This window comes from Lepisosteus platostomus, chromosome 16 (assembly GCF_059453375.1).
Source record: "Lepisosteus platostomus isolate fLepPlt1 chromosome 16, fLepPlt1.hap1, whole genome shotgun sequence".
NCBI classification, from domain to species: domain Eukaryota; kingdom Metazoa; phylum Chordata; class Actinopteri; order Semionotiformes; family Lepisosteidae; genus Lepisosteus; species Lepisosteus platostomus.
This window is the reverse complement of record NC_142626.1, coordinates 16,396,809-16,457,756: the sequence shown is the minus strand read 5'-3', so window position 1 is coordinate 16,457,756 and position 60,948 is coordinate 16,396,809. Positions and strand designations below refer to the sequence as shown.

The following is a 60,948-nucleotide window of genomic DNA, read 5'->3' as shown; positions in this document are numbered from 1 at the left end:
ACACGTTACAGTATGCTCCTATTCTTTTTATGCTCAGCTACTAAGATTTCCCTTCAGTGGTAAAATTCAATATCTACAACGGGCACAGTAAAGACGTTTACTGTAAGTCTTTCTACGACAGACCAACTGTCGGTCAACCAATCACGTACCGCGGTACCCCGCGTCATCTTGCGTCATGATGCGCGTCGCCGTAGCCAATTACCTCAGGTACGTGTCTGTACCGCGCACTTTGAATGGCTGCATCTGTACTGAAGTCTGAAACAGAATATGAGAAAAGGAGATTATTAATATTACAGATGTAGAGAAAACCGGTTCAGGGACGCCAAATATGTAATCATAGTGGCTCTCTGAAGGCACCAGTTCTGTAGGGTTTGGGCATTTACTGAGACAATTATTAATTGTAGCAGTAAATCACAAAGTTGATTCTTTTGGTGGCTTTAGAATCCAACCATGCGATATAACTCAAACAACGCGCACACACAGGTACTAATACACGAGGATACATTTATTAATACATAGAATATGCATATAAACCTAACAGATCTTATCGAGAGGGTTATCAGAATACAAAAGGTATATTCGGTCAGTTACAAAGAGTTATACATATCAAGAGGACATACGTTCAGTATATCATTCATTAAGACCGTTTCGTAAAGTGAACTTGGTTACAACTTCTACATTAGATACTCAAACAAGTACATAACTCTTAGGAATTAAATTGATATCAACTGGTTGGGATAACAATTGAATTCTCGAGCTGTAATGCATTGAAGTTGAATACTCATCCAATCTTTGGGGATTCAGATCTCCTGCGGGCACAAAGAAACAGTTGCAGGCTGTTGCTGTCCAATCCGCGCTCTCTGGCTCGGTGCCAGGCTGTGCTGTGCGGCTTGCGACGGTGCGCTGCTGATGCTCATTGTTAGCTTTAACTAGCAAAGTTTGTGGACAGGAGAAAAGATGACTGTGGGTCCCAGCAAGTCAGGAAGAGGACTGGTTCGTTCCTGGTGAAGAGCTAGTTCTGAATAGTAATTCAGCTGTCCACAGTTCCGACCTGTTCACGAGGCCTGCTGCTGGTTACTCTCTGGCAACCTCCACTCTAGACTCTTAGAACAAAGGAAAGTTCTGGCACTCGGACACACTGGCCGTTCCGTGGTTGTCCGGGCTGAGTCTCAGGATGGTCAGGAGGCGCGCTGCGAGAATGTCCTGCCCTTGGGAGCCTTCTGCTCCTGGGCCGTCCTGCCCTGGAATTCTCCTTTGAATTCCCTTTAGAATTGTTGGATCTGAATCTGAATCTGAATCTCTCAGGCTCTCTGTGTTGCCTGTTTTTACCTGGAGGAACTTCAGCTCATTGATTGGCTGAAAGTTCCATGGGCATCAGAGTCCCACGTGGGTTACTCGGCCCTACCAGTCCCTGATTGGTTGATCAAGGTGAGATATGAGTCACTTAGTCCTGACACTTAGGAATGCAATCCAGATGTCCAACTCGCACTCCCTAGACAGATAGGCGCCAATGGGTGACCATTGATCATGATAGCCAGGCTTAGCTAAGTGCATCCCCCTTTGGGAGCTGTCCTTGGACCTTAAATCACCTTGCATGAATGGTTTCTCTGTGGCTGCACCACAGAGATGAACAGAGAAATGAGGCCTAATTTGGGAAAGCTCAGAAACACTTAATTCTGCCTTATTATTAAGCCTCGCCGCTACACAGAATTACTCTAGGCTGATGGCAATATCACTGTCATAACACTTCTCCTGTCATTTTGACTCTCTAAACATAGAGCTGTGGGGCAGGCAGGAGTGTTGATTAAATTATTATGCAGGCCAGGAGATCATGACTGAAGGATCTACAGCATCAGACAGGACTGGAAATCTCTCTACACCAAGCCTACTGTCACTGGGCTCAGGAAGGAAACACCATAAAATTGCTACTTGCTAACAGTCCATTTAATATGTGCATTAGGGATTTTTCTACTGTTATATTTAACACCTGCTCTCTGTTTAAGAGACCCACTGTCTAGTTAATGAATGAATTCCAGTGTAGTTAGTAAACTTAAAAATCTTAAATGAAAGTGTTCTTAAAATCCTCAACAGTTAATGGTCAGTTAAAATCATAACAAATAAATATTTGTATTGTCACTTTGTTGCATTTGTTATTTAATTGCTCCTTATGAGACTGTAAAACAGATGGGATTAAATAGGCTCAGTGGCAGGAACAGGACTCATCGCAGCTGTGCACCTGTAATGTGTCTGTGGGCTCCTGACTCCTGTATTTTCCACACCTGTCACACCTGCCACTAACAGCATATTCACATGAAACTGATAAATACTAAAATTGTTTTTTTTAATAAATATATGAACATTTAGAAGGAACAGCTGCACAGATATTAGCAATCCTACTGTCACAGGGGCCAGTTCTGACACTCGTGAAGTGTGTTATTAAAGAACCTATGCAGGACGGTATAATCCGGAAATGATTGGAGAAGGACATCAGGGAAGACACGGTGAGGAATGGACGGGATGACGGATGGGGGGCGGTGAAGACTGTGATCCGGTGCATGGGGGGAGCGCAGGCGAACGAGTCTGAAAGGAAGTCCAATGGGGGAAATCAGGGCGCAGTGGAAGGTCCAGGTGCTGGGAGATCCAACAGAGATGAAGGAGACTAAAAACAGGAACAGGGAACTGGGACCAGGAACACGAAGAGTTAAAACCATAATGGGACAAGACACTTCGAGCCCCGGACTCAGTAGATCAGGATGTCTGGGGATAAGGCCTTGCCCTCGGACTGTTCCTGAGCCCGGTGGACAGGCGGGCCTACAGACGTCCATCTTCCAAAGCTGAACCCAGAACTCAAAGAGACGCCAGGCTTAAATAGGGAAATGGGAAACAGCTGGGATAAATAAGGCTGGGGAACACAATGAAAAAGGTAGGAGCACCCTCTAGAGGAGGGATGACGTTCGTGACACCTAACTCACAGCGCTGGGGACATGGGTTTTATTCCAGACCTTGGGTTCTACCTGTGAAAAGTTTGTGTGTTCTCCTTGTGTTCATGTGGTAGGTTAATTGGCTTCTGGGAAAATTGGCCCTGATATGTGTGTGTTCCCTGCAATGGACTGGTGTCCCATCCAGGATGATTCCTGCCTTGCATTACCAGCTTCACATGACAGGCTCTGGGCCTCCATGACCTTGAATTGGATTAGTGGTTATTGAAAGAGCCTGATTTATTCATTAGAGATACAGTAAAGCAGATAGTTTGGTTTTCATCATCTTTTACTTCAGTTTCAGAAGAAGTTTATATACAGTGCTGTGAAAAAGTGTTTGTCCCCTTCCTGATTTCTTATTATTTTGCATGTTTGTCACACTGAAATGTTTCAGATCATCAAACAAATTGAAATATTAGACAAAGATAACACAAGTAAACACTAAATGCAGCTTTAAAATGAAGGTTTTTATTATTAAGGGAAAAAAAATCCAAACCTATATGGCCCTGTGTGAAAAAGTGTTTGCCCCCTAAACCTAATAACTGGTTGGGCCACCCTTAGCAGCAACAACTGCAATCAAGCATTTGCGATAACTGGCAATGAGTCTTTTACAGTGCTGTGGAGGAATTTTGGCCCACTCATCTTTGCAGAATTGTTGTAATTCAGCCGCATTGGAGGGTTTTCGAGCCTTAACTGCTTTTTTAAGGTCATGCCACAACATCTCAATCGGATTCAGGTCAGGACTTTGACTAGGCCACTCCAAAGTCTTCATTTTGTTTTTCTTAAGCCATTCAGAGGTGGACTTGCTGGTGTGTTTTGGATCATTGTCCTGCTGCAGAACCCAAGTGTGCTTCAGCTTGAGGTCACGAACAGATGGACGGACATTCTCCTTCAGGATTTTTTGGTAGACAGCAGAATTCATGGTTCCATTTACCACAGCAAGTCTTCCAGGTCCTGAAGCAGCAAAACAGCCCCAGACCATCACACTACCAAAACTGTATTTTACTGTTGGTATGATGTTCCTTTTCTGAAATGCAGTGTTACTTTTACGCCAGATGTAATGGGACACACACCTTCCAAAAAGTTCAACTTTTGTCTCGTCAGTCCACAGAGTATTTTCCCAAAAGTCTTGGGGATCATCAAGATGTTTTCTGGCAAAACTGAGACGAGCCTGCTCAGCAGTGGTTTTCGTCTTGGAACTCTGCCATGCAGGCCATTTTTGCCCAGTCTCTTTCTTATGGTGGAGTCATGAACAATGAACAATGAACTGAGGCAAGTGAAGCCTGCAGTTCTTTGGATGTTGTTGTGGGGTTTTTTCTGACCTCTTGGATGAGTCGTCGCTGCGCTCTTGGGGTAATTTTGGTCAACTGGCCCCTCCTGGGATGGTTCACCACTGTTCCATGTTTTCGCCATTTGTGGATAATGGCTCTCACTGTGGTTCGCTGGAGTCCCAAAGCTTTAGAAATGGCTTTATAACTTTTCCAGACTGATAAATCTCAATTACTCTGTTTCTCATTTGTTCCCATAATTTCTTTGGATCGCAGTATGATGTCTAGCTTTTGAGGATCTTTTGGTCTACTTCACTTTGTCAGGCAGGTCCTTTTTAAGTGATTTCTTGATTGAGAACAGGTGTGGCAGTAATCAGGCCTGGGTGTAGCTAGAGAAATTGAACTCAGCTATCCAAAGATGTGATAAACCACAGTTGATTTATGTTTTAACAGGGGGGGCAATCACTTTTTCACACAGGGCCATGTGGGTTTGGATTTTTTTTCCCTTAATAATAAAAACCTTCATTAAAAACTGCATTTTGTGTTTCCTTGTGTTATCTTTGTCTAAAACTTCAATTTGTTTGACGATCTGAAACATTTCAGTGTGACAAACATGCAAAAAAATAAGAAATCAGGAAGGGGGCAAACACTTTTTCACACCACTGTATATACAGTATATATTTTATTGAAGTTCAGTTTGTTTGTGTGCAGCTGAGCTCCTCCACAGGCTGTGTCCTTTGTCTTTGCCTTCACCCTCAGCACCTGCAGTAGGTCCCAACTGCAGCAGTGTGGTTGCTGTGCAGTCCTGCTGAGGGAGGTTTTTGTATGAGTGTGTAACACTGTGTGGACACCCATTTACTGTTTGGGTAGTGTTGACCCTGACAGTAATAATCTGCTGCCTCTTCAGCCTGGACTCCTGTGATGGTCAGAGTGAAGTCAGTCCCTGATCCACTGCCACTGAAATGCTCTGGGATCCCAGTCCGACGGGTAGTTGCAAGATAGATCAGGAGTTTAGAAGCTTTTCCAGCTTTCTGTTGGTACCAGCTGAGGCGATCATTATTGTACACTGCAGGACTGGTCTTACAGCTAACAGTGACTGTCTGTCCTGGAGCAGTCAATATTGTAGGAGCGTGGGTCACAAAAATCTGTTCACTAGATTCTGAAAATGAAGAAAACATTGCAAAAAGTGGGAAAGTATTGAAAATACCAATTTATTCTGTAAATCAGTAATACATTATATGATAGACATACAGTATGAAAACAGAATAAATTAATAAGATATTTATCATGATGCTTTAATATTTTTTATTTTTAAATTAACATAAATCTTGATTTCTTCTTCACAATAATATAATAATATAAAAATGTTTTAAATTCTATAAAATATCCAAACCCATTCCTACCCTGATCAGTGATGAGGAGTGTCCAGATAAATATGATGAAGAAAGTCATTGTTCCTGTGGGTTCTGTTACCATGAAGCGCAGCTCTCAGTCTGGAAGTGTTAAACTCACAAGGCTATAAACTCTCCCAGAAGTGTCTTCTATGCAAATTATCTTCCTGGGTTAGGCTGCACTAGTAGCCAGTCAGTGCTAGAAAAACAGGCTTGGTGCTGCGTGATGTGACAGAGCAAGATGAGCAGTTTAACATTAACACTCCCAGGACAGCAGGACTAGACAGAAAGCAGCTTTATAAGGAGCAGAGGATTATACACAATCAGCTGAGTCCAACTTGAATGGAGTGGAGTGTGGAGAGTCTGGTTAAAGCAGTACTTGGTTTTGTGTGTTCAGGTACAGCAGGATCAATAGTTGAACTAAAAACATATTTTACAGAGACTGAAGCATGCAAATGCACATATTAAAAACAGTCATGCAACCCACATTTTATATAAGTTTACAATGTCACAAATCCACTTATCAGCTATGTCCGCATTCCACCCAACATAGCTGGAATGGGGTGGAGTGCAGAAAATCTGGTTAAAACTGCACTTGGTTCTGTTTGTTCAGATGCAGCACAATTACTAACTGCACTGACTTAAACACTCTTAATACTTTTGGGGCAATACAAGAGAGGCAAAATGTTCAGTTCAGATCTGACAAAATACCTTGTTATATGTTTGTGGTCCCATGGGACATTCCTCACAGTGTTGAAGGAAAGACATGTTTTATCTATGGGGCTGGAGAGACACTGAAAACTTATTTTAATGTTCATGGGGAGTGTGCTCTCTCTTTGCACGACAGTCTTCTGTTCTTCTATATAACCGACAGTTGAAGGGGTCAGTCCTCTTTCTCAATTGTGTCTGTATTAAAACCTCAAACATTCAGACCCTCAGGTCTAAAGTTTCCAACTCCCTCCCTCTCCTCTTTCTATTCTCTCTTTATTTTTGTATCCAGGTTCCCAACTGGGGGGTAAGTGAAGCTCACTTCTCCAACATCAGGATTCAGGGGCAACATGAACAGTTTAGCATGAACACTCCCAGGGCAGCAGGACTAGACAGAGAGCAGCTTTATAAGGAGCAGAGGATGAGATACAATCGGCCGAGCCCTTACTCCACTCAACACAGGTGGAATGGAGTAGAGAGTGGAGAGACTGGTTGAAACTACCTTGCTAAGATATAGCAGGATTATTAATACCCAGTGAGTTTTAAAGGTTAAACGCACTACAGGAATTAAAACAAAAATTGAACCCAACTTTTTATTGAAGTATTTTTTTTATAGCAGAGGTTGAAATGTAGAAATGCACAGTTACAATGTGTTATGCGCCCTGATAAACCATCATATATTTAAGAATGATGTGTGTAATTATATTAATTCATTTTGGCATCTTTTACTAAAATCTGTTCTCTAGATCTTCTATACCTGGAATACCTGGAGTAGTGGTAGCAGTAGTTAGAACTCTTCTTAATCCTCATCTTCAGTCAATGTTACAGCTCTGCTTAGTGTGGGATTATAGGCACTGTAGCACTGGTGCTATGTATTTACTTGTACAAGCAGGCGCTGGAAGTGTTCCTCATACTGTGATAATTGAATAAACTTAACAATATGAATACTGAAGATTAATGGTGTATCTTACTCTAACCCTTGCTAATCATTGACTTTTAACTTCATGTACTGTAAGGGGTATACAGTATGATCACCAGCTATAATTCCAATGCATGCATATTTTGGACGAGTTGATCAGTATCATAGCATAGTCCTTTACATTAAAGAGATCATAGTAATGACTATGCAGTGGGTGTAAAGCCATGGATTCAGCAATTATTCATGATTATCATTGAAAAGTATTAGTGTGAATACATTCTGTTCACCCTGGGCCTTTGGTGTCATTTTATTCTCAAAGTCCTTCTTATTGATCCTCTTGTGTATGTTTGTAACCAGCACTGGGGAAGTTAGACAACAGTTGTTAAAAAAAAATAATTAGTGAATGAATTAAATTAATTACATTATATTAAATGAAAGGTGAGATTCACTTTACAAAACATCTTTTTGTCTGCACCCCAAGAAACCCTCAGAGATGATTCAGGTCAGGTACATGGGAATAAGCATTGCATATCTGTGTATTGAAAAGACAGAATAAAATCAGAATAAAATTTGAAAAAAAGTAAATTTTTGAAAATCTAAATTTTAAAAAATAAAGTTGCTTCATGAAACTCTGAAAAGTAAATAGGGAGCAGGAACTTGTTTGTCACATCGATTTATCAGCACAGCTCTTTTCCCGAGACAAGAAAGAAGAAAGTGAAGCTCCACTGGAACCCAGAGGTGAAGATTTGAAAATTGGGGAGGGGGGTTTAGGGAAAAATCAAAGCATGGTTTGAAACAGGGATGACCAACATCCACCCCGAACACAAGCTCCATGGCTTGGTAACCCAGACATTTAAGTTTCAAGGAGACTTTTTGCGGAGCAGCAGCAGCAAAGAGAGGACATTAGTTAGCCAAAATGATAAAAATGACTTCTTTTTTGTTTTTTCTTTAGCACATTTGAACATTTTCAAAAACTGTCCAATCCCTAGTTTGTCAGGCATTTTTTTTCGCCGTGGGAGTGCTCCCACTTGTGCTGGTTTTAGTGCCTGCTGCCAGGATATTACTCCAGCGCTTTGTCATTAAAATTGGGTTTCCAGTAATGTGGAAGTGAACTCTTGTTTTCATGTCTACTATAACAGACATACTGTAATCTCCCTTGCTTTTAACCAAGCATATCATAATTTCTAAGAATGAAAATGATTTAAACTATGTGACGCTATCATTCAACGAGAGCACAAAATATCACAAGGATCCTGCAGAGTGCAACAAAGACAGCAAAAAAAAGCCTATGCAATTGATTTGATTGACAGTTATTTATCAGTCAGCGCATTGATATTTCTTTATCACACAGTAAAATGTCAAAATTCCTTCCAGGGTGTGCGTATATCAGAGAATATAACACAGCTTCAAAAGTGTGTCAGCCAATTAGATTTCAGGACCGGAACTATCTTTCTTATAATTAGAATTAAGGTGCAATTAAAGATTTCTAATAATCTTTGTGTACCTTGACCATATAACCCGGTGCCTGCCTGTGTAAATACTCTACATAGGAATGTAGCTAAAAAGCTTGTTATCCTTATGATCTCAGCCTAAGAATGACCTGGTGGTTTTCACATGTGGGAAAGTAAGAGAGATGACTTTGTCTTCTGGATAACTATCCTTCCTACAACAGAGGCGATCTAAACTCCCATGATGGATGTCCACTGCTAGTGCCTGGATGTCTAGTTGAGAGCCATAGGTACATCTGGATCTGATCTTTAAAGTCACAGGGCACGTTCAATCACCCAAAGGAAGATCCACCGATGAGTGACCTTTAAGGTGGGCCCTAGTGGTATACCTGATGGCATCTCAGACAATCACCAACTTCTGATGCGATACTACAAAACTGTAACTCAAGTCATTTTCCATTGGTTAACTCACTGACTCAATCTCTTCATCTAAACTGGCAAACTGAATTTTCAACCATGGGACTGCAAGCAGTCCGAGTCAGGACTTAAACTTTTCTCAGAGAAGCCAGGCTGAGAGAGTGTGTCAGTAAAGTGCAGAATTCCAAGATATTCTTCCTGAAACAGAAGAAATATTCTGTTTGTAAACCCAATGCTATCTTCGACGATCAACAAAATCAGACAGCTAGACTCTTTGTCGACATCCAGAATATCCAAGCACACACTGAATAAAAACTATAACACGGAATGACCTAAGTTCCTCTGTTGCCTACCTTGCAGATATCTAGAGGAAAAACTGTGCACAAACTGCTTTTAAAGACCAAAGTAAAATATCATTATTCACATCATAATTCTCAAGAGGTGTGCTATTATTCCAAACACACATTTGATGTTTAGTTCATGATAGTTAATGCATATTTACTTGTGTCTGAGAATATGAATATGATTTAGTTTTACGAGACTGATACAACCTACGAGCTAGACTGTAAAACATTATCATCTCTGCATATTTTAACTCTGAAATTATTAACTCTTTTCTTTGTAATCCCCTTGTAATCAGTCATTCATATCACAGCAGATCATTTCTCAGATGCATTTTGTTACGCTTGTTTGTTATGCACGTATTGATAATACTGTATTAATAAACTGTATGTTGTTTATTCGGAATTCCTGCATGAGACTGTAAATTATGATGTTTGATTGGTTTCTAAAAGTCGTCAAATTGTCACGGGAGCTGGTCCTGACTCCCAGGTAGTGCGTACTTTAGACCCTATGCAGACGCTATAATCCGGAAGTGACTGGAATAAGACCTCAAGGGAAACACAGCAAGAGCAGGACGGGATGACAGACGGGGGAGCGTGACGGCTGTGATCTGATGCTCAGGGGGCGTGGCGCATGCGAACAAGTCCTAAGGCAGTCCAAAGGGGAAATCGGGTCACAGTCCAGGGTCCAGGAGCTGGGAGATCCAATCCGAGACAGACAAGATTAAAACAGGAATGGGATCTGGAACAGGAATAGTGACAGGGATTCAGGAGGATAAAAACAGTAATGAGGCCAGGTGCTCCGAGCCCTGGACTCAGCAGGTCAGGATGCCTGATGAAGCCTATGCCGTCGGGTCCCTCCATGATCCGCTGGTATGCGGGCTTCTGGGCGTACGTATTCCAATGCAGAGCGTGGAATAGTGGGAGTGCCAGGCTTTAAATAATAACAAGGAAAACATGGACAGCTGCACATAATGAACTAAAATAGGAAAGGGTCAGAGCGCCCTTTAGAGGAGGGATGACGATCGTGACACAAATCCCTCTTGCAATTTGCTGTTACAATTTCTAATTGTAACAGCAAATGAAAACCCCCATCTCCACCAGTGTGTATCCCACCATGTGCCCGGTGCTTTGCAGGATAAGCTCTGGGCCACAGAAGCCCTAAATTGGACAAGCAATTATTGAAAGAGTTGTGATATGATGTGAAAAAGGTACAACGAAGGCCTGTTTACTTCTATTCTTTAACCTGTCACAATATATTGGTTTGGTTATTATCAGTTTTTACTTCAGCATGAGAAAAATATTTTGTTTCCCTTCATCTTTTCCTCAGCACAGACATATCTGTGTGATCCTACAATTTAAATCTAAATGAATATTATAATATTTTAATTTCCAAGTTGTTGAGAACATTTCTACTTGCCACCATTTCAGACTACTTCTAAACAAAAAACTGAGCTCCTCCATGGGCTATGTCCTGTGTCTGTAACGAACAGTTCTTTCCGGACCCTATGCGTACGACACAATCCGACGGAGTGGGGAAACACTGGGAAACATCATGCAGGAATACGGGGCTGAAGACAGGGGGGTGTGTCCAAGGTGCGCTGGTGCACGGGGGAGGTGTGGCCGAGGCGAACAATCCCAAAGAGTAATCCTTAGAGTATCCAAAAACACACGAGAAAGTCCAAAACCAGAAGATCTATTAGAAGAAGGAATTAAAAACCATGAAGGCCGGGTCGGAACCGGCGGACGGGGAACAGGAACGGGAACAGGAACAGAGATTAAAACCTTAACGGGACCAGGCGCTTCCAGGTCCCGGACTCGCATGATATGGAAATCAGATGCAGAGCCCTGATGAGCGTCAGCGCCTGGCTTTTAAGGTGGGCTGGGAATAGGGAGCAGGTGCATAGAATAAAGAATAAAGTGAAAGGGCTGGAGCACCCTTAAGGAGGGGGAACTATAATCGTGACAGTGTCATTACTTTCAGCCTCAGCTTCAGGTCGCAGCTGACCTGCTGAGGGAGTTATTTCTACTGTATGTGTGTAACACTGGAGGGAGAGACAGCTATTATTGAGCTCATGGTAACTCTGACAGTAACAATCTGTTGCATCTTCAGCCTGTACTCTTGTGATGGTCAGATTGAAGTCAGTCCCAGATCCACTAACCCTGAATTGCTCTGGGAATCCAGACTGACAGGTAGTTGCTCCATAGATCAGGAGTTTAGGAGCTTCTTCAGCTTTCTGGCGATACCAGGCTAGTCTGTGCTTGGAGTCATAAACTTACACTGCTGTTCACCGGATTACGAAATAAAAAAAATCAAACAGCATATGGTAAAATATTTGGAACAATTCATTAAACACTTATTTACATAATTTAAACTTTCAGTGTTTTTTGTTTGTTTTACACTTAATAATTAATTATTAGCACTTTAACTATACTGATTTCAGCACAAATGCTTCATTTGTGAACTGAAATAGATGAGTCAAACATCCTCTTATAGTTTGTAACATGTTTTTATGTTCTTCTGACTGTATCTAGAAGGAGCTGTTGTTATTTAACACTATATAGGCACTTACAGTAGCTAGTTATCTAGTTACCTGCATTTACATACTAGGAGACACAGTAGTGATACCTTCTGGTGCAGTTTTAGAGTTAGGGGCAGGAGCTAAGACTTCTCTGTCTCTGTCTGCAAGTCATGTAATTGAAAGACACTGCAGACTGCTAGTTTACTTTTAGATTATGTTTGTTTCTGTTTGCATACAGTAATCTTGCTGTATCTGAACACAAAGAGACAAGACTGTCAATTCCATGAGGAGTATAGTCTTTGGTCTCTTCTGCCCAAAGTGAAAAAAGACCCTATGCGTAGTGGCGGAACAGGGTTTAGCCCGGGTTCAGCTGTCCAGGAAATGCTATATAGAAACCTATGCCCTCAGGCCACGGACATGGAGCGACCTGGTGCTAGGCGAGTCTCAAGAAATTCTAAACCTCAATGCTGTGTGAGGAGGAAAGTGTGACCCAGAAATATATAGCCCCAGACAAAGACACAGCGGATGGACAAGCAAAGTACAGGGAACTAGGGACAGGACAGAGTAGGAGCGCCCTCCAGATGTAGAGGGCATGACAATATCAGGACACAATGTTGTGTTGCAGATTTCCCTAGGGGGATTGGAGCTGCCTGACAAGGTCCACCTCCATTTTCATTAATATTTAATTTATACGGCTCTTCTCTTGACACTCAAAGAGCTTTACAGGGAATGGGGACTCCCCTCCACCGCCACCAAAGTGTAGCCTCACCTGGATGATGCAACAGCAGCCAAAGTGTCCCAGGAGGAGGCCATGATGAGTAGAGGACATGGGAAATTTAGGTAGGATGCCAGGGGTAACACCCCTACTCTTTTCAATAAACACGCTGAGATTTGTAATGACCATAGAGAGTCAGCACCTTGTTAAGGTCTCATCCGAAGAACGGCTCCTTTGTACAGTATATGTTGACTGTCACTATAATGGGGCATTAGGACCCACACAGACCACAGAGTTAGCTCCCCCTACTGGTCCAATTATCACCTTTCCAGCAGTAACCTTCTTCTCTTCCAGGAGTTACTGGGTGATATAGCTGATATACTGTATCTCAGACTGTGTCTAAGTGTACATAATGTAAACCCAGAGAGCAGTGTGTGCCTAAATGTTTCTGATGTAAACCCAGAGATCAGTATTTGTATGATCTTAGAGCTTAGAGCTGACAATGCTAATGGTGGTGCCCACTACGTTCAAAACTGGTCAATTAACTTCAAAAGCTAGTTAACTATAGTATAAGTGGAACGATGGTTTGTGACATAGAGTCCCTAGTTGGCAGGAAACAGTGGAGAGACTGTAGTTATAGGACTAAACCACTTGGGGTCGCAAGTGAAGGGTTGACAGGGGTGGATGAGGTTCTCAGCTGAGTGTGGTCAGCAGAGTAAGGCTGATGAATCTCTAAAGAGGTCTGAGGCACAGCCCTTTATAAACATGCTCTTTTCACGACAATGATAGACAGAGTCAGTCTGGACATGAGTATTTTTGACAGCTTCTGTGTTGAAAGCACTAAAAATCAATTATGCAATCTCACGTTTTAGAGAATTCAGCCCTTAGCCAGCCAAGGGAAGACAGATCGAACCTGTCTGAGTCATAAACTGTGCAGCCCTAATTAAACAAAAAGCCTGTATTTACTGTAAGTGTTTAGCTTAAGTAAAATGTGATTTTAAGTAATAGCTGTTTATTAATATTCCAATAGCTGTAGAATATGAAATACAAACTGTGTATTTGCAAACTTCAGTCTCTGTTAAACATGGTATCACCTCCACCAGTAATGTGTCTAAACACACAGAGCCAAGTGCTGATTTAACCAAACTCTCAACACCCCAATCCATTCATGCTATGCTGAATGGAAAAAGGTCTCAGCTGATTGTGTCTCATTCTCGTTTCCTTATAGAGCTGCTCTCTGTCTAGTCCTGCGGTTCTGGGAGTGTTCATGCTAAACTGTTAATCTTTTTCTGTCACAACAAACACCACCAAGCCTGTGTTTCCAGCACTGACTGGCTACAAGTGCTGCTAAAGCCAGGAAGACAATTTGCATAGAAAAGACACTTTGCATTGGCAGTACATGCTCTGGGAGTGTTTATAGCCCTGTGAGTTTAACACTTCAAGACTGAGAGCTGCCCTTCAGGGAAACACAACCCACAGCAACAATGACCTTCATCACTATTTTCATCTGGACACTCCTAGTCTCTGCTCGAGGTAGGAATGGGTCTGAAATATTTGATGAACGTAGTTTACAACTATAGGTAAAAATGAAATGTTTTGTATAAAACAGGAAATCAATTACATTTTTAATGATATTTTAATGATATTTACTACTTTCTCATTTGCAGAATCCAGAGGACAGGTAACTGTGACTCAGACTCCAGCAATGAAATCTGTTCTCCCTGGACAGACAGTCACTGTGAACTGTAAGACCAGTGCAGCACTATACAACAACAGATTCCTAGCCTGGTACCAAAAGAAAGTTGGAGAAACTAATAAATTCCTGATTTATGCAGCAACTATGTCAGACTGGGATCCCAGAGCGTTTCAGTGGCAGTGGATCTGGGACTGACTTCACTCTGACCATCACAGGAGTCCAGGCTGTTATTAATACTATTAGTAGTATCTTCGGTAAAGGCTTTTATGCATAAAATATTTCTGCATCATTAAAATATTTATGATAAAGGTAGGTTGTGCACTTTTGTCCAACTGAGCAATCGTACTTTCATAAAATATACCAACTTCTTAATGACTGATGATTAACATGCTGTAATACACAGTTTAAATTTAAAAGCTTAAATGCTGTACATGAGAGGTTAAGCTGTATTGGCTCCACCTGGCGGTTTTACAAGGTGATTCCGGATACTTTCCGGCATGACGTTAAATGATGCGATACACCGGATGATACCACGTTTTGATGCGACACGCCACCGAGGTATGCCACGAAATTCCCCACCCGTTTTGAATGGCTGCATCTGTATATTCTCATGTACGGTTAGAATGTGTTCATTGTCTTCTAATGAAAGACAAGTTCCTTTCGCCGAAGTCGGGAGACATTAGAAGCTTGCCACACCCGGACTGTTAAACCAACGCATTAGCACGTTAAAGCTATCCCATTGAGGAGCCGGGCAATAATTGTTGCGTTCCTTGATTTTCTGATCTGCAAGGCCATTTGGCTGCAGCGAATGTGAATTCTGTCTGGCATTGCCAGATTGTGAAAAAATAAAAGTATTTAAATCAAGATATGGGTATACAGGTACAGACTTCAAGCTGCACCACTGAATCGCTTTGGTAAGGAGACGGACTGTGGCCAAATCATGAAGACTCTCTCACACCAAATAATGAAGATGAAAAGAAACGGGAAGTCAACACGAGACATTGTACAGTATTTGCGTTAGTCTGACATCGATAAGAAGAGTGCGCAGAAGGCTTCGATGGAGATACAAAAAAAACAACACATGCCCCATTATAAGGGTAAAAAACAAAGAGGAAAGACTCAAACAAGTGCTCCAATGGATTGAACAGGGGGAGACATTTCATGATGTACTTTTCACCGATGAAACAACAGTTGCTCTGGAACAGTTTTCAACAATGTCATTTTGTAAAAAGGGGAGAGATGTGGATTGTTGACCGGGGCGGGAGACATTCGGGAATGTGAGTCTGATAAAGAATTAATAAAAGCATTTTATTAAAAACGCATTTGCGTTTGTCTGGGTGCTGACAAAGTAAAAAACAATTACTTTTTGACAATGAAAAACTGTGTGTGTCTCTGTCTCTCTCGTGTTTCGAAATCCTGTGGCTTTTGAAATTTACTGGGGGTGGACCACATCGGTAAATTTCGATGGGTCCAGAGGCAAACGTGCCATGCTTTGCAATCTCCGAGAAACCATTAGTAGCATGGTGAATCGGAGAATCTCAACACTTACTTTGTGCGACTGGAAAAGAATTTGTGATCGAATCAACGAAATACTTCGAAGGAGGAGGCGCTCTTTTCCCCTAGTCTAACAGTATGTTCAGAAACAAAACATTCCTGTTAAACAAGAGGAATGTAAAAAACAAAATCATACAAAAGTAAAAAAAAACATTTCTTTTTGACGGTGAAAACCGGTGTGTGTGTGTGTCTCTCTCTCTCTGCTGGCGCATGGGTGTGGTGGGGTGCTGTGCCAGCCGTACAAAAAATTAAAGTGTCCCTTTCCATTCAATGGGTGTCTGAGTCGCTGTGTTCAAATGTCATCGAGCTAAAGCCAGCACAAATTGGTAAATTCTGGGAGAAATAACTGACCGAACAAAATTGCAACCATTTTATTAACAGGCTGTTTCGTGTTCTTCCTAGGATTGTTGAGTGGGGCGGGGCGGGGCAGGGGGGGACATTCGGGAATGTGAGTCTGATTAAGAATGAATAAAGCATTTTATTTAAAACGCGTTTGCGTTTGTCTGGGTGCTGACAAATTAAAAAACAATTACTTTTTGACAATGAAAAGCTGTGTCTCTCTCTCTCTCTCCGCTGGCATTTGTAATTTAATTAATTAATTGCTTACACTTATATAGCGCTTTATCTGGACACTCCACTCAAAGCGTAATCATTTTTATTTTTAAATACATTTTAGTAAAGTCATGTACCATAAAAGTATGGTAATTAATACTTTCGCTGGAGTTTAAATGAAGTCGATGTTTTCTCTTTTTGGCTAGACTTTACTATCTAGCCATGAGATAAACAATAGTTTGTCATTAAACAACTTTATGTTTATTAATCTTCCTTGTTATGCACAGTGAGAATGATAATGTAATGAGAATTAATTTAATCACAGAGTGCTCATAAATTGTGCTAGGAAGAAAACAAATAGGTGTTCTGAAAGGTCACATATAAACAGGTTTTCGATGGAAAGAATGATAGTGTAACGATGACGGACACAAAAACTCAGACTTGCGGAGTTAAAAGCTGCCTTTCTTTTCTTCTCTGTCACCCACCGCCTGCCTGCCGGCTGTCCCGCGCCCCACCCAGAGAGATCTCTTTGATTAAATTGATTCCCATTACATTACCATTCCCACTGTATATAACATGGAAGATTAATAAACATAAGGTTGTTTAATGACAATCTATTGTATATCTCATGGCAATAAAGTCAAGTCTACCCTAAAAAAAGTCAAGTCTAAGTGTCACATGCTACTGTTTGTGCATGAACATAGTCATACTGTTACATATTTCTTTAGATATGTGATTGCATGTTTTTTTTAAATCCCTGGCGGGACCGGGCATCCATAAGAATCAAGTTAAAGGTTTCATTGCATTTTGACAGAAACCAAAGAGAAAAGAGAACGACTTTTTGTTTAAGAGAAGAGTCACAGGATGGGCTGGATTTGAACACACAATTTCTGGTTTACAAGTCAGGAACATAGACCACAGTACCACTAGCAAAGGCCACATGAGAAGCAGTGAAACAGCCCTACACATACAGAATCAACAGACGTTGTACAGCATGTACTACTGCGTTGCAGTATATGAATATAATTATATCGTTATTAATTTCTTTAGATACGCGATTCCAAATTATATTAGCAGAAAAGCTTAAAACTACCACTTTTTATACCTGCTATTTCACATGTTAGTTAAAGACTTCGATGCTTAAAATGTTAAGGGAGAAATGGAATACTGGTGTGTATTTTTTCTTTAAAGTACTGATTCCTGGAATCTGACTGGCTGACACCCTTCTGAAGTGGTACCATAATCTCTGGTATACGGAAAAGAAAGCGTAGATAAAAAAGCTTGGATTCTCATGTATCTTATACAAGTATCTTTTAATACAGTCTTTGCTGTGCTCTTGAGGATCCTTGTGATATTTTGCACTCTGGTTGAATGATGCGTTGCAGTTTAAATAATTTTCGTTGTTAGACATTGCAAGGGAGTTTTTATGTCCGTTACAGTAAAAGAAAATGCCTGGCAAAGTAGGGCTTGGACAGATTCCAAGTGCTTGTACAAATGTGCTAAAGAAATTAGCAAAAAATGTCATTAATTCCTTTAACATATTGGCTAGCTAATGTCCTGTTAGTTAGGTCAACAAAATCTAGTGGTGTTTGTCAAAGAAAAAAATAAAAGTATTTCCGTTTAAAATGAAGGTTAGAAAGAATGTGGACCAGAGTAATACTTTGAGTTTACAGCTTGTCCAAAGTCATTCATTATTAATACAATTAGTAATATCTTCAGTAAAGGCTTTGATGCATAAATATTTCTGATAAAGGTAGGTTGTGTACTTTTGTCCAACTGAGCAATCTTGCTTTCATAAAATATACCAACTTTTTAATGACTGATGATTAACATGCTGTAATACACAGTTTAAATTTAAAAGCTCAAATGCTGTACATGAGAGGTTAAGCTTTATTGGCTCCTCCTGGCGGTTTTACAAGGTGATGCCAGATACTTTCCGGCATGACGTCTACACCGCGTGATACTGCGTTTTCATGCGACACGCCCACTGTGGTGTATCGTGAAATACCCCACGCGTTTTGAATGGCTGCATCTGTAACTATAATACAGTGGTCAGACAGGCCCTTGATGAAATTGCCCCGTTAAACACTAAGGTAGTTAAAGCCACTATACACTCTCCATGGTATAATGATCCCACATGATCCCTTAAAAAAGAGTGCCGCAAACGAGAGTGCAAATGGAGGTCTAATGGTCTACTATTCAAGTCAGCATGGACTGATAGCCTCCAACAATATAAGAAAGTCCTATATAGAGCTCATTCGTTCTACCACTCTGAACCTATTGAAATCAGTAAAAATAACCCTCGCTACGAATTTAAGACAATATATGTATTAAATGTGAATTTGTGTGAATTCCCATGCAAAAAGTAGAAAAAAGGCAAAAACATGGTTTCCTAACTACTTTTATAGAATTTCAAGATTCTTAAAATTTTAAGTGAATTTAAATTTAAAATGTATTATAAATTTTATAATATAATATACAGAAAAACATTTTTGATAGTTAATATTACAATATAAGGGCAGGCACATTCATTAGCATTGCTGGGGTTTAATTCAAGTCCTCAGGTGCTATCTGTGTGGAGTCCGTATGTTCTTCATGTAGCATGGGTTTCCTGTGAGGGGCTTCTGGGAAAATTGGCTTTGTGTGTGATTGTGTGCCGAAACTAAATTAAATTGAATAGATGTCAGTTTACAATCAGAAAAGGTACCATTTAAAATTATTCGGGGAGATAAAATGGAAAGAATAAAAATTATTATCATATTTTATTTTAAAAAATAAACCCTTAGGACATGTAATAAACATCTACAGCAAATATCTGCATTTATATCTGAAAAGCTTACTGTAAAACATTCTGTGTGTTAATTTAATTTGATCAAATATTTTGTGTTTGGAGAACAAAACCTAATGGAGGGCTAGTGTGTGGAGGAGGAGGTGTTGTGTTTCTTTTTGCCATCAGTATATTTACACAATTAATAAACTCATTAATGTAAAAGCAGCTCATATTTAATTTGTTTATTGGATCTACACGTGTTGCATAAACATTAAGGGATGAAGCTTTAGAGTTTATATGTAACCCCGCTCAAAACTGGTGACACAGCTGTTGATGTAAATGATAACTAAGAGAACTTTATTTCAAGGTCAGATATATATATGCCACCTTTAGTCCAAAGAAAAATCCAAAAATAATTTATTCAGACTGGAGCTTATAGAATGTCAGCACAACTATATGATTAAGTATTTGCGCCTTGTTTCAAAGCTTACGTTTCACAATATGTAAAAGTAAACGTACACAATTACTTGTATGTATTTTATTACACACTCTTTAAGAACAAGCCTACTCACGATACAGAATGAAACACATACAGTACAACCTGCAGCTTTGTGTTTGTATATTGCATACAGCCTCAAATATATTGGGGGAATATATTCCCCCAATTCAGTTCAACAGCATCATTCTTTTATTTCCTGATGAAGAAATAGTCAAGGTATCCACCTTCCACTCAATAATCTCTAATCTTATTTACAAAATGTAAACAATAATCTGGTAGTCTGTCAATTTCCTTTCTGTTTCTAATCTCCACAGAAAGATGACTCATACTCCAATGAGTCCTCTGTCTTGACCCAACACCAATACGGGAGAAGATCATTTAGGTGTGTACATTCAGGTGACAGGAGAGAGTTTAAGGAATTTGGGAGAGTTACTGTAAGCTATTCATCTCAAGCACTGGGCACTCCTCAGTGACTGAGCCGCTGTGATTTGGTGTGCTTGTTCCCCAATTGATATAATACCAATATTATTTTGCAACAGTTGAAAACATCAATCTATTGCCCAAACCATCACTATAACCAATTTAATAATCAGCAAGGTATGCGATTATGTGACTGCGCCTACTAGAGTAGGGGACTTGATCTTCAGTAAGAGTTGCTCCACTGGATTTTTCTTCCTCTACTTGGAATTAACTATCATCATCATAATAATAATTGCTAATACTTATATAGCGCTTTTCTGGACACTCCACACAAAACACCCCCTGCTGGCCCCACTAACACCTCTTCCAGCAGCAACCATAGTTTTTCACAGGAGGTCTCCCATCCAGGTACTGACCAGGCTCACACCTGCTTAGCTTGAGGGGGTTTTCAGTTATGAGTTACAGAGTGATATGGCTATAGGCTGTAATACTCCACCTCCTGAGTCATGGATATGTCTTGATAACCCATGAAGAACTCAGGTGCATATTGATTAAGAGTCTGAAGGTTAGCACTACTTTGCTCCAGGCAGGTGTCTTCTTCATTTGCAGACATAAACTCCCCTTCTAACTGACACGAGCCCTGAGTTTCTGGCTGCTCTTTAGTATCCAGGTTCACTGGTAAGAATCTACAGGGAAGCAAAAGTTCCCTATTTAGAACATCTCAATCCTCAGGGCTCACCACAAAGACTGAAATATCTTTATTGGGCTTTTCACCACAATTTACACTGTTGGCTCAGCACAGCAGTCTCGAGCTGCTTTCTAAGGCCCACATTTCATACGTACACCTGTTAACCCATGTCAATGGTAGAACTGGTTACTTTGGCATCACAACGCCTCTTATTCATTAAATGTCTTTTCTCTGCAAGTTTGGAGACAAGATTATAGGCATATTTAAGGCTGTTTTTCAAATCCCGCACATAACAAGTTTTGGGATTGTGTCCCTCTGGAATGATTCCAAAACAGAGATCAATAGGAAACCAAGGTTGCATACCAAACGTTGAAAGAAAGGATGTCTCCTCGGTTGCTTCATTACGAGTACAATTATAAGTGTAGACAAGAGCATGTGGCAAATTTTTGCCAGTGCTCTGTCTTTCACTGTGTGCTTCCAGAAGATCCAGCAATATCTTATTGAACATATCCAGTGGATTCCTGTTCCACATCCCTCCTCTAGAGGGCACTCCTACCCTTTTCTGTTAAGATTAGCTTCTATTATTTAGTGGTGTGTCTTGTTTGAATTTTGGTTGAAAGCCTAGCGTCTCCACAGGTCCTGGCTCAGCATTGAAAGACAGACGCCCGGAAGCCCGCCTACCAGTGGGTCCAGGAGTGACCTGACAGCATAGGCTTCACCCTGGCGTCCTGGCCTTCTGAGTCCGGGGCTCGGAGCGCCTGGTCCCATTAAGGTTTTAGTTCTGTGTTGCTGGTCTTGGTTCCCCTTCCCAGGGATTTTAACTGTCTCCATTCCCAGATGGATCTCCCAGTCTCTGGACAACAGACTGTGCCCTGATAACCCCTTTTTGGACCCCTTTGGATTGGTCACCTTCACCCTGTCTGTCATCCCATCCTGACCCTGCTGTATCTTCACTGATGTCCTTCTCCATACCCTTCTGGATTATACCGTCATGCATAGGGTCCTTAACTGTGCACTACACAGGAGTCAGACCTGGCTTCCATGACAATTCCCTCCAGGTGATAAGGTGTAGTATGTGATTTGACCCCTGACAGTTTACACAATTTAGCTACAATCTCAGATTCAAAATTGACACCTTGGTCACTGTGGATCCAAGTTTAAGGATATTTTTTGTTTCAGATTTCTTTCTGCAATAGGAGTTCTGAAACCTCTCTGTGTGCACATGAGGGTTGCAGTGGAGGGATCATCTTGTAAGATGGGGAGGTCATCATTAATGGTCCTGAGAATAGAAAGTTTATTGGGGTGGTAAGGAAGTACCAGTGGAATGTGATTGTCCAGGAGTCGCTATTTGTGTGCTTAAGGGCTATCATTGTGGGAAATGACAGTGTGCAGAGATTGATGTTCATGGTGAAAATGAAACATTCTGTGCCCTCAAAGATGGTAATTGTCTAAAAGCTGGAGAGCATGGTTAGTGTTCCTAATATATGAAAGAAGTCCTTCGAATGGTGGTATGTATTTTATATCTTTATATAGCATATACAATCTGCCATATTTTAAAGACATACTGTATGATTATTAGACTGAAGTAAGATGTGAAGACAGGGTTCATTTTAAGTCCTTTCTGCATGAAGATTAGACTTCTAAACAACAAGCTGGAGTTTATGGCAGGAAAGGGGGTTAACTGATAAGGATTCCAGATGCGAGCTAAGAACCCCCTGGGGGTGTAATTTTAAACTGACCATTTGGCCAGGATCTCTTAACTGGCAAAATACCATGACCCCCTCTTTACTATAAGAACGAATGACATCCGATGCAGCAAGGAAGGACTATATAAACCTAAAGTTTGTACCAGCACCTTGAACAATACTTTGGTTTTGTTGTTTCTTGCAGGAAACAAGACTTCGGCTTTATTGTTCCTTGCATGCAATAAACTCATCTGTTTAACTTCATCCTGGGATCCAGAACCTTATTTTTTCTGTTACAACAAGACTAATAAAAACATAGATTAAATGAAGCTTCTATTTCACTATTTCACAACTAACATTACAACACAAGATCCACCTATCAAGCAGTGAAAGGCTGGTTGTAGCACACTAGCCCAAACTGTAGTGTAATATGGTCTAGTTACCGTTAATGTGAAATTTGACATGCATTATACAGTAGATAGCTGCAACTGTATTTGTGCAATTTACTGTAGAAAATATTTCCAGATCGGAAATGTCAGGACCAGCTTGGTTCTGTCATATGATCCATCCAGTGTGCTCTTATACTCCCTTGCTATCTAAATCAATTGTTGTCTCTAAATTTCCATCCCAGTATATTTGTGATTGAAAAATATTGCTCCAGAATAGAGTAGCATCCCATCCAGGGTTTCCATCTTGCTCCCTGTACCTGTAGGGTTAGGCTACAGTTCTCTGCAGTTGCTTTTTTGTTATTATTCCTTATCATGAGACACTCTTGCTAAATCACTAGTGAAACTTGCTCTCTGACACCAGATTTTTCAGTTGGTCTGCACAGAGATTATGGTAATATTCGTGGGATGAGGGAAGTGTTTTTTTTTGCATGCTTTAAAGCATTATGTTTAAGAAATTCTAAAAAAAGGAGATGAAAGAAAATAAAGAATTTATTACAGCACAGAAACAGGCTTTTAATTTACAATTTAAAAGAAAAGGCAGGCACAGAATGAACAAACACCTGGAATATATCTGATTAAATCGAGTCCATTATATAAAAATTATCTTCCCTATTCAAAATCATTTTTTTTCAGCCACTTTGATGATTATTCATACAGTATTACCAAGCAAAACTTAATTTGTTAAACTATATAAACCTTCACCCGGTTCCAAATTATGAAAAGGTTGTTTGAAGGCTATCCATTAAAATCATTGACAGTTGCTTTAATTTATCCAATTGAATGGATAGAACAGAATCCAGCAGGATTCATTTATTCCAGTACTTTGTCATCCAGTGGAACAACAAGCCTCACTGTAAGAGGCTCTTTTGTAGGATCTTCACACCGACCAATAAAAATGGGAATAACACTGGGGTCTCCAGGTTTCAGAGGCACTCTGTTCACACCCACTATGAAAACAAATGAACGATTGATTGTGATGCTGGATAAACGTTGCATTGTGAGACTTTGAAGTGTCTGCATTGTTACCTGTGAATCTATGGGAATATTTTCTCCCGCTGACGCAGATTCACAAATTATTCCAGAGGGTGTAACACTTATTTTGACACCTGTTGTCACTTTTGGCTTGTACTGTGGACCAGGAGCAGCTGAGGAAACATAAATGAATGAAAATTAAATGCAGAATAAACATTATTAATCTGTACCTATCATAAATATAACATAGACAGTAATTGCAAAGTTTGATATCTCATGGGATGCATGTACAAGTAAGGCCATAGACACCAGATTTCTAGTTCCCACTAGAGGATGCAGGCAAGCTGACTAAAGTTGTACTCTGAAGGAATGTGCTCACTGTGCCTTCTACCGCAGGGATGTACAGTATATTGTTGCGTGTTTCCCTTTTCACTACACTACTGTCTTCATACACACTCCGTTTCACACACCTTCAATCTTACTACAAATTATTATGGCCAGAAACACATAATGTAACATAATGTAAATCCTAATATTCATTTATTCACATATTTAATAAATATAGTGTTAAAATGAATAGTTCATAAAAAATATTAAATGACCAATCTGAATACAAAATCAGACATTTCCCCAATACTGTACATCACTACAACCTTCAAAAGGTGAAAAGTGATTATTTAGGCATTTATGAATACAGTACCGGGTGGGATTGTGAATGTGCACAGCTCATTCAAGCTAAGTACAATGAAGTATTGAAAGTCCTAGAATAGGACTGCAGTCTCTCAACATTTCCACATGAAAGAAAATGATGATGCTCTAATGACTTACTTGTAAACGTTTTCCCAATGTCCACATGATTAGTAGTCAGCTGGCACACTAAATCGGTCTCAGCTATAAAGTGTGGCATTTTGACCTGCATCTCTTGCACAGACGCCTTCAGGACCTCTTCCAGGTTGATTTCATGAAGGTGTTTCTCAACTGTTTGCAGCTATAACATGAAAATGTACGATAAATTACCTGATGGCACTGAAAAAATATTTTCAAAATGGTGGTACAAATACAAAAAAGTCACGTTTCACATAAAGTATCAAATCTTTATTTGTCAAACCAAAACACTTTTCTGACCTGACTACCATGAAAGACCTACATTAACATGATTGTTCTATATAACTGATGTATGTGAAACCATATCCAACTAATTTGAATTCCTTAAGTGGAAGCATTGCTTGAAATTACAATCAATCATTTCAGCTCCTTTGTTATTTAGAATTGAGTATGAATTGCACTGAACTGCCTCCAGATTCCATAACACTGCCCATAAGGAAGGAGACTATGGAACTCAGTCTGATTTTACTTAGGATAAAGTAAGCGAGATCAAGAAGAGATCCATGAAAGGTGAGATCAAGAAGAGAAAGCACAAGCACTGGAGATAATGAGCTTTGTCCTTCAAGCTACTAAAATCAGATGGGTCTAATGATCTCCTTTCTGAGACCAGAGTGGACATATGGTTGCCACTGAGCAAACTGTCAGTCCTGTACATGTATTTTATAGCTAATAGTATTATAGCTATAGTATCATTGTATAAATTATGATGCATTAGTAAAACCTTTGAATTATATGATGTAATTTCTATTTACTTGTGTAGACAAAATATAGTAAGAATACTGTATTTTATGATTCCCTTCACATCAGTATTTACCTTAGAGTGTGTATTTATTATTAGAAGGGCAGGACCTACCTTGCTGACATCCTCTGTCATCAATATGTAGAATCCAAGTGCATCTCCATTTAATGGCAGCTCCAGGGCTGTGACAGCACATCCAGCGATTTTAATATTCTTGGTTCGAAACTTGCCTGTGGCTTTCATCATGGTAATGTCAATTTCCTATTTAAAAAAAAAAAACAATGCCTTTCATGAGAGCTATTTTCAAAACTAAAAGCATTGTACTAGAGTGGACACAATTCTCACAAGCAGAAAAGGAAACACACAGTACAGTCATAGTTTAGAGTGAAAGTAAGAGTAAGACAAAATCCTTCATATAAAGCTGTAATCAGGTTTTAAAGAATCCACAGCCACATAGCCTCTAAACTGTAAATAGCTTTGGGTTGGAAATTTATATAGTTTTTCAAGGAAATTATTATTTTTTTAAGTTTATTTTCTCACTCAATTAATAGATAATTTCAATTAGGCAGCATTTTTCTATTAAAAAGCAACTGAAAGAATACCACTGTATTTTCATCTGTTTGCTGTCCTCAAAATGTACCTCTATCTAGCATCTACCGAAGAGAATAGACAGAAAAGTAAGTTCAAGTGTATTTTACATATGTTGAGAGTACATTACTGTACGTACAGATTGATGCCTATAATAATATGCAGGCCTTTTTTATATGAAGCACATACAGTAGGTGTCTTATATACTTTACATAAATATACATAATGTGATTTAAGTTGTGAAATGATAAACGGAACCGTAGATATTTAGTTGCAAATCAAAGAAAGCAATTCTCTAAGCTTTTCACTATATATACTGTACACCTTCATCCCTACTGGCCACCACATGTACAGTAAAACTCCACAGAAATCAGATACAAGGAATCAGATACTTATAATTCCTGAGTAAAAACAAGGATAGAAAAAGCATACATACAATTCCAAGCATACTGCAGTGACTCTTCTTTAGCCTATTTATTCTATCTTTAAGTACTGTATATTTCATTCATAGGAATGGGAACTGCCTATAAAATATAATTCGAGATGAGATCAGCACGATGGCCCTGGATTCAGTTCCAGACCTGGAGTGCTATCTGCCAGGGGTTTGTTTGTTCTCCCACATTCACGTGGGTTCCCTTTTGGCACTCTGCTTTCCTCCCAGTGTTCAAAGACATACTGGTAGGTTTATTTACTGCTGGGAAATGGGCCCTGATGTGTGTGTATCTGTGTCCGTGTCTGTATGTGCTCTGTGATGGATTGGTGTCCATTCCAGGGTATACAGTATCCAGGCTTGTATATGTTGCTTGCTGGGATCTGGCTTCTCTGTGACTCTGTATTGGATAAAGCACTTTTAAATGGATGGATGGATGGATATTGAGTCTCCTGAGAGTTTCAGTACACATGTCACTAGGATTATGGATGACATGGTCTGTTTTTCAATACTGTAAATCAATAGCCCCAAACAAAAGCCTGATATGATCTATTTAGTGAGAAAAGGAAATCTACAGGATTGAAAGTGAAGTCCCCAGATATTCACTCCACTGAACCTTTCAGTGCATGCTGTTTACCCAACAAACAGCATTCAATGCATTAACTGTACAACTTAATGCATTGTGAACCAAACAGAGATACACCTCTATGTCTGTTGAAAGGAATACCTAGAGTATGTGCAGATGTGAGTGATGCAGGAGTCAAAGATTTTAACAAAAACGTTTAGTCTTACCAAAAGAGTGTTATATTTTTGTTCAAACAATTTAATGTAGTCTGTATCTTATAAAATATTGTGCATTTTTACACATTCATTTTTTTTTTACTTGCAGATACCCATAACTGATCAACTTTGCACAGATTTGCAATGAGCCAAAATCATGCAGTTGTACTTCACTTACAGTAGGGCTGTTTCTCTTAAAGCTGATTCACCTCAGTGCTCTTTGTTCTTGCTATGACTGTACTTAAATTCTTTTAATTTCCACCTTTTACCTCTGTTTGAGAGCAGAATGTCTGAAACGTACATACTGGCCAGACATCAGCACCCAGACTGCATTCAACTGCAACTGTGTATCCTGTTACTATTTGTGTTGAAGACAAGAAGTAAGAAAAACAGGTGCACATGCTCTCAGCCAGTGAGACTTTGGCCTGAAAATGTGTTTCTTGTGACAAGACTTAAGTCATGCTTAGTGGCACCCCCCATGAACATCGTAAAGCTAATCCTGTAACCCCATCTGTAGATGGTTCTGAACTTGAGCTTTAGTCTAAATTGAAAAGCCTTGGGGTGATATTCAATTCTGGCTAAACATTCGAGGGTTTTGCTAAACAGTAGTTGACCCAGTGGCAGACAGAAATGAGTTAGACCTTCAGAAACTTTTCTATTTGATTCCCAAAGATGCAGAGCAGAGTTGACACAAAGCTTGACTGATAAAACAAAATGAGGCAAGAATCTCACTATATTTTACTGGTAAAGAGCAGCACAGAATGTTAAAACTGAATGTAGGCTAAACTCTCTAAATTATTTTCACTGTTGTAAAGAAGAAGTTGGTGTAGAGTCACAACAGTCAAATTTCTGAATGGGGAAATTAGTAGCTCACAAGCTGAGCAAGGTCATGAGCATCAAAAGAAGCAGATGTGGTGCCTAGAGTGTCCAAGAGGGCCAAGAGGTCTCTGAGTCCCTGGAGGGACCAGAATAAGACCAGAAACTGATGACAAAATGCCCTGGCTCAAATCTCCAGAGGAGCTGGGTGATGATGAGCTGCTATTCCTATCTTGCAATGCCAAAGAAGTGAAGGAATAGCCTCACCCCATACTGTATATTCTCAAAAGTAAATGGAAAGACATCACATGAACTCTATCATTTACCCCTATATTTCCTGGAGCAGTAGAACAAAATTGTATCAGGACAGTATCTGCCCCTATTCCCCCAGCAGCATTATGGGAGCATGGGTATGTTGGTATCTGCTCCAACATCTCTGAAATACTGGGAGAGATCACTGGGCCATGACCTTCACTACTGCCACAGAAGAGAGGGAGGACTTTACAGATTATCACCCATGTTAGCTCTAGAGTTTGCTACCAAGTTTGTCCTACAAAAGATGATCTCTGACTACCGTCAAGTCCTTCTGGAAAAAATAAAAACTTTTTTTCCTCAAGCACTAGGAACCCATTTAAATCTGTTTGGTTTGGGGTTTGTTTTAACATGAAGGTTGCAACAGAAAACATGAAAATTAGGCCATTTGCATTTTACAATGAACAACAAAAATGACAAAGAGAATAGTAGATGGAAAAGTAATGAAGAAGTGAAGAGTTTTCTGGAAATGTATCAGGAATAGGTTTGGTGCACATAGTTGACAGAAATATTTCATTTTGGAATCTGTCCAAACAAGCTTTTTATATTTTTACAATGACACACCTTTTCCATAGAAGATAGAAACATTGTTCACAATGCAGTTTTCAGTGGAAAAATTATTTCATTCTGCCTATATTTCATTTTCCCATGTCTGTCACTTAAAATATGATTTACCTGTGTGAACACTTATACTACACAGTTTTGTGCAAGAATTAAGTGAATTTTCAAACAGGTTTGTCAAGGGTTTCTGCTCACTCAGATATCTGTATTAACCCCGAAGTCTGTGTGTATTTAGCCCTCAATCTATGTAACTTCAGCACTGTCAGTGTGTCTATATTAACTCCTCTCTCAAACTAAAAAAAAGACAAATTAAGAAAAGTTAAGCAAATCCAAATCCAAAATACACATGGCAGTTACAAAAACAACACAGTTGACTAAACAATAAATAGTAGTACAGACAAACTTTAACTAGTGTAAGAGTTTGATTCTGGAAATCATTCTATAAATTTGATATTACTCTTGAGTCACGTACACACTGTTTTATACTTTGTTGGCAGTAAGTTCTTAACCCATTAGTGCAATGTGTACTGTAATGGCGACAAACAATTTCATTAAATACAATGATTACATTGTTGAGATAGATTGTTGTTACCATATTGTCACCACAACGATATGTGCAATAATATACTGTACAATATGTCTCTGTACCATATAACGTAATATCGTCTCACTCCCCTGTTTTATAGGATTATCATTTTGTTTATTACTCAGTATGCAGAAAGTTTGTAACCTAGAAATCATGAAAGATAATTTTGTTTTAGATTTTGATAATAAAATATGTATTCTATAAACACTGCAGTGGCATTAAAGCCATACAGTATCATAATGTATTTAAAAGCAAGTAAACATACAAAAAACAAAACAAAGGCCAGATTAAAATAATGAGTACTGACTTGAATGACTGTTGAATACTGTACAGTAAGTTACATTGTAGCTAATGTAAATTTGCACTATATTTACATCAGTATATTTAAATTGTTAATATCAGAATTTGCCATTGAGGTACTGTACAGTATGCTCTGCTCTAAACATTTATATAGTATAATTTAAACAATCGCTTGCAAAACACTGGTGTGAGTAATGGCATGTAAGTAGCCTGCAAGAATGAAGCTAATCTGTACTCTGCTGTGGTTGATGTACTATACTTTACTGTATGGATATCCTTGGAAAATAAGCTCATGTGATTCTTTAATGTGTGTGGCACATAGGGATATGTAGTCATTTTGTTAATGTATTCACCTCATATCATTGACATATAAAAACTACATGCTGTGAAGGAACTACTTCCGGTTCCATTTTAAACACTGTGTAAAAATAAAAAAAGGTGCTGGGCCATCTTTAATCATCTAGAATGTGGACATACCAGGTTTTAAATTAATAATATTTTAATAACAGAGATTTAATACTTTAACAATTTGTCTGGCAACCATGAATTAACCTGGCAGTTTTACAGAGTAGTGAATCAGATGATTAAAAATATATAAACATTGTGACACAGTGCTGTTCTTCTTGACTCCTCGCTCAACGCGTTAAACCTTGCACATTCCACTTAGCTGCATCTGTAGGTCTGTACAATACATTTTTTTAATAAGACAGAAAATTAAAATAAAAAACATTTCTGAAATAACTTATGTAGTATTTTATTGTAACTTATGCAGACAATGTTGGAAATATAGTACAATTTATATATCATAACAGATGTGAAATTATACAAAAAATCAAAGCAAAGATTATTCATACAGGGCTGTTTCACATCTCACAGCACCCAAGACTCTTGCTCAAGACTAAAAATGTTCAATTCTTGCAGCGTTTCAGATTATGAGATTCTTTTAAATCCTAGAATAGATCTGTTTTCACTTCTCTGGACTGATTCCAGAGAAGCAACACATGTTTTATAATGTGGTGGCCAAAATTGTAAGATTCTTAATTAAGTCTCACCAATGTTATACAGATTTAAAATAATATCCCTTGATTCAAATTTCACACTTTTGACTATATACTATAGCCTGAAATTTGTATACTTTTTATTGTTTTCCATATTGTCTGAAAGATATGTGAATACCCTTCTGCATACATCTGTGAATAGACATTGATAGTTTCAACCAGGAGGAACATTTTTCCCATTATATAAAACTCTGTAAAACTACTTTCCACCAGTTAGTTAAGTGCCTGACCAGAGAAAACAAAACACTGGACTTATTATATGCCAATGCTAAGGATGCATATAATTCCACAGCCCTTCCCCCCCTTGGCAGATCAGATCACAACCTTGTCCTGCTTACACCATTATACATGCCTATTGTCCAGCGCCAACCTGCAACAATGAGGACTGTAAGAAGATGGTCTCAGGAGGCTATGGAGGATCTACGTGGTGCTTTGGAGGCTACTGACTGGGATGTGCTGTGCGAACCACATGGGGACGACATAGACAGCATGGTGGACTGTGTCACTGACTACATTAAGTTCTATGTTGACAACACCATCCCCACCAAAGACGTACATTGCTTTTCTAATAACAAACCCTGGATCACCAGTGACCTGAAGGCTCTTCTTAATGACAAGAAGAGAGCCTTTAGGAGGGGGGATAAGGAAGAGGTCAAGCGTGCACAGAGGGAACTAAAGCAGAAGTTAAGAGAGAGCAAGGACGCCTACAGGAGGAAGGTAGAGGACAAGCTGCAAAGGAATAGGGTGAGGGATGTATGGAGCAGCATTAGAGAGATCACTGGCTTCGAACAGGCTGGTGGTGCAATGGAGGGGAACCTGGAGATGACCAACGAATTGAACCAGTTTTTTAACAGGTTTGATTCAGGGCCCTCTGAATCAAATCACACCAATCCCCCCATAGCCACACGCTTCCTAAACCTTCACAGCTACGACTGCCCAACACCTCCTCCATCCCCCCGCAATCATGGCCGCCTACAGATACAACCCCCAACAGCTACTCACCCCCCCCATCCCCCACAGCTGCCACCCTCCAACCTGCAGCACTGAAAGTGCTATGAGCACCATCCCCCAGGCCAGGCTGACCATCACGGCTGACCAGGTGAAGAGGGAGCTGAAGAGGCTGCACCAGGGTAAGGACACAGGACCAGATGACGTCTGTCCAAGAGTTCTGAGGGCTTGTGCTGATCAGCTGAGCGGAGTGCTCCAGCTACTGTTCAACCTGAGCCTGCACTTGGAGAAAGTCCCTGTGCTCTGGAAGACATCATGCATGGTCCCGGTACCAAAGGAAGGGCCCCCCTCTGCCCTCAATGACTCCAGACCAGTTGCGCTGACTTCTCACGTCATGAAGACACTGGAGAGGCTGGTCTTATCCCACCCGAGACCCCTGGTTAGCTCATCACTGGACACCCTACAGTTCGCCTACCAGCCCAGTGTTGGTGTGGAGGATGCAATCATCTACATGATGCTGCAAAGGGCCTACTCACAGCTGCACAGGGCTGGCAACACCCTAAGGATTATGTTTTTCGATTTCTCCAGTGCCTTCAATACTATCCAGCCCTTACTTCTAAGGAAGAAGCTGGAGGAGATGCAAGTCGGTGCCTCCATGATCTCGTGGATCACTGACTACCTGACAGGCAGACCACAGTCTGTGAGACTTCAGAACTATGTGTCTAAACAGGTAGTGAGTAACACAGGGGCTCCTCAGGGGACGGTTCTTTCTCTGTTCCTCTTCACCCTCTATACTTCAGACTTTAAGTACAACTCAAAGTCATGCCACCTGCTGAAGTTATCAGATGACTCTGCAATTGTGGGATGTATCAAATGTTGGCAGGAGGAAGAGTACAGAGGACTGGTCAGCAGCTTTGTGGAGTGGTGTGGGGAGAACCACCTGCAATTGAATATAACAAAGACAAAGGAACTAGTGGTAGATTTCAGGAGGAAAAAGGTCAAACCTACTCCTGTCTACATCCATGGGAGTGGCGTGGAGATGGTGGATTCATACAAGTACCTGGGAGTGCACATCGACGATAGACTGGAATGGTCTAAGAACATCGAGACCATTTACAAGAAGGATCAGAGCTGACTTTACTTCTTGAGGAGGCTCAGGTTCTTCAATGTGTGTAGTAAGATGCTACATATGTTCTATCAGTTGGTGGTAGCGAGCGCCATTTTCTATGCGGTGGTATGCTGGGGCTCTGGGATTAGAGCAGTGGATTCTAACAGGCTGAACAAGCTCATCAGGAGAGCAAGCAGGAGGCTGTGGCTGAGAGGAGAATGGTGTCCAAACTAGAGGCCATCATGGACAAAGTCTCCCATCCCCTCTACAAAATGCTTGTAGAAATGAAGTGCACGTTCAGCAATAGAATGATTCATCCACGGTGCGACAGGGAGTGCTACAGGAGGTCATTCTTGCGTTCTGCCATAAGACTGTACAACGCATCAACCTTGCGTCTGGGCAGAGGCAACATTGACAGTGACCTGTTTCTGGACTGAACAGTAAACTGATACATCTGTTCTTTTTCTTTTCCCGTTTACAACCGTTTTTGTGCAATATATGCCAGGGACCCGTGCAATACATTTATATTTACATCTATATTTATGTTCATATGTGCAATACGACTTTTTTGAGTACTGTTCTGTTCCAGTTTGTTCTTTGTGTGTTCTGGACTGTGAGTAACTCTTTCAGTGCACTTCTCACTGTACTGATTGTATTGTATGTATTGTATCATTATTATTATTATTATTATTATTATTATTATTATTATTATTATTATTATTATTATTATTATTATTGTATCATTCATTACACTGTGGCTGTGTTGTCTGTGTTAAGCTGCTGTTGCACTGCAATTTCAATCACGGGATCAATAAAGTATCTATCTATTAGTACTTTTGGTCTTGCTCTAATAACAAACATCTTCATCCACAAGTTCACTGTTCCATTAACAAATAACTGTAAGTTTCCTTTTAACCATAATTGCTTTTCTGTAGAAAAAAATAAGAATCATGAGAATCGCTCAGCTTGCATTCCTCACACACACACCCATTACATGGAATACAGATATTTTTCATCATCTGCACTTATTTTTAACTTGGATGTGTTTCAGCTTGCCACAACCTCACCATAACCTTAATATAAGAGAACAATGACATTTCTTCAGAAATTACTTGTTTCTTCCTCAGATACTGTGGAAATACAAGCTCTCTTATTCTCTGTGTAAAGAAAGATGATAGTTCATCCCAGCCAGAACACAACAGCTCTGGGGTGAGTTTCCCGAAAATGATTAAGAGACTAAATGATTAGTCTTAGAGACTAATGAGCAACTTTACGATGTACGTAACGTATGAGCTACTTTTTCGTACGTTTCCATAAACCCCTCTTAATCGGTCATTTAACGAGCGAGTATAAAGTACTTCTCTGTTAACCCCTCCCCTGAAGTCGCTTAGCAAAAAGCATCACAAGTCGATTGAAAAACAATCGATCAACAATACTTTCATTATATGGTGTCGGTTTTGGTCCTTCAGTGGGATAAAATAAAGTTGGGAAAAGGAATATGAAGCAACATGACTTCATAATTTAACAACCATTTAAGCGAAAGTGTATAGATAGGCAAAAAATGGGTCCCTTATTGTTTCTAAGAGAAAATAAAATAAATGCTTGATATACCGTAAAAGAAAACCAAGTTTAACCTTGTGGACAGTGTATGCGTCCTGCACGACGTTTTCGATTTAAAGCAATATTTTTTGGCGTGCTGTCATCGTTAAGAATCACAGTGTTTCCTGAGAAAAAACTGTTGTTATTTATAGTTATTGGGTGTATTGGAACTCAATGGAAAAATTAACTACTAAGCTTGGCATATGTCACTCAACAAATACAGGACCTATAATCATATTTAAAAACAAGTAGGTCTAAACTTTACCATCAACAATCACAACAGAACATAAAACGGTATTCGAACTTTAAATATTGTAATCGACCGCGGGTTTTGGTCGACAATATGTATTACCCGTAACGGGTTTTGGTACGGAATAGAGCACACGTGGGACTCAGGGAATGGGGTTGAACGACACATTTATTAACTCGAATTGGGAAAGGTACACACAGAGGGACAGGGGTTACAGCGCTGCACCTACACTAACATACGCACTCACAAAGGGAAGAGACTGTATCTCAGCCTCTGTCCCACTATATACAGTCCGGTAGTCCCCAGCTGCTGTTCTCAGCCCGCCCTGCATGGCACTACATTGTAATACATGTTACATGTTTCACGTTCTTTATGGAATTTAAATACAATTTAACCCCACCTCAAAAGTACTAAAAGAGGGAGTATTATATATAGGGAACATTTGACTTATGAATATGAAATTTACCCAAGATGACTAATACATTCATTATTGTATAAATAAATGTTCTTTTTTCAAATGTCCTCTTACATAGTACAACAAAATATCAAAATCCTTAATATAAAATCTTAGTATTCTATATTTCCAGGGAATTCCCATGACGTGAAATTAATGTGCTCTGTCTCACGATGTCTGTCGCTAAGGTTGGCGCAAGAGGTAGCCAGTTTAAGAAGCACTTAGTGATTAACGAGTGGGTCGGGGAGCACGTAGATTATGAAGGATTTAACATGCTACTTTAGTTACGGTGTTTTGTTTTGGGAAACACTTGTAAATTAACGATCGATCTTTAGATCAAGTTTACGATGTTCTTAGCTTTACGATGCTTTCAGGAAACTCACCCTTGATCCACAGTGGTGTTGCTCTCAATGTACTCTAAAACAATGGTATATTCACATCATTTTCATTCCTGTTTAGCTTTGTAATGGACATATAGGACATAATATATCATTTTCATTCCTATATACATGTATATCAGTTCCAGACAGATTATTATTTTTACCTAAAACAGGAAGGAGCATTCTTACACTACATGTCTGGCTCCTCCGATCTTTTAGTTAATATCTACCTGAACTGTTATTGCCTGCTGTTCTTTGTAGGCTTTTATATTCACGTATGCTTAAAGATCATTTTCAAAATTCAATTCATAGTGGTTAATGTAGGAAAATTAAATTGGTTTCAACATTGTCAGATGTACTACAGTATATGAAAGAAAGCATGAAACTACCTGGTGAACAGAACATTAGAACATGAAATAAGAACACATGAAACTTATAAAACATAAGAATATAAAGAATATGATGGTAACAAAAGAAGGGTGACTTTGTTCAAGCAGGCCTGAGTGTCTCTGGAAAGGATTTGTGAGGCATCAAATAAAGTTAAACTAAGTTTAATTCTGCTCACTGTATCCAACATGTATAGATGCAGCCATTTAGAATGTGTGTCCAAATTTGAGTTAGCGTTAAGAAAGGTGAGGCATACTGCAGTGTCTTTCAGCATGCTTAATTTAGCACCACTGCCTAAAGATTGATAGATGACAATATATAACGATTACTTGAGTATAATAGCTTTTCTGAATGTTATTAACAATATAAATTTATGAAAATAAGCATAATATTTTTATGTAGCTGGTAGTGGTAGCTGAAAACAATAAAAAATAAGGTTAGAAACAATGTTACACTTTTTATAAATATTTTCTGGATCAAATTTATTAACTCGGTCACTTGCTGCAGTAATTGTGAAAAAAAAGTTTTGACATGCTCATTTTAACTACATTTTACCATGAAGACTAGCTGTTGTTATTGTTGTAACAGACAATTAGATGCAAATCAAAGTGATATGTTGTCAGTTTAGTGGTACAATTCAATTCCTGGCCAATGAGAACTCTTTCTGTAATAACAATAATAATAATAATAATGTAGTAAACTATACTGAAATTTGTTGAAATTGTGCATATCATAATATGTTATATATTCTTTTCACATTTGCAATCACTTAAGCCCATAGCAGCTGCCTAGCACATAGAAAAGTTTCAAACTATTGCATTACTATTTGTTTTGGGGACACATCAGATAAAAAAAAAACTGAGAAGAACATATTGAAGAGATTCCCACAAATATTAAGCTTTTAATTATAAATATATATATATATTTTCCTGATAGCTACTGTAGCTAAACAGAAAACACTGAACACTAGAATTGTTGCACCACCATGAAGCTGTTCTTTTGCCAAGATTCTAATCGCATATTTGTGATGGAGCCCTGCAGGTGCACATCCTGTACAGTATCAGCGAGTGTGATTACTTATATTTTTAATATCAGATACATATTAAACATACTAGGTTAAAATTATAAAAATATTATACATAATAGCTTTAAAAATTCAGTATTTAAAAGCAAAGAAGCAAGTAAAAAGTATGATTTCTGCCTAAAGGTATCTTTAAATTCCCTTACTCTCTGGTGGTCAAATGACAGGTACTGTATAACAAGTTTTTTTTAATCCCTCATGACAGTGTCCACATGTTTGGTACACTCTTACAAGGATTTGACCTTTATAGATTTGAAGATTTCTGTTTTGAGTGCAATTTAAATGACAAAAGTGAATAAAACCACTATTAACCGACCAATGGCCCTGCCGCTCCTTACTTCTGCTAATGTGATCGTCGTGCCCCCCGCCACCCATTCCGTCCCGCACACCTTGGGCACAAACCCAGATCTCTGGCATAATGCAACAGGTCCCCAACCGCGTGAGCTAAAGGAGACCTCCCTCAGCCCAGGCAGCTGAGGTCCCTGCTACGCGCAGTGAGGGCATTGACGTCAGCGCACTAGCTCCCGTACACTAACTCAGTTAAACTTTGACCAAGCAGTTACTGAAACCAATGGAAAACCTGAATGAAGCATTAATCTCACCCTTTACCAGTTTTTCAGTAAACTGTCATAAACCCACATGTCATACAGTAAATCCACGTTAGTTATTGTTACTAGACTTAATTGCCCAAATTTATCAACAGGCATTGCGAGAGTGAATAACAGTCCAACGCAGTTCCCCGATTCAAAGTCCTTAATAGAAACCAAGTTAAAACGCTTAATTTAATAATTCAAAACAGATTCAGTAATTATGAACAGTTACAGTTAATAATAACAATAATAATAATTTAGTAAATAGTTTCCTTATGTTTGGTGTTTAGTTTAAGTAATTTGTTTATAAGGATGTGCAACCAGTTACTTAATGTTAAGAATCACATACATCACAGACACCATTTTTCCTTATTGGAAGATTTCAGTGAAGCATTCTGAGTCACCTACACTGTAAAAATCACAACCCTACCTGTGAACAGAGTCTGAGTTTCTTTTAATCCTATTCAGACATCATAGGCTTATCAGACTACAACACAAACTATATAATGTATGCTCCTGAAGTTTCACACACGAGAATCAAGTCATATCTGTAGATATAAAACAGTACCATATAGTACTCAACATTATTCTTACAGATGTTATTACTATCTCCACCGTTTTGCAAGAGATTATTAATATTATATTGCATAAATGTTTTATAGAGGAGCATACATTTAAAAAGACTAATGTCATTAAAATGCAGACTTGTATTAGCTGCAACACAACTTACTGTACAGCACATGATAGACAAAGTCATCCAAATAAAAATATTTTAATCTGGCCTCAGTTTTGTTTTGTTTTTTGATGTGTTTGTTTATTGGCTTTTAAAAGTGTGACACTGTTTAGTTCTAAAGCCACATGATTATCTCGTTTCTAATTACTTATTTCTTAATTTAGCATTAAGTTAAAATATTATGTACTGTATTTTAATGTCAATGCAACTCGAAAAAAACATATCACAACAGACTATTGTTATACAGTATATCCTGCAAATATCTCACATTCTGAAACACACCCAGGGTGTCATGTTTATTTTTAATCTAAATTTAATATCTATCAACTGTGATACTTAAAAATTAATAAATATATTAATAATACGTTTCTATATATACACATTTTAATTTTAATACATGTAATCTATTTAATTTTGTTTAATTTAAATACATTTAAAATTGTTAATATTAAAATAAGAACTGTGTAACAGCCGTGACAGCACGGTACATTGAGAGACCTGCATCAGATTATTTGAAAAAATCAAGACTATAGTATATCTTAGCCTGAGCACAACAGCTCTGGTTGAAATACACTGCACAGTGGTGATGCAATGAGGAACTCTAAAGCATGTCTACTGTAAATGTCATTTATCAGGTGTTTGCCCACTCAGGATTTTTTTTCTAAATCTTTTTCTTTTGGAATTTAATTTGCTACTTCTACAGTGTTTGCTAATACTCATAATATTGTACCATCTGCTAATATGCCTTCTAAAAATATAAGAATATCTGTTATTAATATAAATGAAGAACATCAGCAGTCCTAATGTGTATTCCCACAATATTGTATTAATTACATCTCCCCAGTTTGAAAACCACCTGAACTATATTGAGGAAAGCCCACATTCCACAACTAGAGAGACCATAGATTGAAATGACACACCAAACCTGCAGATACTTCAATCTCTGTAAAACTGTCCTCACCCTCTGAGTGGCTCTCTGAAAGTGGAGAGGTGGAGTACTGGCGATGTGGAACCCCAGGACATGTGATTGCAGAATGACCACACAAATGGAGGTAAAAGAGTTAGGGCTACACGGACATTTTCCAGTACTCATCCCATTCCAGTCCAAGACTTCATGGCCCAGGTAAAGGTAAAAGGTTGTCAAGACTATCCCGAACATGGGATGCAGTCTGACCATAATCTATGAGCACCTGATTCCTAAGAGGGGTAGGGGTAATGGCACCCAGTCTGGTCCTGTGGTTCTGATACAGTGTATTCACAGATAAGGGAAATGGTACAGGATCTGCTACTAACAGTTACAGTTCAGGGATGCTTGAAAAATGTACTAGTAAGACCTAAATTCTAGTATTTTGCGTTCAGATTTTATTGTTCGTCACCACTGAGATGACTGCTGATTTCAGGTCAAAGTTAAATCCTCTAATGTCATACTAAATATGATATTTATAAAGGGATATTTTCAAAAATCTGGAATGTTGCGTAGGGTTGCAAATGTAAAACCTTGTCACAGAAACCAACATGAACACCAAGGCTGTTGGTTTGTGGTACTAAAGGCACTAGGTGATAACAGTCACAGGAGTGAAAGACAAGACTGTTGTGTGTCGATGAAACATTAAGTAGAAAGAAATGGGAAAAAGGGTGTTTGCATTGTTTTGAATAAGAGAGAAATGGAGGAAAGGAGAAAGTATTCTAGTGATTATCTTTTCTGCAGTTCCCTTTTGTAGTTCATGAAACTGGCATACCATAAATTTGTGCTCTGTACTACACATTGTATCATGCATGATCCTGAAAACAGGAAAACAGGGCTTTTCAGTCTCCTTTGCTACTGTTCTGAGCCATCAGCCTGTTTCTGATATGAAGTAGACTTAATCACAGAGCCTTCCAGGATTGCTGAGATTTCTTTAAGCACAACCCCAGTGCATATAGAGCAATATTGTTTTTTGTGCAAGGTCCTGTAGCAGTCACTAAGGCTAGTCAGAAGCTTTGGGCTCAGAGAAAAAGGAGGCCTTGGGCTACTGGTAAAAGTAGGATTTTACAATTAAATATAAAAGGTGGTTGACTTTTCAAATTAACATTTACAATGTCTTAAACTGACAGCGTTAAGAACTACAGAAACTAACATTTATTGTGATTTCAGAATTTCCACAAGCAATGTTACAGCCGGTAGAGTTGCTGTCATTTGACAAGTATGTTAAATAAAGGTCTGAGTAAATTGGGTTGTAAAACACAGTGTTTTGGCAAATCTGTGCTCTGGTCATGCACAATATGGCCTACCTGAAGGTACACCTCAGTTCAACTGGTGAAACAATTTCTCGCTTCTTTACTTGATCTGCTGTATAGTAGGACTGCTGGTACATGAAGGGTATTGGATTAAGTGTAAAGCACTACATGTAAAGCATGAGGACTCCTTTAGAATGAAAAGCACTTGTCAAGAGCTGTTCCAGCTATTCACTGATCAGAGGGAGTATTTGGTGACCTCTAGTGGACAATGTTGATTAAAATCAATTGTAAATCATTTATTGTTTGTTTCCATTTCATCTCCAGAGTCCAGTGGGCAGACTGTTCAGTCTCCAGCAGCTCAGACTGTTCTCCAGGAGATTCTGTCTCTATCAACTGTATATTCAGCAGAAACCTTGCCAGGCTAGACAAGCACCTGGTTTATCTCACATCAAACAATCAGTCTGCAATTCCTAAACAATTCATCATGAGTTCGTCTAGAGCAGCCTTAACACTGAATATGACTGCAATCTACACCTACACCCACTGATCCTCACCAACTTCTACAGATGTACGGTGGAGAGCATACTGACCAGCTGCATCACAGTCTGGTACGGCAACTGCACCTCATCCGACCGTAAGGCACTACAGCGGGTGGTCAAGACTTCCCAACACATCATCGGCAGTGCCTTACCATCCATCCAGGAAATATACAACACCAGGAGTCTGAAAAAAGCCACCAAAATTATGTCTGACCCCACTCGACCCAGTCATAACTTGTTTGTCGCACACAACTAGACTCCAAAATAGCTTCTTCCCCAGAGCTGTCAAGTTGGTGATGCCCCCACTCCCTTCCACCTTATTATGATCTCTCCTAACACCCTCCTGTACCCACAACCACTGTACTCCTACACCACCACACACACATGTAAGCCAAAATTGTACTGTCCCCTCGATAGCCCAGTAAAATTGTAACAGGCATAATAATATTTAATATTAATTAACCATACTACTTTTAACCACACTATTTTTTTGCACTGTTCCAAGAATTACCTTGCACCGTTTTTGTCCTGTTAAATGTTCTCTGTTTGCGGAATTTTGCACAGTTTTCGATTACTTGATTACATGTTATTTATGTTATGTTATTACATTACTATTATTGCTATTGTGTAACTGTCTATTGTCTCATCTTCTGTCCTATTTATATACTGCACCTGAGTGACTAATAAGAAACACATTTAATTATACTATGCACCTGTGTAAGTTTAATGACAATAAAGTTGAATTGAATTAAAGTTGAATTGAATCCAGACTGATGACGCAGGAGATTACTACTGTGGACAGAGTGGTTGTAGCTCTCCTTTCACATAGTGATACAGATCTGTACAAAACCCACCCTCAGCTCTTCAGGAACTGGAACTACAGGGTACTGAGACAGAGAACAGCTGCACAGCTGAAACTGTGGGACTGAATATGTTTGGGTTAGTACATAATGTGTGAAATTAGTAAATAAACACATTTATATTAATTCAGTTTCAGTCTGGCTCCACACTCCCACTAGTTATAAAGCTCTTGCATTGAGCCTTCCGTTTCCTTCGTGAACCATCTGTGTCTCACCTGTCATACACCCTTCCCTCCCCACCAGCTCGATCAGTCAAATACCCCCCGGCTGTCCCCCCCCTTACACAGTGTCACAGGACCCTGCAGAAACAGTGGGACTGAACACAGCTGGATTTGTACATTCTGTTAAAATACCCTGTAATAAACATGTACAGTGAAAAAGTAAGTACACCCCATGAAAAGGTTTGTCTTTTGTTACATTTTTGGACAAAAGGATAGTCATTTCAACAATACTGATAGCTAAAGGTGATCTCATTTTAAAACTCAACATTGAAAAATCAAATTTTGCACTCATTTGCACTATTTAAATCAACAGAAAGGCAATTTCCTTGTGGGAAAAAAGTTAGTAACAGCTACTTTTATCATTGTATCAAATGCCTAAAATTAGAATCAGGTGCAGATGATTAGAACATCATTAGAGAGTAACTTGGAGGGCACTGCCTTATAAAAACATCAGAAACCTGTGGTCTGGATTGGTCTTAGCAATTGAGGTGTGTGGCTACATCATGCCAAGATCACAAGAGCTCTCTGAGGCCCTCAGAAGAAAGATTGTTGATGCCTATCAGTCTGGGAAGGGTTTTAAAGCCATTTCCAAGCAATTTGTAGTGTCCACTGTCACTCCACCAGCCGAAAGATCATCTACAAATGGAGAAAATTTCAAACCACTGGCAATCTCTCCAGGCCAGGTCGTCTCACCAAATTCAGACCAAGAGCTGACCGAAAGATGCTGCAGAAAGTCTCCAATAACCTCAAGATAACATCAAGGGATTTACAGGCAAGTCTTGCCTCAATCAATGTCAAAGTGCATGAGTCAACCATCCGAAAGAGACTGAACAACTTTGCCATAGATGCGAGGTCAGGAATGAAGAAGCCTCTGCTCTCAAAAAAGAATATAGATGCAAAACTGAAGTTTGCCAGCCAACACCTAGGTGAAGATCAGGACTATTTGAACAGTGTGCTCTGGATGGATGAGACAAGAGTAGAGCTGTTTGGCCACAATGCCAGATGTCAGGTTTAGCGAAAACCAAAACCTGCCTTTGACCAAAAGAACGTCATACCAACTCTAAACCATGGTGGTGGAAGCATTATGGTTTGGGGCTGCTTTTCTGCCTCAAGGCCTGGCCAGCTTGCCATCATAGTCAACTATGAATTCCACATTCAAAAAAAGAAAAAGAAAAGTGCTTTTAATTACAGACATCTACAGATGCAGCCATTCAAAATGTGCGGGCGATACCGCATTATTTTCCGGTGCGCTGTATGCAGTCTACCGCGAGTTACCAGTAAATACCGCTAGTTACTGTAAATTCTCCTATAATACGGCAAGCAAAATAATAGTATCCGGAATTTCCGCAAGGTGGAGCTAATAAAGCTCACCCTCTCATGTTTGAGCTGTCGCCATCAAAGTCTTTAACGAAGATATTACTAATAGTATTAATAATGAATGACCTTGGACAAGCTGTAAGTGTAAACTCAAAGTATTGCTCTGGTCCACATTATTTTTTTCATTGACCGTCTTTGTAAAAGTAACACCACAGCATTTCGCAATCATGCATTTGTTTCCAATCATGCAAAGTACAGTAATTTTTGAGAATCGATTCACCATGCCTTTCATATGCTCATAAAAGAGATTGATTTAGGAACATAAACATATTACCGTATGCAAACTGTACTGTATACAGTATGTATATGTATATTTAATGTCTTAACTGTGCCCGTTTAAGTATTGAATATTTATATGGAATTTTACCACTGAACGGAAATCTTAGTGCCTGAGCATAAAAAGAATAGGAGCATACTGTAACGTGTTTGAAGGCCATAAACGATATTAATTTTGGAACTTAAACATACAGTATATGGCTGGTCTCGGTACTTTCAAGAAAACATACACACCAGTATTCCATTTCTCCCTAAACATTTTAAGCATCGAAGTCTTTAACTAACGTGATACCACAGTCCACAAGCATACTTTTAGAATTTGATTAAAAGGGAATATAATATGGAATCGCGTATCTAAAGAAATTAATAATGATATAATTATATTCATGTTGCAAAAAATCTGCAACGGAGATAAAAACTCCCTTGCTTTTAACAGAGCATTCCATAATTTCTAACTACGAAAATTATTTAAACTGCGACACTTATCATTCAACCAAAGCTCGAAATATCACAAGGATCCTCTAGAGCAGTGGTTCTCAAACTGTGGTACGCGTACTGGCAGTGGTATGTGGAGTGCCGCCAAGTGGTACGCCAAATGACCCTGGAACTGTGTCGTGTGCGCTGAAAAATCGGGACGGGTTTTTATATTTTGTATTTTAATATGTGTCGAATACGCAGCCTACGTACTACGATACAGTGCGTGTTAATACTTCAGTGGACACAAGAGATACTCTGTAATTCTATACCACTCTATAGGGAATGCGTGCTACGGATGCAAGTGACCAATTGTATTTAAAAAAAGCTACTGTATCTCCAGCAAATAGAGAGAAAGGAGAATGTGCATGATTTTGGAACTATGCCAACGTTGTAAACACAGGAATGCATAGAAATGCATGCTATGAACGCAGGTCATCTTGTGAGCACACAAAAGCGTGATAACAGAAAAATATTTAAGAACTGTTCTAATTTGAGAAAAATACAGTGCCTTGCGAAAGTATTCGGCCCCCTTGAACTTTTCAACCTTTTGCCACATTTCAGGCTTCAAACATAAAGATATAAATTTTTTATTTTATGTGAAGAATCACCAACAAGTGGGACACAATTGTGAAGTGGAACGAAATCTATTGGATTTTTGAAACTTTTTTAACTAATAAAAAAATGAAAAGTGGGGCGTGCAAAATTATTCGGCCCCCTTGCATTAATACTTTGTAGAGCCACCTTTTGCTGCGATTACAGCTGCAAGTCGCTTGGGGTATGTCTCTATCAGTTTTGCACATCGAGAGACTGAAATGCTTGCCCATTCTTCCTTGCAAAACAGCTCGAGCTCAGTGAGGTTGGATGGAGAGCGTTTGTGAACAGCAGTTTTCAGCTCTTTCCACAGATTCTCGATTGGATTCAGGTCTGGACTTTGACTTGGCCATTCAAACACCTGGATACGTTTATTTGTGAACCATTCCTTTGTAGATTTTGCTGTATGTTTGGGATCATTGTCTTGTTGGAAGATAAATCTCCGTCCCAGTTTCAGGTCTTTTGCAGACTCCAACAGGTTTTCATCCAGAATGGTCCTGTATTTGGCTGCATCCATCTTCCCCTCAATTTTAACCATCTTCCCTGTCCCTGCTGAAGAAAAGCAGGCCCAAACCATGATGCTGCCACCACCATGTTTGACAGTGGGGATGGTGTGTTGAGGGTGATGAGCTGTGTTGCTTTTACGCCAAACATATCGTTTTGCATTGTGGCCAAAAAGTTCGATTTTGGTTTCATCTGACCAGAGCACCTTCTTCCACATGTTTGGGGTGTCTCCCAGGTGGCTTGTGGCAAACTTTAGACGAGACTTTTTATGGATATCTTTGAGAAATGGCTTTCTTCTTGCCACTCTTCCATAAAGGCCAGATTTGTGCAGTGTAAGACTGATTGTTGTCCTATGGACAGACTCTCCCACCTCAGCTGTAGTTCTCTGCAGTTCATCCAGAGTGATCATGGGCCTCTTGGCTGCATCTCTGATCAGTCTTCTCCTTGTCTGAGCTGAAAGTTTAGAGGGACGGCCAGGTCTTGGTAGATTTGCAGTGGTCTGATACTCCTTCCATTTCAAGATGATCGCTTGCACAGTGCTCCTTGGGATGTTTGAAGCTTGGGAAATCTTTTTGTATCCAAATCCAGCTTTAAACTTCTCCACAACAGTATTACGGACCTGCCTGGTGTGTTCCTTGGTCTTCATGATGCTCTCTGCGCTTTCAACAGAACCTTGAGACTATCACAGAGCAGGTGCATTTATACAGAGACTTGATTACACACAGGTGGATTCTATTTATCACCATCAGTCATTTAGGACAACATTGGATCATTCAGAGATCCTCGCTGAACTTCTGGAGTGAGTTTGCTGCACTGAAAGTAAAGGGGCCGAATAATTTTGCACGCCCCACTTTTCATTTTTTTATTAGTTAAAAAAGTTTCAAAAATCCAATAGATTTCGTTCCACTTCACAATTGTGTCCCACTTGTTGGTGATTCTTCACATAAAATAAAAAATTTATATCTTTATGTTTGAAGCCTGAAATGTGGCAAAAGGTTGAAAAGTTCAAGGGGGCCGAATACTTTCGTAAGGCACTGTACACCTAGCATCTCTGTGTTTCGCTCCCATGCGCATGAAATAAAAACTTTAAATAAATACGGAAATAAAAATGGAAAAGCAGAAAAATGCAAGCTTGCGTATTGCTAAAGCAGGTAAGCTACACTATTTTTGAAGAACCTTATTTACCGTTGGCAAAAGAGCTGACACGTATTATGTGTAGAGAAAAAGCTTCTAAACAGCTTGACTTGCTGCCCCCCTCCCCCTGAAAGACAGTCATTCATAGAATTATTGAAATGAAGGATTATATCAAAAGTACACTGATAAAGCGCGTAAAGATGAGCAGATGTTTTTTACTGCAATTAGATGAGTCTGTAGTCGATTTGGCCAATTTGTTCGTTTATGTTAGATACGAGTTTGAGGGCATGTCCCATGAAGACTTTCTGTTCTGTAAACCGCTACCAACAGGAACTACAGGAGAGCACATATTTCAGCTTCTGAATGAATTTATCGAAGAGAATGGCCTCGACTGGATAAAATGCGTCTGAGTTTGTACAGACGGTGCTAGAGCAATGACAAGCTGACATAACGGTGTAGTTGCACGAATTAGAGAGGTTGCTCCAGAAATGAATGTAGGCATTACAACTTCCACCGCGAGACCTTTGCCGTCAAGAAAATGCCTGACGATTTAATATCTGTTAGACTCTGTTGTGAATTGTATCTAGGCTCGAAAAATTAATTCACATCTGCTTTGCTCAACTAAACAGGCTCACCTCTCTCACTGAAATGGTGCTTTTTTATTAGTTGTTGTTAATGTTTTTTTTCTGTAAAACACTTTGAGAAGCCACCTTTAAAAGCACTATATCAAATAAAGTTTATTATTATAATATTTATTATATGTATGTGTGAGTGTGAGTGCATGCGCGCTCATGTTGGTCATTGAGAATTTCTGGGGTTCCTATGAGAAGATGACTTGTAGGTGGTACTTGGATGCTTTGGTTGGATTAGGGGTGGTACTTGGTCCAAAAAGTTTGAGAACCACTGCTCTAGAGCACAGCAAAGACTGTATTAAAAGAATCGCGTATCTAAAGAAATTAATAAGATATAATTATATTTGTGTAGTGCGACAGGGCTGTGTAGGGCTGTTTCACCTCTCTCTTCATGTGACTCTATTCAAAAGCCATTTAGCAAAGAGGGGATGAGAAGAGTGACAAACTAGTATACAGTACTTTAAAACATTAATAAAATAATAATAATAAAAACAATAATAAAAAATATTGCCACACCCGGACCGTTAAACCAACGCATTAGCACATCAAAGCCCATTTATGAGCCGGGCGCAGTAACTATTTTGTCCCTTGATTTACTGATCTGCATTAATTACAGAAATCGAGTTCCTGCTCTTTGCAGACGACCTGGTCCTGCTGTCGCCCACAAAACAGAGGCTGCAGCAGAACCTGGCACTGCTAGAGCAGCACTGTCAGGCCTGAGCGCTGACAGTCAATCTGGACAAGACCAGAGTTATGGTTTTCCAGAAAAAAAGCCAGACCTCCATTAGTCTTCCTGAAATCGTTGGATTATGAAAGAATAAAAGCATCTTATTAAAAACACGTTTGCATTTGTTTGGGAGCTATATTATGTATTTTTCATATGTAAGATATAATGATGTGTTCCCGCTTACACATCGCACGACTTTAAAAGCTAGAAAAACAGGTTTCGATTCACATTATCTGGTGAGCCTTGTTTTGTCAAAGGACAGCACAAAAAAAAAACAGACATTGTGTGGTACAGAACGGAGCTCAGTCAATTCAAACAAGTTCAGTTTAAAAAAAACTGCAACGGACATAAAAACTCCCTTGCTTTTAACAGAGCGTTTCATAATTGCCAACTACGAAATTTATTTAAACTGCGACACTTATCATTCAACCAGAGCTCGAAATATCACAAGGATCCTCTAGAGCACAGCAAAGACTATATTAAAAGTATACTAGTGACAAACTAGTATACTTTAGATATTTTTTTCTGAACCAGGGAAAATCTGATCATGATCATGTTTCTCTATAACAATAATAAAAACATTATTTTACATATCACCTTTATGTGATATCACCTTAAGGACAGCACATACAAGGGTTAATTGCACAATGGACTGTGCAAAGAAATTTAATATAGTCTTCTTTAGGTGTGAGGGTAGGAGTGGATCGCAGCAGGCATAATCGGCAAATTAGGAAAACAAAGAACTGGACAGGCGAGACGTTTATCCAGAGAGCGAGTGATCAGAAAAAGGAACAGCTGTTACACCCAGGTTTTACGCTCTATCTCTGTTGAATGCATTTTATTAAAAACGCGTTTGCGTTTGTCTGGGTATTTACTTTGTAACCTGTGGTTTACATCTAGTGTATTGTTTTGAGATGCCACTTTTAAAGGTGATATGTAAAATAAAGTTTTTTATTATTGTTATAGAGAAACATGATCAGATTTTCCCTGGTTCAGAAAAAAGACGATTAAAATCTGTAATATTTGCACTTGTATGTCATCGGAAAATACAATCAGTTTCTGCTTTGTGTAAGGATGGTGTGGTGAGAAGGTGAGAAAGTGGTGAGAAAGCTGTTCTCCTCAAAGCGCTTTACAGGATAAAAACAACAGCAATAGTGTTAAGCTGGGCAAACAATTTTTTTATCGAAATACAAAATGAGATATAATGATGTGTTCCGGCTAAGACATTAACGAGTACAACCCCCCTCTCTGCAGGAGTGCTGGCTGTGACGAATTAAACCGGTTTCACAGGTATTTTCAAAGTAGAAGGGGGCGAGATTTCCAGCAAAAGACACCCTTACCCCTCAAACACCCAGTAAGTACAGTACTTACTAGTTAAGAAAGCTAGGCTCCTCAATGAAATCACTTTAACATGCTAATGCGTTGGTGTAAAAGTCCGGGCGTGGCAAGCTTCTAATGTCAACTCGACTCGATTGGAAGACAATGAACATATTCTAGCCCTAAATGAATTAATAGCAAACATGGTTTACATAAAAGACATTTTTCCAAGAAAGTTTATACAGATGCAGCCATTCAAAATGAGCGGTAAAAACCCGTGGTGCAGTAACCAACCCGCAGGGCACCGTAGGGCACCGCAGGGCCAGTGATTGGCTGGCCAAAATGACCGACAGGGGCACTCGTGGTGCATTGGTTGGTAGTGAAAAGGTTTAATCATTTAATGTCTTTACTGTGCACATTTCAATCCGCTTAGTTTTGAATATTTATATGGAATTTTACCACTAAAGGGAAATTTTAGTAGCTGAGCATAAAAAGAATAGGGGCATACTGTAACGCGTGTGAAGGCCATAAACGATATTAATTTTGGAACATAAACATACAGTATATAGCTGGTCTTGGTACTTTAAAGAAAAAAATACACACCAGTATTCCATTTCTCCCTAAACATTGTAAGCTTCGAAGTCTTTAACTAACGTGATACCGGAGTCAACAAGCATACTTTTAGAATTTGATTAAAAGGGAATATAATATGGAATCGCATATCTCAAGAATTTAATAACGGTATGATTATATCCGTGTGCTGCGACAGGGCTGTGTAGGGCTGTTTCGCCTGCCTTTTCATGCAAGCTGTCTTGTAGCCTACTGGTCTAGGTGCGTAACTACCAACTGGCAGGTTGTGTGTTTGAATCCGGCTGGTGCTGGACTTTCCTTTTAACAAACATTTCTTCTAAAAAATAGGTAAGCGATATTATGGACAATCAATTGACTTTTATATTTCAAAATATCATTCATCTCTAAATAAACTTTATTTTATATAGCGTTTTAAGCGAATAGGTAATTAGATTGCTCATAAACCTAATCGCTTTTTCTACATAAACAGCGTGATTGCTCTCTGAAAATGCTTTTCCTTTATTTTTAAAGTAGGCTCAGATTTCAACTATAGATCACATTATTATAAACTTTCTTGGAAAAATGAATTTTATGTAAACCATGTTTGCTATTAATTCATTTAGGGCTAAAATACGTTCATTGTCTTCCAATCGAGTCGAGTTGACATTGGAAGCCTGCCACACCCGGACTGTCAAACCAACGCATTAGCACGTCAAAGCCCATTGAGCCAGTATTGGCTTTAGTATTCCCCCCTTCTCCCCTCAATTCAATTCAATTCAAGGTGTTTTATTTGCATGACAGATGGGTACAAGCAGTGTTGGGTATGTATATTGTAACGCTTACGGCAGACAGGCACTGTGTAAGAGCCGACGCACCAGAGCAGCGCATCGAGGGAGCGTCTGCATTTATAACTTAGTTTTTAAAATTAGTCAAGCAATATGAAGCATCTCCTTTTACTTAGTGCCTGAGCATAAAAAGAATAGGAGCATACTGCAAAGCGTGTGAAGTCCATAAACGATATTAATTTTGGAACTTAAACAGTATATGGCTGGTCTCGGTACTTTAAAGAAAACATACACACCAGTATTCCATTTCTCCCTAAACATTTTAAGCATCGAAGTCTTTAACTAACGCGATACCGGAGTCAACAAGCATACTTTTAGAATTTGATTAAAAGGGAATATAATATGGAATCGCGTATCTCAAGAATTAATAATGATATAATTATATTCATGGTGCAAAAGAACTGCAACGGACATAAAAACTCCCTTGCTTTTAACAGAGCGTTCCATAATTTCTAACTACGAAAATGCCAGGTGAAAGGATTTGTAAACATATTTTGTTAAAGCAAGTCAGTTTTTTCCGCAACACATAAAATACATTTTTCCAAGAAAGTTTAGCCTTTGTCACTAATGAAACCACTAAATAAAGACATAAATATAGAAATCTTGTTTTATTTAATGTTGGTAGCAGGATGAACTGTCAGAGTGTATATTTTGTTGCAGAGTTGCTGCAAGATGTTAACTGTGAAAAAAGTATTTAGAAATGAGTTATTTCAAGATGAACATTTTCAGAATAATTGCAAATCTAGCAGGATAGAGAAAGCACAGAAAATTGGCAGTTAGATTGATCAGATTAGTATGAAAAGTCATTTAGCAAAGGGAATGAGAAGAGTGACAAACTAGTATACTTTAGATCTTTTTTTCTGAACCAGGGAAAATCTGATCATGTTTCCCTATAACAATAATAAAAAACTTTATTTGATATATCACCATTAAAGGTGGCATCTCAAAGCAATACAGTAGATGTAAAAACAGACAAAAGGACCACAGATTACAAAGTAAATGCATATAAGAAAGACAAGCAGTTAGAGGTGCTACCAAAATTAGAAAATGAAGCAGATACAGACACTAAGTCTTCTGAAAAGAAAGGTTCTGAGGTTAGATTTAAACTGGCCCTGGTGTGTGTGCCTTTTTTGAGGCCTGTTTAATTGTGTCTGAAGTCTGATGTTGTAAATTTTATTGTTAAAAAGATCCATGAAAATGTCACTACTAAAGTTAGCTGGTACTGTTGGTATTGTAAGTGGCAAGTAGAGCTCATATTTTAGATTTTGTGTAGTTGCTGGCATTGAACTGTGTGTTGGATGCACATGAATTGAAGGAATGGGAAAACCTAGCTGATGCGGATCCACAGAGCCAGCATATTAAGATGTTTATAATTAGAGGCAATTTGTTTAAATAACTAGGTATGGATACTGATGTGCAAGAGAGGTGGAAAGGCTGTTTCCTTAAGCCAGCACTATAAAATGTTTTATTCTCAGTGAGATGCTGCCATTTCATAGTGGGTTTCTAACACTTTGTATGGTTCCATCCACACAGTGCCTTTACTTCCATTTCTAATCTCTTTATCCAGTACAGAGGATTTGGAGCCTATCCCAGTAAGCAACGGACACAAGGCAGAAAACACCCTGGACATAGCGCCAGTCCATCACAGGACAGACAGACACAAACACACACACACCGGGGCCAGTTTTCCCATAAACCAATTAACTTACCAGTATGTTTTGGAGTGCGAGAGGGAGTCATATCACACATATGGAGAAAAACCATGTAACCCAGAGAGAACATGTAAACCCCACACACACAGGATGGCAGGAATTGAACCTAGGACCCCAGTGCTGCAAGATAGCAATGCTAACCACTTTGCCACCATTATAAATGGATGGATATCTTAGTTATCTTTCTAGTTCACAGGTTTGCATGCATAATTTAATTTTGAAAGCCACTGAGACATCAGGTACTACTGTTGTATTTATGAAAAAGAAACAAAACAAAAAACATACTAACAACTGTGCCATCCTACTCCTTAGTTAATACATTTTATTATTCATAAACAGGTAACATTGTTAGCAAAATATTTTGAATTATATTTAACCCTATTTTTTCTTTAGTTTTGTATTTAACGTATTATATGATAGTCAGACCTAATGTATATTTGAACAATGAAAATATATTTTTACAAGATTTTACATTAAGCACTTAAAATTAATATGGTTAATAATAGTAAACTGTAACATGCTGTAACAAGATCGGTTAAACTGCGAAGAAAATGCTTTCAGAGAAAATGTTTCAGGTGTGAAGAACATAGATCTCCAATGCAATTTCAACCAAACCTGTTCCCGCACACCCTGCCCCCACTACCATTAGAATATACACAAAGCACTCAAATCTTTCGAGCTAATGATCAGGTGACCCGAGAGAGAGTGAGAGAAACACCAAGGGGTGCGGAACTATTTACATGGAAAACGGGCGATCTCCCCAGACTGTCCGCCCGTTTCACTGTTACCTGGATACCTCTTTATTTAGAACTCACTAACACTGATTTTTAGTTTAGAAGGATTCAAGTAGGGCTTTAGATGAAAGGCAGAGACCTTAATCAAGCCCAAATCATAATTGAACCCATTCAGAGCCTACATTACATTTTAGCGTTTCATTCTGAGCAGAAGACCCTCACACCTGAAGAAGGGGGAGGTGTTTTTCTCTAGAAATCTCGCCTGCTTCTACTTTACAACCGGAGTGCTGGCTGTGACGAATTAAACCGGTTTTACAGGTTTCAATCACAGACCATGTGACATGGGAGTCAGGAAACTAACGCACAGCGCCACCGGATTCGATAACGCTATAAAAACGCTATAAAATAATGTGACTTGGCACAGAACAAGTTTACAGCACAGTACAATAATAAATGCTGACCATGACTTTAGAAGCATAAATTGCCTTACACTCAATTTAAACACAAGCTGTCTTTAGCCCTCTAAGCTGGTTCATACAGAAATGTAGAGATCCAGGCTCAGAACACACAGCTTCATTAGCGAATACATATGCAGGACAACTAGAGAAGACGTTTTACAGAGGATGGATTTTTAGAAACACCCATCAGTGACATCACTGAAGTCAACTCCTAGGTACTGTAACTGTTGTGTGGATAGTTTCACAAGAATCAGACAAAGGTTTAAGCATCGCTTGTTCTAGATAAAACTGCAAAAAAAAAACAACAACCTATAATGTACTTCTTTGCGGCTCTGTTTGCCCAAATCATATATTCACAACGTGAAATCTAGAAAATAATATTACGTAACCAAAATCCGCAATATGGAAACAGAACCTGTGTAATTGTTGATAGATGATGTACTCGTAACATTTTTTCAAGACGAACTACAACATTTAAAAAATGACTTGTATGTACTTGATATCTCTAATCAATCCACGGGTCCCAGCACAAAACGAAACTAAAACGCATACCGTTTCGCGCTTCTTATTAGTTGCTCAAAAGTAATTTGACCGTATGAAATGCATAATATAAACATAGAAACATATACGTGAGCAGTACTTAAGCACTGTAGTATAGTGTAGTACTCAAATACTGTAAATCAAGTTAAAAATATCTCAAGACCGATTCTGGTCATAATGAAACCATGTTTCGTGTATGTTTTCTTTAAAGTATCGAGACCAGCCATATACTTTATGTTTATGTTCCAAAATTAATATCGTTTATAGCCTTCACACGCGTTGCAGTATGCTCCTATTCTTTTTATGCTCAGCTACTAAGATTTCCCTTCAGTGGTAAAATTAGATATGAATATTCAATACTTAAACGGGCACAGTTAAGACATTAAATATACATATACATACTGTATACAGTACAGTTTTCATACGGTAATATGTTTATGTTCCTAAATCAATCTCTTTTATGAGCATATGAAAGGCATGGTGAATCGATTCTCAAAAATTACTGTACTTTGCATGATTGGAAACAAATGCGTGATTGCGAAAGGCTGTGGTGTTACTTTTACAAAGACGGTCAATGAAAAAAAGAATGTGGACCACAGCAATACTTTGAGTTTACACTTACAGCTTGTCCAAGGTCATTCATTATTAATACTATTAGTAATATCTTCGTTAAAGACTTTGATGGCGACAGCTCAAAACATGAGAGGTTGAGCTTTATTAGCTCCACCTTGCGGAAATTCTGGATACTATTATTTTGCTTGCTGTATTATAGGAGAATTTACGGTAACGCGCGGTATTTACCGGTAACTCGCGGTAGACTGCGTACAGCGTACCACAAAATAATGCGGTATCGCCCGCGCATTTTGAATGGCTGCATCTGTTATAATACGATCTATAGTTGAAATCTGAGCCTAAATATAAAGATGTTACGACCCCAAGTGTCTAGGGGAAAAGGGGTGTAACATTTAGGATAATTCTTTTGGAAGCAGGTGGGTTTTGGTGAGGGACTAGGAAGCGTGATAACAAGGGTAAGGAACTAGAGTGGTGCCAAAGGAAAGAAAATAAACAAAATGGAGCTGGCTAGGACAGTGAGGGAAAGCTAATCTGACTACAAAAGAAAACCCGAAACACACGGTCTTCGGCGTCTTCAACACCCTAGCTAACCTGCACTGACTACCCAAAACCATACAAGACAAATGGCACTCACCTGTACTAAACTAGTGTACTAATACAAAATCAACTACGTGTGTAAGTGTACCCAACAACCTAAACTAACCTCATATACAAAAGTTCACACAAAAACACAAGTGAACCAGGAATACAAATAAGGGAAAACAAGAGTAATCAACAGGAGCAGGGTACAAAAGAACACAAAAGTTGAACATGTAACACTGGGGCAAGGTAATGACAAAACAAGGATGAACACACAAACAAACGAAAGTACAAAGAAACTAACGTAAAACCAACAAAACAACAAAGCCGAAGCTATACGAAAACACACACACAAAGCAAAACAAACGAAGCCAAAGCAATAACCAGAAGCAAAGCAATAACCAGAAGCAAACGGGACCAAAGTCAAACAAAAGGCCTCTCCTTGCTGAAAACCTCCATGTTATATAGTGAATAAAATGTGTTCTGATTGGCTGAGGGCTGATTGATGATGACGTCATATTGAAACAGTGGTGTGATGGTTGGCCAATGGGGAAGGGAGAACAATCAAGGGTCAGCAGTGTGGAACATAGAAAAAACACACACAGAACACACACTGGGACGTTACAAAAGAAAAAGCATTTTCAGAGAGCAATCATGCTGTGTTTATGTAGAAAAAGAGATTAGGTTTATGAGCAATCTAATTACTTATTCGTTTAAAACACTATATTAAATAAAGTTTATTATTAATTTGCTGGACAGAGCGGTGAACATTATTATGGATAAGACAAAGATAACGATCCTGATCAGTTTAGAAATCTGTGTACGCTGTAAGGTTTTTACTTCTTAAACTTTTAAAATACACGTTTCGAATAGAAAGAAATCATCTTCCTGGTACAGTATGTACAGTATAGCAAACCAGCACGTCTTTTTTCTCCAATCAGAGGGGTTAGACGCTCGGTTAAAAGCAAAGGAGATTGTCTGTTATAGTGGACATAAAAACAAAAGTTCGCTGGCATTATATCCTAGAAGACACAGATCGGCGCCAGACCAGGAGAATGCCCGCAGCGTAAAAGAAAATGCCTGATGAACTAGGGATTGGACAGTTTCCAAGTGCTTGTACAATCGATGGAAATGTTCAAATAAATGTGCAAAAGAAATAAAATAATCATTTATTTCTTTATCATATTGGCTAGCTAATGTCCTCTCTTTGCTAGTTAGTGGCTGTGTTTCTGCGTTGGGTAGCAACGGGTGACTGTTCTCAGGCAGAAGATGTAAACAGCTTAATTTTTGTGTTAAATAATTTTTAAAAATTAAAATTCATTCCATACAGCAATCGCATATTTGGGTACCGTTTCATAAAACTTTCATGCTTAAAATGTTTAGGGAGAAATGGAAGACTGATAATGGAATGGAATGGAATGAATGATAAGTGTCACAGTTTAAATCATTTTCGTAGTTAGAAATTATGAAACGCTCTGTTAAAAGCAAGGGAGTTTTTATGTCCGTTGCAGTAAAAGAAAATGCCTGACAAAGTAGGGCTTGGACAGATTCCAAGTGCATTTTTGCAATTTATGTTGCATTGTCCATTGTGCTGTTGTAATACAGTTTAAAATAAGTCTAAACTGTATCAGCTTTATTTATGGGTTGCAATTTAGAAAAAGTCAAAAACTGCAATCAAAATGCAATTTAGAGCTTTCTGGCAAGAGGAGACACCCAAATTAATAATGTAACATGCCACTGTTTGTGCATGAACAAAGTTATACTGCTATTTCCTTAGATACGTGATTAAAAAAATACATTTTTTGAATCCACAGCGGAACACATTCCATATGATTCAGCGCTTTTATATATCGCCTTTAAAGGTGGCTTCTCAAAACGCTTTACAGGATAAAAACAACAATAACAGCAACAACAACCATATTGTATTTCATTGCACTTTGAAAACCAAGTAATAACTTAACTATCTGTGCAAACGTTTTATGATATGTCACTGTTGTGAATGTCTGTGGAGTGTATCTTATTTGCCTGTCTGTCCTGGCTCTCTCGCTCGCCCTCCCCCCTCTCTCCCTCAATTCAATTCAATTCAAGGTGCTTTATTAGCATGACAGATGGGTACAATCGGTGTTGGGTATTAACTTTGCTTTGAGATTCCACTTTTAAAGGTGATATTTAAAATCAAGGCTTTAACTTGCTTTAACTCCGCAATGTATTTAAAAAATAAAAACGATTACAATCTAATCTTTCCACGTTTGATCCCAAGATCCCAAGAAAAAATAAATCTAAACGGGGAGAAAGCTATGCTGAAAGTTTATTAAGATACTTAGAAGACAAAGATATCAATTTATGTTGCATTTGTCTGATTGTGAATCAAAAAACACATATATTTAAACCCGCGTTTGCGATTTGAATCAAAATGCGATTTAAATCAATATAAATGTTTATATTGTAACGCCTAGGTGACTATTCATTGTTATTAAAATAACTTAAATTCGATCATGTTGTGATATTTAGAAATATAATTTTGTTTAGTGCGAATGAGGTTTTATTTAATCTGTGACCAAGGGAAACGTTTCATTTTTTCAAAGAAATGTTTTTTAAAAAGAAAGTCATGGTTCCACAGTGGGATTCAATCACAGACCATGTGACATGGGAATCAGGAACCTAACCAACATTGCCACCGGCAAGGTCACATGCAGAGTGCTGAAAAAGCACTACAGAAACATTATCAACAGACAATGTACAGCGTGTACTATTCTTGTGTTGCGGTACATGAATATAATTACATCGTTATTAATTTTTTTAGATACGCGATTCCATATTATATTCCCTTTTAATCAAATTCTAAAAGTATGCTTGTTGACTCCGGTATCACGTTAGTTAAAGACTTTGATGCTTAAAATGTTTAGGGAGAAATGGAATACTGATGTGTATTTTTTCTTTAAAGTACCGAGACTAGCCATATACTGTATGTTTAAGTTCCAAAATTAATATCGTTTATGGCCTTCACACGCGTTACAGTATGCTCCTATACTTTTTATGCTCAGCTACTAAGATTTCCCTTCAGTGGTAAAATTCAATATCTACAACGGGCACAGTAAAGACGTTTACTGTAAATCTGTCTACGACAGACCAACGGACCACGAGTGCCCCTGTCAGTCAACCAATCACATACCACGGTACCGAGCGTCATCGTGCGTCACAATGCGTGACACCATAGCCAATTACTTCCGGTAAGTGTGTGTACCGCGCATTTTGAATGGCTGCATCTGTAATACGTGTCAGCTCTTTTGCCAACAGTAAATAAGGTTCTACAAAAATAGTGTGGGGCTTATCTGCTTTAGCAATCCGCAAGCTTGCATTTTTCCTCATTTCCGTTTCAGGAGTCTGTCTCAGAAGTTAAAAGAAGTTTTTATTTCACATGCATGGGAACGAAACACAGAGACACTCAATGTATTTTTCTCAAATTAACCTAGAACAGTTCTTAAATATTTTTCTGTTATCTATCATGCTTTCCTGCGCTCACAAGATTGCCAGCGTTAGTAGCATGCATTTCTATGCATTCCTGTGTTTACAACATTGGCATTGTTTCAAAGTCACACACATTCTCCTACCTCCCTATTTGCTGGAGATAGCTTTTTTAAAATACAATTGGTCACTTATGTTCATAGAATGCGTTTTTATAGAGTGGTGTAGAATTACATTGTAGCTCTGTGTCCACTCAAGTATTAGCGCGTGCTGTATCGTAGTACGTAGGCTGCGTTTTCGACATGTATTAAAATAGAAAATATGAAAGCCCGTCCCGATTTTTCAGTGCACACAACAAAGTTCCAGGGTCATATGGCGTACCAGCTGGTGGCGCTCTGTGTACCACTCCCGATACCTTTAGAGGTTTTAGAACAAGATGCATAATGCTGTTAATTGCATCATCAGTGCCCCACCGGTGTTTATATGCAAACTGATATGGATCCAGTATAGTGTTCACTTCAGAGCACAGCATGGATACCATAATCTTCTCAAAGCATTTAATCACAACAGACGTCAGTGCTACTGGCCTGCAGTTATTGTTATCTGAGGAACAGGGCTTTTTGAGTATTGGCACAATTATTGCTTTTTTCCACAGGGCTGGAACAAAGTGAGAGTCAACTGACTTCTAAAAGATAGGACACCATGCTGGTGTTAATTCCTCTGCACATTTTTTTAAAAGAGAGGCAGTGATGCCATCAGGGTCTGTTGCCTTTTTCGCACATATGTGCTTGAAAGATTGTCTGATCATCTGTGGACTTATTACAGCACTACTGTCAGCTGTAATAGTATCTAATATACTGTCACATCCACCAGAGAGGTCCTGTGTCTCAAACCTCAGATAAAAGTCATTCAGCTCGTTTGGGAAAATAGAACAAGCTTTCTGGCCATGAGGACTCCCCTCCACCACCACGAGTTGTATCCATTACCATGATGGCAGGTAAACTGCACCAGTACGCTCCCCACACACCAGCTCTCAGTGGGGAGGAAATCGGAGTGATGAAGCCAGTTCAGAGATGGGGATTATTAGGAGGCCATGATTATTAAAAGTCCGGGGGAAATTTGGCCCCAATAAACACCCTGGGATTAAAAAAACACAGATTCAGGATCTTGGCTTTATTTCTTATCTGAAAGACAGTAACTTTTTAACAGAATATTGTTTCCATAGATATACTGTGGCATTAGGACCCACACAGATCGCAGGGCGAGCTTCCCCTTCTATTCAGAAAGGTACTGTAACCTGTGCTTTGTAAAGTTCTTTTATCAATTTTTACAGTCCAAATTTTTGGATGCAGCTCATATTAAGATACATATGGTGGTGAGACAACTGATAAGTTAATTATTATATATATAATTATTGTGATAGAATGGTTTTTGACTGGACAGCACAGTTAAGATGTACCTGGGAGTCTTATAATAAACTAAATGTGTAGGCAGCGATAATTAGATAATTAGTTGATAACTAGCTGATAATTAGTGCAGACAAGAGAGCAGGAGTGTCTCTTTGGTGAAAGGACCAGTGGAAATAGAGACAGAGAAAGGATACAAGATATATTTACACAGTTGTTATTGTTTGGATGTTTTGAGGTTTGTGACTTGCCCTGGCTTATTTCTCTTTAGGGAAATAATTATTTAAAATGTAGTTGCTGTGGGACTCCAGGAGTATGTTGTTTTGATTGTTTTATTTCTATATATAATAACAATAAACTTTATTTTATATAGTGCCTTTAAAAGTGGCTTCTCAAAGCACTTTACAGAATGGCAACAACAATAAATAAAAAGAATACACAAGTTAAAACACAATTACAATATATAGAGGAGACCGTGGATGGTGGTACTAAGAAAAGCAGAGGGGTGAAGAATGGAACCAGTTAAGTAAAGGCTTTTCTAAAGAAGACAGTTTTGACTCTGGATTTGAAGGAGTTTAGAGAAGGCGACTCTCTGATATCCTTGGGGAGAGAGTTCC

At 38.9% G+C, this 60,948-nt stretch overlaps 1 protein-coding gene and 2 long non-coding RNA genes across 3 annotated transcripts; 1 reads left to right on the top strand and 2 right to left on the bottom strand.

Moving 5' to 3' along the window:
- Nucleotides 1–4,896: 4,896 nt before the first annotated feature.
- Nucleotides 4,897–5,757, bottom strand: LOC148646970 (uncharacterized). Its single transcript, XR_015927735.1, has 2 exons — nt 5,650–5,757; nt 4,897–5,405 (listed from the first exon to the last, which is right to left on the bottom strand). It is a non-coding gene; the product is annotated as an uncharacterized LOC148646970 (long non-coding RNA).
- An 8,330-nt stretch (nt 5,758–14,087) lies between these two features.
- Nucleotides 14,088–15,723, top strand: LOC148646969 (uncharacterized). The gene is made up of 2 exons (XR_015927764.1): nt 14,088–14,240; nt 14,375–15,723. It is a non-coding gene; the product is annotated as an uncharacterized LOC148646969 (long non-coding RNA).
- An 8,076-nt stretch (nt 15,724–23,799) lies between these two features.
- Nucleotides 23,800–25,862, bottom strand: LOC148646968 (uncharacterized). The gene is made up of 3 exons (XM_088609193.1): nt 25,731–25,862; nt 24,821–24,980; nt 23,800–24,165 (listed from the first exon to the last, which is right to left on the bottom strand). The coding sequence occupies exons 1-3, from the start codon at nt 25,860–25,862 to the stop codon at nt 23,831–23,833; spliced, it is 627 nt and encodes a 208-aa protein (XP_088465319.1). The 3' UTR covers nt 23,800–23,830.
- Between the last annotated feature and the right edge of the window lie 35,086 nt (nt 25,863–60,948).

What these genes read in the sequence shown, in the direction of transcription:
- LOC148646968 (XM_088609193.1), bottom strand. Translation starts at nt 25,862, where the DNA reads ATGATGAAAGCCACAGGCAAGTTTCGAACCAAGAATATTAAAATCGCT. An exon ending in TGACAGAGGATGTCAGCAAG is followed by an intron (nt 24,981 to 25,730) that starts GTAGGTCCTGCC and finishes TTCATGTTATAG; the next exon opens with CTGCAAACAGTTGAGAAACA. An exon ending in CATTGGGAAAACGTTTACAA is followed by an intron (nt 24,166 to 24,820) that starts GTAAGTCATTAG and finishes ATGTTTCCTCAG; the next exon opens with CTGCTCCTGGTCCACAGTAC.